This window comes from Excalfactoria chinensis, chromosome 11, assembly GCF_039878825.1.
Source record: "Excalfactoria chinensis isolate bCotChi1 chromosome 11, bCotChi1.hap2, whole genome shotgun sequence".
Classification (NCBI taxonomy): domain Eukaryota; kingdom Metazoa; phylum Chordata; class Aves; order Galliformes; family Phasianidae; genus Excalfactoria; species Excalfactoria chinensis.
In genome coordinates this window covers 13,531,745-13,603,833 of record NC_092835.1, presented here as the reverse complement: position 1 = coordinate 13,603,833, position 72,089 = coordinate 13,531,745, and the positions used below count along the sequence as shown (strand labels likewise).

At 35.8% G+C, this 72,089-nt stretch overlaps 1 long non-coding RNA gene across 1 annotated transcript; it reads left to right on the top strand.

Moving 5' to 3' along the window:
* The first annotated feature begins 37,933 nt into the window (after positions 1-37,933).
* Positions 37,934-62,687, top strand: LOC140257520 (uncharacterized). Its single transcript, XR_011905040.1, has 6 exons — positions 37,934-38,306; positions 43,698-43,759; positions 45,358-45,463; positions 51,256-51,303; positions 62,392-62,480; positions 62,628-62,687. It is a non-coding gene; the product is annotated as an uncharacterized lncRNA (long non-coding RNA).
* Positions 62,688-72,089: the final 9,402 nt, after the last annotated feature.

Sequence of the window (72,089 nt, the reverse complement as noted above, 5' to 3'; positions counted from 1 at the left end):
AAGAGAGAAGAGGAAAAAAAACCCAACAACCAAAAACCAAACCAAAGCAAAAAGCACGTAATACATAGCCAAAGTTTTGCTTTCTGCTGTAAATTTGCATCTAGGAATAAGTATAACCTTGAAAAATGATCTCTGCTTTTGTATTAGTCTTAAATTTGTTAGAGCCATCTTTATTATGAAAAAAAATATATTAAATGCAGATACTTCCGTGCTTGATTGATCTGCCATCCACTATCAATCTCTGAGCCATGCTGTGCAAGGGATGCCATCAATTGCAAATGACACCCAGCAGGGCAGATGTCTCTGAATGTTTCAGCTTCTGGATTATATCAGAATTAGTCCCTATAGAATATTGTTAAAAGACAAAACTATGTGAGGATGGGGGTGACGGCTGAATTTTTTGTTTTGAGAGTACCAGCAATTTACAGGGTCTTTAAAATGATTTTAGATCTGAAAAAAATCCAAAAGTAAAGCTTTCATGCAAGTGCTTCCATTTTGGTAAAAAATCTCTCTTGTTAACATAATTTCTCTATGAAAGTTACTCTTCAGTGTTAATGAATAGTAAAATAACTACAAAATATATAAAATAAATTCAGAAAGTATGAAATAGGCAGCAAGCAAAGAAAAGCAGCACCCCAAGAATGTTGTCTGAAATACTGAGTAGAACATGTTGTTCTAGGACTTGTTCCACAAAAGAACCCATTTTCAAACATCTCTTAATATGATAGAGTGTGGCTCTGAAATTGAGCATCACTGAAGTTCTGCTTTGGGTAGAGGATCTGACTTCAAATATACTGCATTAGCTTTTGCCAGCAACTGCCTGTATTGCAGAAAAGCAGGGAGGGGAATGGTTAGATTCTGCCCCATTGACAGGGAAAACAGGAGAAAATGCAACTGAAATAGGTGCAGTTACAGAAGAGTAAAGCAAGTCAGAAATCAGAATCATATCTTTGTTGAAAAAGCTTATGATGTTGAATATTAAATTAATCTAATTTGCACCGCCTGATGGTGGCCATTAGTGCCTGAAGTAGAGGCAATGAAATGCTAATGTGATTAGTTAGAAATACAAAAAACAAGCAGTACATTTTTCCTTTGATTGTCTGTGTGTTTAAGAATATTTCATTACTTCTGCTTCCTTTGAAATAAGGGTAAGATATAAATCATAGGCACAGATACAACTAGCAGTTGTGACATTTTGTTACGGAGTTTAATTACATGAATCATAAAATATTGCTACAATTTTCCAAACTGTTAAACCTTAATTAATATGAACCCACAGGGACCACCTTGATGGTTCATAATACTCTGGAATCCTTCCTACAGTAGTAGCTCATGCGTTTGAGGAGTGCTTTATAATTTACAGAGAGCGATCAATTATTAGAAATGAAGCCAGACAAATTAATTTAGTATAAATGGGGTTGTATGGAGTTTGACTAATTCTTTTTAATTACCTATATGTTATTTTTTCAATAGTCTAACAAAGGGAACTATTATTCTTCCCCATGTTCAAATTCATTAATCTCATTACTGTGCAGTATTAATATAATTTTATCACACATTCCAGAAGTGGAACGCATTGACAAACTGTAATGAATCACAGCATTAGTGTACTATCACTACATTAATTTCAGGACATGTCTAGCTCATCTGCAATTTACGTTGAGACTCAGTATAAAATGAGCTGAATAAGCACGTAATTATGACATCTGCTTCTTTTCAGGTACGTCTTTGTAAATCAGTGACAAAGGAATAACAGGTTTAAGTATGTGTTAACACTCTGATAGCATGTATAATTGCAATATGGCAGTGTGTAATGAAGATTAAATTAGACTGTAGTGTACCTGACATATGCAAGATCATAATTGAACCGCAGTAATTGTGGAAGGAAAGGGGCTATGAAGTACTAATATTTTAATTTAAGAAGGTAAAAGCACTGTAAAGAAGGAATGTTATTAAAATGATGTATATTAGTGTTACTTTTTAAAGAGGCATTATTTATGTTCATGGGTTTTATCTTCAGTATACTTTACACATCCTTCTTGGTTCTGGATCGAGTTGTCACAGGCTCTATGGCTTTGGTCCTTTTGGGACTTCAGGTGTGTAGGTCCTGGTTCTACGCCTTCTGTCTGCAGGAGCAGATAATACCTATTACTCACAGGCACTACTGTTGCATCATCTTCTAACATATAGAAACTGACCTTCAAACTAGAGCTGTAAACAATACTCATTCACTGACACTGTGTCCTTCAGTCAGGGAATGGTTATGTGCTGGGTCTGATGTGTGAGACAGAACCTGAAACACGTGGGGGATCCAACTGTAAGCCAGAGGGCACTGCAAATTATTAACTACATTTTAACCAAAGTCATTATCACGTAACTGATAAAATATTTATTTGAGATTTGAATCATACTATATTTCACGTCAAAACACTTGTGGGGGACAATTAATTCCAAAGGCTAGTAAAATAATAGGTTTTGCATGAAATGCTGTTCTTGGGACCAAAATATACAAAATCCGTGGATGTGATTTCTGTGAAGTTAGCGATGTTATACAGTTGTTTGTTTTATACGTATATAATTTAAGCATAAATGTCTTCAGTTATAATCAACAGAAGTTGAGATACTGATATACACCAGGCCATTGTGCTAAGATTATTTTGTTGTGAGAATGGTTGCTTCTCTTTAAAAACAAAGAAATCATTTCCTGCTTATCTCTGCATGCATTTGTGCACATACCCACGTGCATACATTTGCAGTGAGTTCAGTGACCGTCCACAAAAGATATTTTCCCCGAGAAAGGATATCTTAAGGAATTCTGCAGCTTCTTCAGCTTTTTGCAGTACTTTTGCAGTACTTTTGTTCTGTGCTGCCAAGTTGGAAGAAACACTTTCTCAAAGTGGGAGTCACGCAGAAATACGTTAAAATAGAATTCAATCTCTGTAGAGGGATTTTCAGTGAAGCCTTCAGAAGCTGGACAACAAGTTAAAGAACTGGTGACCTTTAAAGAAAGCTGTGACTTTTTTTAGCTCCTGCTGGATTCCCCTCTTTCGGAACACTCCATGGCTGTCTTACAGCTGGCTGAATGAATTCCCCAGGACATTCCGGTAGCGGCATGGGGAGCAGCCAGCGCCACAGAGCAGGTTTCAGCTGGAGCGTGGACTCCAGTTTGCTTGGAATTTCTTGCACAGGAAGTTTACTGAGCTTCACATGGCCAGCAGCCACTGAGACTCGTTTGAGTTGGACAGGGCCCTAAGAAAGCAAGCTCTGGCAAATATTTTCAGAAATTTCTCTTTGCAAGCCTTTCTACTCTTCAGCATGTCTAATCTGTGACTACACGTGCACACACATATGCACACGTATTCCCGCCCTCCATTACTAGCTGTTCTGTCAAATTGACTTTGAGTAGCCTGGCCCTTATAGAAAAATAAATACTATTTTTGTTCTGATATGGGTAGGCTGCAATTGCAGAACTTAGTAACTTTTTCTGTAGTTCTGCTCCTGCTTGTCAATAATTGTACCTCCTCCTCCTCTTTGACCATTTCACTGGGATCCTAGGATTTAGCTAATTAACTTTCCATCTGATAATCAATTATAACATTAATAGAAATGTGTGAAATTAGATACACGAACTCTCCATTTAATGGAATGGTAGACTTATTATTATGGTTAACCAGTGATCCTAATAAATGGTTGGAAATATTATATCTTAACTAACTACTATTGGTTTTGGACAGATGAGGTGGTTTAAAGATTAGAGAAATTATTATCAGGTTTGCATTTTCTTATCTTTTAAAGTATCATTTAAGTAACAGATGCTATCAACACTGGTAAAAATAGAAATAAATGTGGGAATGGATTTTAGTTGAAATTATACAAAATTAAGTGTTATCATTATCATATGAAAATGCATATAAATCCTGGGAAGCAGAAACCCCAAAGAATTTTCAAATTACAAGTTTGCTATTTAAAGCAGATATTAGTATTTTTATAAAGGCAATTGAATACCAATGTAAATATAAGGTTTGTATAAATTGTATAGCCATAATGAGTAAAATACAGATGAATCACAGGAGCCGTAATTTAATCTGCAGTTATGGAGTGTGGGCTGAATAATGCTGTAAATTTTTCTGCGGTGCTGGAATATAAATACCAAAAAACTGAAGTGCTCTTCTAACAGTTTGTATCATAGAACCATAAAATCCCCCAAGCTGGAAGGGACTCACAAGGATCATCGAGCCCAACCCCTGGCTCCATACAGGACCACCCAAAATTGAAACCATTTTTCTGAGAACATTTTCCAAACTCTCCTTGAACTCCAGCAGCTTGGGGCCATAACCACAGCTCTGGGGAGCCTGTTATAGCGAAGAACCACCTTTGCAGCCTTCCTTTGGGTGTTCTTTCATAGTTTTGTGTCCTACTTATACTGTAGTGCCCAAATTTGCACCCAGTGCTCAAGGCAAGACCACACCAGTGCAGAGCCTACTTGCTTTTTATCTGAATTAACACTGAAGAAATTAATGGAATCACAGGTTCAAACAAGCATTTTATTTCTAATGTAATTACATTATTTAATTTAGTTTCAAATTTTACTAGATTTTACAAGGAATCTATTTATCACTTCCATTCTTCCATCAGTTTAAGGCATCTTACTTTCAAGAAGTTTTCTTGATATGTACCCTAGGTTTTTCCCTTTTTACATGAATCTTCTAACTCCTAGCTATATCGCACGAGCATTACTAGATAATTCATTTCTTTTATTTGTGTTTATATTCTTGAAATATTTATAGACTGCTACCATGCCTCACATTCTCTACCCAGTCATCATTTGGCCAGTCTATGTTACCTCTTTTAAATCTTTCCTCATAAATCTCTCTCCCTTCCCTAACCACTTTTGTTACTCTTTTCTGAATTCCCCTCATTTTTTTTCTGGGACTCTCACAGGGAGGTGGCCAGTGCTGGACATAGTGCTCCAGATGTGGTTGTTTCATGCCATGTCAACAGTGGCCATGGCCGTTACCTCACTGCCTCGTGCTGTGATGCAGAGAATGTGTAAGATTGTTTTGGCCTTTTGTGTGTGTGTGTGTTCCTACTTCTCATTGCAAACTCATGTCCAATGTATTATTAGCCAACAGCATTAAGAATCTTTGTGTTATTGTTTCTCAGGTTTCTCTCTTCAAATTGGATTATACATGTTTATTTCCCTTGGCTGTATGAGCAAATGAGCCTCCCCTAAATACTGTTCCATTTCCATTGCTTAACACACTGAAAACTGAGTTAAATTTTCTCTTCTCTCAGATTTGCTAACAAGTACAGACCTGAGTTATGATGCTGTCAGGAAGGTATTGATACTGATATTGAGGTAACTCTACAGGCATTTAAGACCTTATGTTTCAGATTATCATAGCCTTGTCCTCCTACATGTAAAGGCAGTAACATGGCTTGGGAAACCAAGAACATTGCCGTGGAGAAGCTGTCTGCCCACGATTTGAATGGGTGTACACTCCACTGGGTGAAATGCTGGATGGCAGGGCCCAAAGTGTTGTGGTCTATGGAGTTAAATCCAGTTGGCATCCCCCTGGGCTCGGTACTATGATCGCTGTTATTTAACATCTTTATTAATGATCTTGACAAGGGGATTGAGTGTAACTCCATGTTGAGTGTTGATCTGCTTGAGGGGAGAAAGGCGCTACAGAGGGACCTGGATAGACTAGATAGATGGGCCAGGCTAAACTGTATGAGTTTCAATAGTGCCGTGTGTCAGGTCCTGCATTTTGGTCACAACAACTCTACAGGCTTGTGAGTGGCTGGAAAGCTGCCTGGTGGAAAGGGACTTTGGTGTACTGATGGACAGTCGGCTGAATATGAGCCCACAGTGTGGCCAGGTGGCCAAGAAGGCTGATGGCTTCCTGGCTTATATCAGGAAAGGTCTGGTGAGCAGGACTAGGGAAGTCATCCTGCCCCTGTACTTGGCATTGGTGAGCCCTCATCTCGAGTACAGTGTTCAGTTTTGGGCACCTCAGTACAGAAAGGACATTGAGGTGCTGGAGCAGGTCCAAAGAAGGGCAACAAGGCTTGTGAAAGGCTTGGAGAATATGCCTTGTGAGGAGAGACTGAAGGAACTGGGGATGTTTTGTCTGGGGAAAAGGAGGCTGCTCTCTTTCAGATCTGAAAGGTGATAGCAGCAGGTTGGTCTCTTCTTGCTGGTGACAGGTGACAGGATGAGGGGAAATGGTCTCAAGATGTTCCAGGGTAAGTTTAGGTTGGATATCAGGAAAAACTTCTTTACAGAAAGGCTTGTTGAACACTGCAATAGGTCCCCAGAGAGGTGGTTGAGTCACAATCCCTGAATGTGTTTAAAATTGTTTGGATGAGGTGCTCAGGGACATGATTTAGCAGAGGTTTGTTAGTTAGGGTAATATGGTTAGGTTGTGGTTGGACTCCACGATCTTTAAGGTGTTTTCCAACCTGAACACTTCTACAATTCTATGATTCTAAGATAGGTAAAAGGTAATAATATATTTGTTTGATATCCTTAGATTTTGTTCCACTTGGTTCCCAGAATTGTTTCTCTGCGCAGCGCGGGAATACAAGTGCTGATATAAGGGAGAAGGAGGAGAGGCTTGGCAAAGGCAGGGGTGAGCTAGACCCCTAGTAGCTTTGGCTTAGGTTCCTTTAAAACAGCAGGGAAGCTGCTGGCATTAACGCTAACTGGTAACAGTGGATACGTAATATCACCTTCCAGTGAATAATAACACTCTTGGTAAATGTCCAGTTTAGTCAAATATTGTGTTTTATATTCAAGTATCTGTATTAAAATCTAGTTTTATCCTCACCTTCAGTAATCATATTGTATATTTATTGGATGAAATCCCTCCAGTACCATATGCTTAAATATGGTTTTTGTTCTCTGTTGTATATGTACATTACTACTTCATGCATATATATTTCATGGGTTTCATGAAATGTTGTTTTTTTTCTTCAGAGCTTCTTAAAAACAATTTGCATATATATTTCATAGCTTCAGTAATTTAAAGCTATGTGAATTGATGGATTATCATGACTTAAAATAGTGGCCAAATTCTTAATTATTGCAGCTGTAATAATATTGAAATAAAGAACTTTTGAAAGCACCTATATTAATTTTAATGTTCTCCTTAGAAAACTCTGCTTTTCAGTTGAACAATAAGCCAGTGAAAGAGCTTAGCTTTTTCTTCTAATGGATTCAAGTTTTGCCTTTTTTAGCTCATAAGTTAGCACAGTAATATTCAAAGTATTTAAAGATGTCATGATGACTCTGAGTTGTTTCAGAAAGAAATAAAGATGGAATCCATATGTTTTTCTTTTGATGGATTAAGGGCCATGTTTACAACAACATAAGTTTACACTGTAGCTGGCCTCAAGTATTCTGCAGACCTTCATGGGTCAGCTCCTGCAGAGGCTTATTCTTACTCAAGAGTACAATTACAGTAACTCTTTCCATGGCTGGGGAAACAGCCTGTTCTGAATAGAACATCCAGCATACTGTATTCTTATTTATTTAATTTCTTTTTTTTGGTACTTGAAAACAGTTATGTTTTCCATAATACCAGTTTTCAGTATTTACAGATTTAGTGTAGATGTAGATTAACTTTCTACAATTACCATATTTTCCTTGTTAAAATGAATACATATGTGTTCATTTGATTATAAAAATGGACAGGCTGTTCTTATGTCACAGGTAATGCACAGGCCTGTTTTTTAATGGAATGCTGAGTCTAATTTTCTCGCTGTTATCCTTGATTTCTCTATTTCTGCATTTCAAAAACCTCCACTGCAGCGTCATCTGTGTTGCAGAGACCACACAATGAAGTTGCAAACAAATAATTCTCGACTGCAATTCAGGAAGTCTACTTAGGAGTCACATCTTCACTGGCTTCATCTTGCTGATCTTGATTTTGTCTGGAATTAGCTACAGATTAATCTGGGTAATATTTTTACAATGTTCATGATATATTGAGATAAATGCGTAGCTCTTGCACATGTTTATAAGGTCAAGATTTAAAACGTATTTATTTATTTCTGCTGGTGTCACAAGGCCACAATTTGAAGAGTACTTAGTCTTGATGAACAATTCTTAGTATTGGTGTTTACAGACTCTAGTCCATAACAGGAAAGAATATAAGCTATCAATTACTGCCAACTAACAGCCTCTTGTTGGCCAGACTTACTCCAGTGAGTACTGCTTTATTCCAATAGCCTTACTGAGTTAAGTGGATGAGACTATGTCTAGCATGTAATGCGAGTGTATAGACCACTGTGACAAACAGAGACTGGCCCAGTCTCACAGCCTCTAGAATAAAAATCTGCCCTAGATGAGGTTCTTTTATGGCTAGAAAGAAGCCTAGAGTTCTTTTCATTCCACAGCTTTGTAAGGCCTAATATGGCAGAAAAGAGGGAAAGACAGCACTGAGAAATAAAGTGAACTGTAAGAGCACATTTCCACAATACAAGGCCCTTCAGGAAGATGGTGGTTGTAGATTTATTTGTGAGCTTCCATACAATATAGCAATTTTGTGCACATTTGGTTCAAGAAATTGAAAGTACTGAAGTGTACAGTAGCTCCCTTAGTCTGTTTGTCCTATCCTCACTACAGTGTTTTCCAAGTGTTAAGGGCTGTCAGTACGATTAATTTCATAAGAAGTGAGCAGACACTATCAGATCCCAAGTAACAGTCTGTAAGGATCGGTGCTGTTTTCTAGTTTCATAACTATCACATAAGTTATGTACATTTTGCGTACCATTTTTGTCTCACTTGTGCCTGATGCAGCAGTTGATTTTCTATAACCATGTGGGCCAGTTAACATTTTCACAGCAGCCTCTCCCTCTCAGTCCTTTTTGTTCCCAAGGGCTTTCACCATTTGGGTTCTGTTTGGTGCCATTACTTTGCAGACAGCACCTTCAGTTATTCTTTAGTTTTACAGTTTGATTCTTACTTTGACACTTAAAAAGGAAGACACAACATCATATGAGAAATGAATTTCAGCCATGAAAATGTGAATTGTACTAGCCAAGATAGTCATAACAAGAAGTGTGGAGCGCTGATTACTTATACACATACTGAACAAAGAATGCAGTAAACACTCCCCCTTAATTATTTCTTTTCCATTAAAATTATTTTTTTTAGTCTAAATACCAGACATGTTTTGCTCCACTTGTCACATAAATTATGGTGATACGTTTTCAAATCCATTCATAATATGTTTTCAAAATGTGCCTACCTATTCCAACTTGGAAGATAACCTGTTTGTACATCTTTTGTTTTTTAACCAATACATTTGCATTTTGCACATGAAGACTTTGGCCTGAGTGTATATATCAAATGATAATAATTCACCTAGTGAATCTGTATGGATGATCTCAGATATATACTCATTTGCTCTCTTTTATTGCTGTCACTTATTGTTTTCTATAGAAATGGCTTTGACTATTCAGATCTTAAAATATAAATCTAGGGACACTATTGCTTTTTTTGTAAAACTATTTACTTTTTTTGTTTGTTTGTTTTTTTGTTTGTTTAAAAAAAAGAAAGGTATTTTGTTGCTTAGAAATAAATGTGTCATGGAATTATAAGTGCCTATTTGGAGAATTAGAAGTTACCCAAATACTAGGTCATTGCCTGAAGCAGTGATGGAGCTCTTGGTGGGAAGGCAGGGCCAACCCAGGGGAGCTCAGGTGCATGCAATGTACTTGAGTGACTGGAAGGGGTGGAGTCAGGATTCATCCCTTCTCAGTCTGCATCTAAAGGTTGGCAGCAGAGGTGGGTGCATCTTGTTGGTGATCCGTGTGTACCTGAGGCCTTTAAGAGTAAGTGGATTTGTTTTCATTTCTTTCTTTGTCTATTGCTGCTGCATTGAGCACTTGCTGAAGCCTTTGGCTTTGTTACTCCAATATCATTGCTGATACAGCATTATGATCGAGTATGTGATCAAGTTGTAGTCTATAAATGTGACTTCCCCGAAGAAGCCATGTTGCACAATGTTTCCTTGGTTGTTATCTACAAAATGTTGTCACTTGGTTTGCAGTCATTGCTTGGAGAAAACAGCGGGGATATTATTAATGGCCTTCAGTATTTTCTTGTCTATGTCGTGGGCTTCTTTCAGTGCAGGAAAGCTGTTTGTGACCACATAATGTGCTGTTTGATGTAACAGTGAGAAAAGGTTAGGTGGTTCCCACATTAGAGTAGTCATTTCTGTTAGCGCACTCAGTTTTATGGTGTATTGAAAGAAGCCACTTGGGAGGCAGACTTTGTCTTTAGAGAAATGACTGATACTAACAGGTTGGAATATGGAAAGCAAAAAGTCTTCGTTATATCATTTAAAAATAGAAATGTGCATGAAAAATTAAGTTAAACAACCAGCTGCCAAAATTTGTCAAAGTACTGTTAACTACTGAGGAGACTCAGTAGTTACTGGAATATTAAAGAATAAGTAGATACTGGAATATTAAAGAAAATGGAGGCACAAATATCTTGTGGGTCAGATGTGGAATACAGTCTGAAGAGAGACATTTTCACATGGGATTTCTGGCAAATTTTCTTAGAAAATTTTTATTTTTATGTCTTTTTAAAATTACCATTTGGTGCATTTGAGAGCAAGTATAGTTTTTAAGAGCATAGATGGAGAAGAGACCAGTATCTGTGTCAGTTTGTATGCTACTGTATAAATTTAATACTTCATCTCCAAATGGTTTCTGTTATTGCCACCCATCATGCATAATTTCTGAATGTGGCTTAGCACCTAGTGCAAATAGTATCTTTTAGCTCCTGCTCAGATGGCTGGGAAAGCTGGAAAGATAGAAGAAGAAACTAGGTCAGTAGTGGAATATGAATGATCTCTTTGCTTCTGTGTAACCACTAAAAGTTATGCAAAGTAGAATATTTTAGACTTAATAAAAGTGTGAATGAGTGTAGAAACATCAGAAGATTAAACCACTATCCTTACTGTGAAACTGTTTACATATGTTCAGAGATGGACTATTTTCCAGCTCTTTTGCATGCCTACTAGGAATTGTGTGGGTAAAAGTGCCGAGGCAAGATCCCATACAGAGATGAGTTGGTTCAGAGATGCAAGGAATGCCTAAACTCTCTTCTGAAAATAGCCACCTTCAAGCACCTATTCTGCCTTGGAGAATGGCTGGATACATGCATACACACCTGAGATGCATGTGCATTCTGGTGTAAACACCTGATGGCCAGGCCCCAGCAGCTGTGCTAATTTTAGGTGCCTCCACTGAATTTATACAAAGAAAAATGCTTAAAAACCCAACTCAAACTAGGAGGTGATTCTGTGTTTGTTGGTTTGTTTGTTAATTTGGTTTGTTGTTTTTTTTTTTCCCTTAAGTATTCCAGGTTTCTGCTTTTGTTTCTTTTCTGGAGAAAATATAACTGTCTTTTACTTTACATTATATGTGTGTCTTATAAATGCAATTCAAAAAATTCAAGTAAATTGCAACAAATGTCTCTAGCAGTGAGATCTGAAATATGACCACCTTTGGAGCTGAAGTACTTCGCTTCTTAATTTATAATGCCAAAGAGACAGCACAAGCAAGTAAGAGACACAGCAGATTCCCACTCTGTGCATCCCTCTGTTGGTAAGAGTAGGTTAAAAGTGACTTAAGGAAAGTTGAGTAATATTTCCACAACCAAAGATATGATTTGTTCCTTGTACCTCCCATCTAGGAAAATAGCTGTGTGTATCATCAGCTAATCTGGCAATACAGAAATAATTTAGATTTGAAAGATCTTATCTTAAAAAAACAAAACACACAACCCTGTAGTTTTTGTGTCCTTGAGCAGCACAACTTCAGAGTGAGGGTTTATATCTCTCATGGTAAACTTGAGCTGTGCTGCAGGTGTTTTAGTTTATCACTGAAAGGAAATGACTTTTTTTACACCTAATTTAATCTGAAGCTATTCACAGTTTAAAATGTTCGGTAACGGTGACCTCTGTAATGACTAACACATTGCAGGTGGTCTGATAGCAGGCCAGTGGTTAATGTTTGCTATTGAGAGAGACAGAATTAAATGTCCGCCCAAGTTGTTTTCTTCTGTTTATAGTATGAAAACAACAGCTGGCACAAAAGCAAGCCACAATTAAAGACCTTCTGAAAAGTTGTGATCTGTTTAGTTCCTGCAATAGGAGAACTTTCCTGTGGCATCTATTAAAACAGTGTCATTAAATTTGAAAGCAGAAATCCTGGTAAATATTTGTAACTTAAATCTCTGTATTAGACTTCTAATACTTTGGTTCCAGCCTGACAATCCTTGTTCAGTCCTTCTGGCAAAACCTCTTTTTGTTCCGCAGTTATGTGGTTAGGATCAATGAATGTTTTGCCCACACTTGGACTTGAAGAACTATAACAGATTTAAGAAAGGCTCTTAGAAGTTCTCAGAAGGCAGTTCAGTGCTCCTGTAACAGCATATAAAGCAGAACTGGTGAGCCTGAAGTTTTCATTTAAGCTCATTTCCATTTTGACAAAAACTGAGCATCTTTGCTGTGCAGCTGCTGTGTGGCTTTTCCAGATGTGCATAGACCTGGGCAGTATCTAGGCCGGTTGTAACTGCTGTCAAATGGCTTTGAATTAAAATTCTGTTTCTTTATAATGCCTGCTAGCTCCTAGCATTGTGTAAACAAAGCTTCCATGCCTTTAGTACAGGATCATTATAGAGTCTAACTCAAATCTGGGAATGCAAGAAATCCTTGGTAAAAATGGGAGAGAAATTTAGGTGCTGTCAAAGGACAACTTTTCACCCAGAAACCATAATGGTGTTTCATGTCACCCCAAGGCAATTGTTACATGAAGGACTTCTGAAGGTAAAAGTGAGTCTCCTTCGCAAGAGATAATAGACATTACTTCTCAGGATACGTTTCTTCAGCACAAATTTAAGTCAACCATATTTCCAGGACATAAAAACTGACCAGAGCAATTGAAGATATGTGATATATAAGCAGGAGTGGTTCCAAAAAGTATGTTTCAAATTATTTTATATGCTGATTCCTATCAGCAAACCTTTTATGGAATGCCCAGGATTATTATTTACTGGTGCTTTGTGAACTGGGCCTTAAGGAGGAATTGTTACCTTACTAATAGGATGCTTGCATAGGACCCACTTTGCTGTTTTGTTAACTATGTGCAGATGGGAGACAAGGGCAGTCTGTGGTGTCAGCTGATGTATTTCACATAACGTTGCTCTTTGCTTCATGAATGAATGTAGACCAAAAAAGGGAAAAAAAAAAAACAAAACCAAAACCCTTGATGGTATGAACAGTAGGTAAACTGAATACTAATTGGAAAAGGGATTGGAATCCAGATCAGTTATAGGTAGAGCTGTAAGCATAATCTATTTTGGTCAGACTGAAAAAATAAAAGGGGAAATTGGTTATATTGGCCACTTAAGATACTTTCAATGTCTATTTAGTTACTGTAATCAAACAGTCTCACTCTGGAATGACGTGATCTGTTTTTCAGGCTTCTGTTCTGGATTGAAGAAAATTTGTGTTTGAATCCTGTCAGGCAGAGGGTAGAATGCAAGTTGGCTTTTCTGTTTCTTAATAGTACCATGCTCTGCTCTATTGCCTTCTGTTAGCTGTTACCCTGCATGTTGTACGAGACTTTGTAACAGTTTTCAGAATCAATGTAATCTCAGTTTGTGTAGCAAATTTTCATGTGAACCAAAACAGACTCCTGTACAGCTGCCTGATCAGTTTTTCTCCTACTTCTTCTAATGCTCCATCTTACACGTAATCAAGGTCTAAAAAGAAAGTATGCATTTGAAGGTGTGGCCAAAGACTAATATCATTAGAAGGACTCACATTAATAGCAGCCCTATAATCATAGAAAGTTTTCATTGTCAAACTTTTATTTGTTAATACAAAGTAGAGTTTACCAAGCTGCTTTGGTCTCCCTGCCTGTTCAAAACCCTTTCAAGTTGATATTGTTTCTGACAGGAATACCAGTGTAGCTCTGCCAACTTCTTTGTATATGTAGCTTTACGTATTTATACGTCAGTGGGGTTGCTCATACATACAACTTTAAGATTGTCACGCTTAAAGTTACTTGTTAGACAGAAACCATTCAAAAATGCATAGAAATATAAATAGTTAAAAATAAAATCATTATTCTTTTTGATCTCTGCCTTACCCGGTACTCACATAAGAAATGTTTTTTGTATCCTTTGCACCTGTATTATGTAGCACACAAAATGAATATTTAGTCCTACCCCCCCCCCCACACACACACACACATTTATATCTTCAATAATAATATTTTCTGTTTGCTAAGTCTGTATTTATATTAGTAAGGCCCTATATTGTCATGAGATTAACCCTTTTGAAGTTTCTTCCTCCCTTCAACAGAAAGGAAAGTATATAATTGACATCAAAGTGGAGACATACGGCTGACTAGTAATTATGGCAGCTTAATGTTGCCCAGTCCTCAGCCATTTACAAGCCTGTCTTTACTTTCTTCAGCATGTACTTATTTTGGTCAACACCTCTAGGAATAACTGGATAGCTCAGCTACTTACACAGGTTCTGCAGAATTTGACTGGAAAACAAAACAATGCTTTGATAATTTATTCTTTATGTATTTTTGTAGTTCTTTAAAAACCTCATTTGATTTCTCTAAGTGAACTGTAGCTGTTAGCTGGGTGTTGCCAGATGTGAAACCAGACGCAAGGGTGAGATTTTACAGTTCAAGCACAGCTGCTTAAGACCAAATCTGGTTTAGGACGCAAGAGATTGATTTAAAATACTAAGTTTATATTAAAAATAGCAGGGAATCAGATACAGGACAGTTAAAGGTCTTCTTGGCAAACCTCTTACCCTCATGTGGATCCATCCAACTAAGCCCACCAAAAGGCTTCAAAACCCTGCTAGTGACATTTGCCATTAGTCTTTTCCCCTTGCCCACAGAATCAAAAACAGGTATGCAGGGCACTGCTATGTTTCTAAATTGAAGTATTAATTCTTTCTAGTGTAATGTATTGGTAAGGTGAGTGCTGAACCAAGGACAAAATGCTTCTGCATCTTAAAGCAGTTTTAAATGTCTCTAAGTGTCAGGATGATGAGCTGAAAAGAAGTTTATTTATTTTGGGCTTTTGAGTCTTACTGCTTAAGAGAGAATAACTTTAGAATTCTCAAAGGCAAGCTATTGGGGTCCTCCCCATTCTTGCATATTCTACTGCACTGGCAATGTTGTTGATATGCTTAGCAGAGCGTGTAAGGTAGTGCAGAGCAGCTGAAATAACTCTGCACGTCTTAGTATATTGACCTCTGTGCTGCATGTGTATGAGAAGAGAGGAGGAGCAGCACCAAATTTGTATTGGTTTTCTAACAAGAGATGTGTGTGACTGGAAAAGCCTATCCAATGAGTAAGCCTTATTTTTTCATGTCAAAACAAAACCAAAAGAAAAACAACAGATTTGAGGTACTTTCATTATAAAGTGCACTCTCAATGTATGTTTTAAAGTGATATGTCTTCACTACTAGTTGTGCTAGCCTACCCCAAACTTCAGTGGTACTAAATTTGCCCCCACTGTATTCTACTTTATGTTTATGTGATAGAAATGCAATTCTCTGAAGAGGCATGTTTTCCATCCGAGCCCACCCTCAGCCTAAACAGTGACTCACAGAAAGAAGACAATTTACCTATAACAAAAGCCATGGCAATTTAGTCATGATTTAAAACAAAAACAAACAAACAACAACAACAAAAAAAAAGCAACCAAGGATTGTCCATCTAGTTTGATTATTCATTTTGATTTGCTTTACAGAAATGATAGATTAAACGAAAATAGACTTTTCTTGCTGTTTCTCTCAAGTCCCTGTCTATATCTGCCACTTGGCTGTGGTCTCAGTTACTGCTTCAGTGCAGCAGCCATCGGCAACAGCTCATTACAACCAGTGGGCTCTGCTTTCCGCCCTTCTGACCAGGTCATTGCAACACTCATTTTTAAAGTGTTTTTTTCTAAACAGGAAAACATTTCTCCAAGAAAACTTTGTAAATATTTTTCTCAGTAGTGATAGCAAGCAATATTTAACCTGGTACTGAGGTCGCTGGGAAGAGATCAATTGTGATAACGCTGAGCTTTTAGCTGTTTAACATAAATTTCTGGCATTTCCATAGTTTTTAAACCTATAAGAATAGGGGGAGTCTGCTTTTGCTTGTCAAGGCACATTCCTAATTTCCATCCCTGTTAATGGCTGTTATATATTCTTCTCAGAGACACTACAGACCTCCAAGCATTCTATAGCAAGTTAATCCTTTCATATCTTATTATTTGTGCGTGATAACAATATACAAAAATCTGTGATTTGATGAAGAGATTCTGCTGATGCTCATAAATTTTCAAAATAAATCTTAACTAAAAAGGGCTTCATTAAATATGTTCCAAACCCAGAGATAAATCTGCAGAGTAACTCTCAGCAATGAGTTTATCATGGTGTAAAAGAATGGCTGTTTTTTTTTTCCCTTCTCTTCCAGTAATTATTTTTTTCCTTTCATTATGACATTAGTTTACTGTAGGACCTTCTTGCTGGTAACCATAGTTATTCTGAAGTGTCACTTGTAGTTTATAAAGAACCCGGTGGAATAAAGCATTTCTAAACTTCTCCCAAAGCATTTTTAATGAACATCCCCTTATAGTCCTTACACAATATGTAGCAGGTTGACATCCATTCTATTTATTTACTGATCTACATGTTATCGTCATTACCTTGATTTTAAGAAATTAGAAAAGCACCTTTTATTCTGATTTCTGCAGGAGTGAGGAATTACTGGTGAAATGCAAATATAAATGTTCTGCTGCTTTGATTAAGAGACCTAGACTGATGGATGCATTCTAAAGAACAAGTCTGAAATTCTCAACTGAGGGAGAGGAGCATCAGGCTATTGATGCGAGGTAGAACATCATCTGACTTCGTAATAGAGCTGTCAGAATTACTTAGTTTTCCATTCATATAAATATTTAGACTTTTCAATTCAAGTCTTTTGGTTATTTGTCCACCTATGTATTGTTTATTGCTTTGGAAGAGAAAACCTTTAAAAACAACTATACAGTACTATGTAACTACTTTGACCTACCTGATAGTTGTCAAAGGGAACAGAAACCTGGCAGTAGTTACTAACTTTTCCTCTCAACACTTTTGAAGATATTACATGCTATTTTCAAATGATGCTGTGAAAATGGACTGACAGTTAATTATGGCTTATTTCTTGAAAATAATTCCATTGCCAATTTTGGTTGTCAGAACAAAATTCTTCTCCAGGCTTTGAATATGAAATATCCATTGATATTTTAGCTATACCACTCCTATAGAGAACTTCTGTTCACTCTGTTTATTAGGATGTAAGATTCCTCTCGCATAACTGCCTCAAAATAACAGGGATGATGTGGGAAGCCACTGTTGAGCAGAAATGAGTGTTCCGATTTGAAATGAACACATAATTTCCAACCAGTTAAGGAGAGTAGAATCCTCATGTTTTCTTTTCAGTTCCATTCAGAATAGTAAGTTGCCATGCAGAGCACCCTGGTAATTAAAAATATAACTAGTGTTAACATTGAAGACTGGCTAAGTAATTTATCTTTGTAGCAATTCATCCAAAACAGAAGCAAGAAGAGGGGGAATTTAAAAACGAATTACTTAATATTGCACATTTCATTCTTGTGATAAATAGTTCATCTTGTGATGAATTCCATGAAATAATTTAGTACAGAAGAGTCTATTAGCTAGTTAGAAACCATGACCCCATTTAACAGTTATGGAGCGTGATAGCATCTAATCTATATTATTTGATTTGTATACCCTTTATGATCTGAGCTAGATCCCATAACGTCAAAAATTGTAGCTGTCACTTGAATTATAACCCATTCAAAATGCAGGATTGTCAAAGCCAGATATGTTTGTCTCAAGAGCGAGCTGTGCTAACAATTTGCTTTATAGTGAAGTTTATACTGCTTATTGCTTTCTAAAAAATCACCGATCCACCCTCAAGTGCTTTCAAGATGCAGAACAACATGGGAAATTTGTTTAAATTAATTTTCCTTGTGTCTTCTCCACAGTCTACATAAAAATATTAATCATGTAGTCAGGATTTATATTTTATTTTTAAAAGCCAAAAATCAGTAGATATTTCCTATTGCTATGTGCGTGCTTATTTGCCCTCAAAATCTAGGTCAGCAGATCATTCAAAACTGTAGCATACTTCTAAATCCCACAATTGCATTTATCTGTGCTAGCAGAAGAAAAGCAGTGAATGTTCCTATGTAAAAATGTAGTAGAAAAACAAAAAAAGAAGTACACCTCTGTACTTCATTTTTTCTCATAAGTAAGACAATCAATGGCTCTGCAGTTCAAAGCACATTGGAAACTGACAGATTTATAGATGTCAATCACTTAGTTTTCATTTAGAGAAGCATTTCTTAAAGATCTTATGTAAGACATTTTTTACAGTGATATCTCATGCTTATAACTCAGATTGGTAGAGCTTATTGTGGTTTTGTAATCAATAGTATGATCCCTTCAGATGAGGTGCAGCTCTAATGCCCAAATAAATTTGGGTAAATTTCAGCTCTGAACAGTTTTACTGCCTTCTGTTTTCACTGAAACTTACAGCGATAGTCTCCTTTTTCCAATGGCTTCCAATGCTTGCATAGAATAGGAATTGAATATCGCAACAAGTGATGCTTTCTTTTCTTTACAATCACCTCTATGACTCCTGATGTAGGCTTCTCTCTAGAGGAAGAGCGCATCATTGCATTCATTCCCATCTGATGTTCTACATGTGATAAGTTCTCTCTGCTGTTTAAAGATGTCTATCAGTTTAAAAATGACAGTGAATTTAAGGTGCCACAAAATTTGCAGTGTCATAACGGGGCATTACCACCTCTACTTTAGCCTCATAGTATATGTGAAATAGCCTGAAAGTTGCAACTGCAATTTTTTTTTGGAAGAAATTTCATCCTCATTTCATTTACATAGGTTGTTTTGGAGGTCAATAGAAATACAGAAAAAGAGAAGGGAGGGACAAATACATGCATGTGAATGGAGAAAAGTAGTAGAGATGAATATGAAAACCGACCTTGTCGTGAATTAAAGTACTAATTACTAACCGGACTCTCCCAAAATGAAATGGGTATTTCAGTATATGCTTACCTTTCCTAAGCAATGTCTGTTTACAACAGGCTGTATGAAACTTGTAAGCAAGCTTAGCTTTTAATGTGGGCACATCCACAGAGCTAGCAGCTCCTCTATACACAGCAGCACAGCCAGTCCCAGAAATGCATGCAAAATACTGTGAGAGTCCTCATTGTCTGCTTTAGTGTCCTCTGCCTGCACAGCTATGTATGTTCAAGATTCAAATTCAATATATTGAGACTAGATTTGCATTTCTTTAATTAGTAATTTTACTTTGTAAGTCTGAATCTTTATGTTACTGTCTTTCCAATAATGTGTTGATTCACACTAGAGTGCCCTGTAGGCACATCTGGAAAATACACAGAGCACAAGGCATGAGTGTACTTGTAGGAAGGTGTGTATGGAGGTAATGCTTTTCCTAGGGCACATCCACACTATAAAAATTCAACAAATAGGGGCAAGAGTTTTTGCCTCAACAATAAGTAAATTGAAGTCCCCAATGCGAAGAAGACCTTTCAAATAATTCTGTAAGCAATCAAAAGTGCAGTGAATTGAAAATACTACCAAAGCTTAATTGTTTAGTCCCACGTTTAATGAAGTATTTAGGCCCAAACTTCCCATTAATTTAAATGGGAAATCAATGGGAAGTTAGGCTCCTAAATGCTATGTTGAATCAGGGCCTCAGGGCTCAATTGAGATTCCCATAGTGATCACTGGAAAGGCTTCCATTAAAGCTCTGGATTGTGTTAATCACTTCCATATCTATCTGTTGGTACCTACCCGGCTCATTTACAACACTTACATTGTGGGTTTTGTTAACGGCAAGGAATGATACTTTCAAATCATTTAGGATACAATTATACATATACTAGAACTTTGTGTAGGATGCAAGATGCTTTAAAAACCTTTCTAATGATTGCATTTCCAGGTATATATCTACACCAAAAACTAGCTCTATTCACATGCACAAATTCTCCTTTTTACTTCAAAATCATTAGAACTCAAAATCTTAGAATTTCTATCTTAATATGCAACAACAACAAAAAAAAAAAAAAAAAAAAATTGAAGAATTATTGCAAATATTTTTCCTACAACTGTGTCTGCTACCAAAGAACTTTGGCAAGTTGGCCTTATTGCTGGAAATTTTTAGGGGGCTATTTTTAAGATGTTGAGAAACCTGGGCAAAAAAACCCCACCAAACTCAAAATATCTCATTAACTAGAAAATCTGATCAATAGGGAATGATGAACAAGTAATTCTAAATAACATTTCCTGATTTGTTATTTTAATCCCACTCAGTAAGTATTCACTTTTATCTTGCAGTATTCTCCCAGTCCATACTAACTAGTATCACTTAAATAATTCCCTCTTTTTTTTTTCTAGTGACAACAGCATTTAACCCTGCGGAACTAACCTTAAGGTTAATTAAATGTTTGAGCAATCCTGAGGTGATTTATAGTTTCATGCTGAAAGCAAGAAAAGTTCACAGTTTTGTTAGGTTTTGATGTAAAATAAGATAAAATCTAGTGTTCTCAAGCAGAGTTTCACTTTCGGTTTTTATTTTCTTTTAAAATCTGAACCACAGAGAAAGTCAGGTTTGGTGTAATGCACTGTGGATCACATTTAGGGTTTTAACTCCTCCACAAACATCAGTACATCTCTGCTGCTATGAGCTACTTCATGCTTCCCTAATAATAATCAATCTTTTCACTACAAGTTTGTTTTCATGGTACTTTTTTTTAGTGGAATCACTGCTGGCAATGTTGGATATATTTCTTTGATATGCGTGTAAACAGTTATGAAAGAGGAAAAAAAGAAAGACTTCTGTATATGCTTTTCATGGGATGACAGCATTAGTGAAGGAATGTTACATGCTTGCTTTGATTAATGAGTATTGGGAGATTATTTCTCAGCTTGATTCATGCGCTTAAGCAGTGTAAAGTAATTTAGTATCTAATTGCAATGTTTTCCAGAAGGTTACATTGCTGACGTTATGCTTATGGAATACAGAACTCAAACCCACCCTCACATAGCATTCTCATACACAGTAGCATGATTCATTTTAGTAGACGGTAATCAAATTACGCATGCAAGTATGTTGTTCATTTAAAGGTATTAAACATCTGTATGTTAAAAAATCCAATACAAATATGTTAATGTGCAAACTTCTCAAGGGCTGCTGTGCAGTTCTAACAGCACAGGGGAATGCTGTAGTTGCATTTCTAATATTTAAGGTTGGACTTTTCATATAGAAACAATTGTAATTTTTCATTTGGAATTCCTCAGCTCAACTCAGACAGAAGTTGGTTGTGGATCAAATGTTTCCACATTTGAGCATGAGAAAGGTGGAGGTATTGCTATATACAGCCCATGGGGGAAAGGAGAATGAAGTGTTTATCAGCAGCCATACAAAAGAAAACTAGCACTGAAATAGACAGAAACTGTGTGAGGAAATAGATCAAAATGAATGACAGCTGCATTGTTGAGTTGAATGTCGTGTGTGCAGGGTTCAGGACTTTATAGCTTCCCTGATTCCATAAAAAGGCTTTTTTTAATAGAGAGAACTGCCTTGTTTGGGTGCTAATCAAATGTAAATCTCTTTCAAGTATTTATGGAGCAAAGACTAGATATTGTCATAGTTATTTAAACTTGGATGAGGCAAAGTTAGTGTTGATGCTGGCATCTGTCAGTGTTGTGAGTTCCTCTTTGTATCATTTCCTACATGGGGCAGGTATGGGATGCTTTGGCCTTCTGTTTATTCAGTGTCAGCTTTCAGAAATTCCATCTTACTGTCAGTTGTCTGGACATTTTAGTGTGCAATAATATCTGGTGTCGTATTGTTGATGTTTGTTTTGTGCTAATTATCATGTATATGCTAGCATTGTAAGAATGGTTTGAGGGGAAGTACAAAGAATGAACTTCTATGAGAATGTGCAGCATGATAGCAGTATCAAAATGATGTCCCTCATTGATAATCTATTTAAAGCTAGAACTCCTTTCCCTTTTGAAATTCTTGTCAGTGGATTGTTTTTCTCTCTAGTTGTGCTCTCTACTGAAAGAATAGGTATGGCAGATCATCTAGAACATCTGTTAGGGTGTGAGAGATCACACTGCCCTGAATGCAAACCTTTGTTGGTATTTTACAATCTCCTCTATGGAAAAGAGGATGCCTCACTAAGACACGGCACACTCATCAGCAATCGTCATAATCAGGAATTACCACAAAGACAAACCAGATGTAGTAGAGCATTCACTTTTGCTTAGATTGTTGATGACTGAAGTTTCATTACTGAGCCTAATAAAAGTTACCCTCCCTTGGGAGCAGCAATTATCTGAAAGTTTTCTACTCCTTCCCTTCCTTTATCCTGATATTTTTATTTATTTATTTTTTCCAGTCATTAGAGATTGAAGTCCATGCATTTATAAGAACCATAAATCTTATCTATCCACAGCAGGCATTTATTACTAGCAAGGAACATTTTGTATGTATTTGGAGATTCAGAGAAGAGAAGGAAAATCCCAGGTACTATCTAGTTCTAACCTGTATATTAAAGGCTATATTTGATACACAAAATGTTTCATTAGGTATGTCTGACACTATAATTGGGCAATGTGTTTCACATTATTTTGCACTCCTTCCACCAGGAGAGTGAAAAAATACACTGAACTCTCTATAGAAAAGACAACAGGACCATTTTGAGAATTGCTGATAAGGTGCCAGAAATCCTCTGCTAAAGACTGCAGTGAAGTGAGAAACAAACTGTACTTTTTCAGTTTTTGTGCTGTTAAAAATGGCTGTTTCTTATCTATGGCGAAGAAAGTAATAAAAAGAGAAGCATTTTAACAGATGATTCAGTAGCATGAATCTCTAGTCTACGTTGTACATACTGATGATATTAGAAAAAAATCTCGTGTCCTATTCTATTTTCTAGCTCTGGGTAACTTAGTAGCAACCTGAAAATCCTATTCTGGGAACCTTTCCACGTGCTCTCAGTCAATTATAGGTTTAAGTCATCGCTGTTCAACAGAACAGTATTTAATACTTGTTTCTTAAGTTTGCAGAACATACCAGCTTCTGTTCATTGCAAAGCGTTTATTGTTCATATGATTATTTTGGTAAACACTTCTGCAACATATGTGAAGGTGTGTGTATCAAAAGTTCATTGTTACCTTTCCTTCTATTTTTCATTGAGGTGTACAACTATGGGTTTGAAATCATTGGCTTTCAGAGCTACTGAAAACTTTCCCACATATTTCATCATTGAACTGCAAGCAGTGCTGCACTTGTTGCTGTTGTGGTACGGTCTGAGAGACAACTGGCTAACCAGGCAGCTCAACTTTTGGGTTGGGTATATTGCAGTGATAGTGCTAATCCAGGAAAACCAGACTTTGCTTTCTGATATGCATGGCAAAGCTCAAGTAGGAATTTGATGTGCGATTAAAACTTGTGCGGATTTAAACCCTCAGTACTGAATGGTGAGATAAAAGCGCCAATTTTGCTGGCAGATAGGGAACCCCTCCCCATTTGGGGGTACTGTGGTCAAGTGGCTTTTAACTGGTGCAGCACATCTTTATTTACAACTGTTACCTACTCAGCACAACTTGTAAAGTGTGTTTTTTCTAAAACTTTCCATGTGATACAGCTCTATATATTATATTACACTTATAAAATCCCACCAAACCCTTATGAATTAAAAGATAATTAGTGGTTCAAAACACATAAGACATTAGGCCAGAAGTGTCAAAAATGTCATGAAAGGCCATAAATCATAGTATACTTGCATTGATCCCTTATATAGTTAGTTTTTAAATCATCTCTTTAACACCTTGTAAATGTACAAACAACTACGAACCCAAGGGAAACTTTAATATGTTTTTCATACATATTTTAATTTCATCTCAAAGTACTGGCTGCATAAAAATTAAGTCAGACTCACAAAAACTCATTGATTTCCTCTGGATAAAACCCATCTGTCCAAACTAATTTAGAAGCTTTTTGAAGCCGTAAAGTTAGTCATGCAACACTGAGGTCATTATGGACATCCTGTACTGTAGGAACTCTAGTGTAATTTTAAGAAGGTAATTTTGTTATATTTACTGTATTTAAATACAGTGCTACTTTTAAGGAACAAAAGCCTTACTGTGTAACTGTATTGAAAGTAAACCAGAAGCTGTGAAAAGTGAGATCTGTTCTTTTCCTTGTGATTAATGCACCTTTCTGCCAAAATTGAAACTTCTTAACTGAGCTCATTTAATACAAAGTAAACGAATTCTGCTCTTTGGATTTGATCCGCTGGCTAAGCTCTATAGATAAGGGTCTAACAGTGAATAGCTTTCATTCTAAACAAAGGATGTTTTGATAGAAAGGTCAGAGCTAAGGTCTTTTATATTGTGATAACAGGAAAGGGAAATGACATATTAATGGCAATTCATGGCATGGTGGTCTGCTGAACATGGTGGATCCAAAAGTGGGGGGGGGAAAAAAAAAGTCTGTAGTGTTTTTGTTTTTTTAAGGACATCAGTTTTTAATTGGTCTTCTTTTGAATGACAATTTCTTTCATCGCAGTTGGCAAGACATAGATGCCCAAATGTGTAACGCTGCTACCACAGGGAAGATTGAAAAAAAAATTGTGTGTATTGATCTGGATTCTGCCCTCAAACGTTTTGCTGCCAGACAGAATATTAAACAGGCTTAGCCCCTGTGAGTCACACTTGTAACAAATGGTGATCTGTGGCTAATTTTTATAATGTGATAGACTTTAATTACATGCTGAATCACTTGAATAGGATAAACAAGTTTAAATGAAGAGGTTCTCACTGCAGCTCTGGACACGTACAACGTGTTGCATGGTTTTTACACAGTGCTTGGGAATTTGGGATCTGAATTTGTTGTAATGCTTTCATCTCATCTACAATACCATGCATGGTGTTTTTATTATTAAATATCATTATTTTAATAATGGATAGCTACTGTGCAATTGCAGGAATAATTATATCACAGAAATCTTTATTCTGACGTAAACAAAATGTGATTAAGCCAGGTGGTCACTGCTGCAAAGATACTTAAAGTGCTTATTCCACTCCCCTTCCCAGCCTCTCCCCCCACCCCCCCTGGAGGCAGGCTGATTTATCTAGAGCCAGCTGATGTTATCTGTAGCTCCAGCAACTTCTTACATGTCCACATTGAGTCCAACAATTTCATGACATGGTATGATAGTGTAGATTCCTATGTTACCTAATGAAGAAAGGACTGAACTGCATTTCTTTTATGTTTAGTATCAACACAGAAAACAACAAGATCAAGTATTCAAGGAGATGTGTAGGATGACAGCAGAGTAGTACATTTTTCCAGTTCATGTCTCGCATCTCCAAAGAGAAAGCTTCCCTTTGCCTGCTTCCCTTGCATCTCCCCTGAGATGCATTCTGTGGTAAACTGGCACTTTGCACATTAGGCAGCACCTGTTGAATTGGTAATGTTAGCAAAAGATGCAATCCCTTGCTACTACATCCAAGCCCTATATACTGCACTCTCCATTTCTACCACAGCACAATTAATGCCATCATACTTGCACATAATTCCTGTCAATCATTTAGATGACATCAGATAACTCTTAAGAACATCACATAAGGGAGTTATCAGAAACCAAACAACCCCCACCTTACTCATAGCTGCTGTATCAACAGCCTTTGATCCCCCAGACAGAAGATTAGAACAAACCTCATCTTTGCAAAGTGGGTCATTGCATGACATCTCTCTAGAAAACCTCTGAGAATACAGAAGCCCATATTAGAAATGCTTTGTCGTGTCATCAGGAGCATCTTTAGGAAAGAGCTCTTGAAAAATAATAATCAGCTGTACACAGCTGATTTAAGCTCCAGTGAAGAGAAATGCAGAGGTTTTAAGAATACTGCTTATTTAGGAGATGAGCTTTATACCTCTAAGCTATTTACTTTAAAGGTATTCTAGTTTTTACTAGATTGATAAATGCCAGCTATTAGGCAAGCAGCACTAGAAAACCAAATAAATCCTATTTTCAGTGCTTAGTATATTCCTTTTTCAAGTGTCTATTCCCTTATATTAGTGCAGCAGTACTTGGATGACTGTGCTGTTCCTGCAGAGTGAAATTATGGCATCTAGATCCAGTAGTTTTTTGTCAATCTCGATGGAGTCTCAATTCACACTTCAGTCATGTGGAACCCATTTTCCATGTCTCCTGGCTTACCAGCTAATAATCTTCTAAAATCTCAAACACTGGACATTGCTCACGTGATCTGTAAGCTGTCATACTTGGGAATATCACCTTTAATGTGTTTTCTTTCCCTAGTATCATCCTACTATACTTCCTGCTTTTTGCCCAAAATACCTGGCATTTCCCACAGTCTTATTGATACACTGTGCAATGGTGTGAAAAACTTATTTTTACTCGGTTAGACAAACATTATTTTCTTCAAATATGGTTGTAACATAAATGTTTGTCTCTATGGCACTAAGTAATAGCTGGAAAAAAAACAACAAAACAACTTCAAATACCAGCTGTCATTTTGGTTTAGAGAAAGCTTTCAAATGAAGAAAAATCTGAATACTAATGAAGTATACAGTAAGTGAATAAATATGATACCACTAGATATATATTTTCTATTACAAAACAATAAGCAACTCTTTATGAGACATTTAAGTTTTGTCACATTTCAATCTAGTCATGCAATGAAAGCAGTTTACCATTTTGCAGTCCAATCCCAAGCTGCAGTAATTTCTTTCAAAATCAGATTTCCCACTCTTAATAGGCAGCTATTTAAGTGACATAGGAACAAGGCAGTAGTGTTTTCTAAAATGTTTTAGGATTCCTCTGGATTTTTTTCAGTTCTCAATACAGATATGTAACTTAGCTCCTGAATTTGACCAGTCATGCTATAAAAAATAAACCTGATATGCCAAGTTTCTACCAAAACCAAATAAGTTCATGAAAGCAATTGAAAATGCATTTGTTTATCTACTGCTTAAAACCATTAAGAGAAATATATATTTGAGAAACATGATTTGAGACAAAACTTGATTGTGAAAAACTAGATTTAATGATACCTGAGAGCAAAAGAACCCCAGTGTAAGAAAGTGGAGGAAGGAAACCAGTATGGATGTTCTGGGACCTGCTGGTCAATCTGAGGGAAAAGAAGGAAGAGTACAGGGAGTGGAAGCAGGGATGTGTGGCCTGGGAAGAATACAGGAATGCCATCTGGGGATGCAGAGGTGATATCAAGAATGCTAAAGCATAGCTTGGAAAGGGATGTACAAAACAAGAAGAGATTCTATTGTTACTTTTGTCAGAAGAGACAGGTAAAGGAGAGTGTACACCTCTGATAAAGGAGAAGGGAGGACTAGCTTCAACAGACATGGAGAAGGCTGAGGTACTCAAGAGTTTCTTGCCTTGCTCTTCACTGCAGCCAGGCTTCCCATGCTTCTCACATACCCGAACCTCTACATGAGTGTCCAGAGAGCAAAATTCCTCCCAGAGTAAGAGCTGAGCAACTCCAAAACTCCCTCATGAGAATTAGCTTGTACAAGTCTATGGGACCAGGTGACACGCATCCCGGGGTCCTGAAGGAACTGTCTGATGTGGTTTCCGATCCACTCTTTTCATATTTGGAAAGTTGTGGATCTTTAGGGTCCTTTCTAACATAAGTCATTCTATGTATTCCACGAATACCCGAAGAATAGAAAATGATTGCTCTTGGTGACATCAAAGGCAAGATTGTTGTGAAAGTTGGTATGTATGTGCAAGTTGTAGTTTCATATCTGTATTCTAGAAGAAGGTATAGCCATCATTTGAAACCACACTGCTCTTGACTGAGCTACTAATCATGCAAGACTGGTTTGTATCAGTTATGTTTTAAGGATTCTTCCTCCCATGATCACCAGTTCACTTTGCGATCTGAAAAGAGAAAAAGAAGAGCCATAGAGATATTTAATTAATATTCCTCCATATAAAAGGGTGAATTTCATGTTAGAGTTGGCCCTGTCACCTCAAGATAGCTTTGCAGCCTTAACTTGATAAATCACTTTCTAAGTATGAGCTATGTAGGATTTTCTTTAGTAGGCTTTTGCACTATTTGTGATTCTCCTCATAATCTTTGTAACTTAGGAAATGTAAATCCTTGGACTTTTAAAAATAATAACAATAAAAATCAAGCAGTAAAATAAGTAACAAAGGAGTGATGTGCTTGTAGCAAATGTGTCAGTGATGCCAACATTTGGACTGAATGCAAAAATGGTGAGTTCATTTATCCCATCTTACTACTGTCGCTATTGTAGCTCTGATAGCACTTTATTTCAGGGGATAGCTAATCATAACAAGGAGGAACGCATTGAAAGGACACAGCTTCTCCTTAGATTCTCCAGGAAGTTGTCTTAGGCACGTTCCTCTTTAAAAAACTATAAATAAATAAACAAAACATCAGTTGCATCATAGGATACATTTTATACGATCTCTGTTTTCATATCTTGTAGTCTTAAGTTTTCCTAAGACATAAACGTGATGTATAAGAAGATACCACTGTCTCTGCTATAGTGAGAGCAAATTAAAGTACAAAGTAGCTGTGTGAATTGGCAACTTTGCAGAAGAGGTCTATGGGGGAGAAAGGAATTTAATGCCTTATAGCTTAACCAGTGTATCAGCCTTTTCTTTATAAAAAGAATAAATGATCCTGGAGCTACTGAATGGTTATTGAAATCAATATGCAAGGAATAACATATTTTTCCAGAATTTTTTCCCCTCAGCTAATGCTTAGATGTTAAATTTTAAAACTGATATTTTTTCAAATATGAGAAATATGTAGATATTCTAATAAACTTCCTTTATTCTACTTGAAATGTAGTAATTTGAAAAAGTTAGTGTGAATCATAATCATCTCACATATTACGTATACAAAACACCTAAAGAACATAAATATGTAAATGTGTATTACCTTACATTAGAGTTCTCCTCCCATCTCTTCTAACTTCATTTTTAAATCCATTTTTCTATCAAAGAAAGATTTCTTATTTTAAAGTGACTTCAGGGTTGTGTACATCTTAGTGACAGAATGAACCTTCTTGTTTTATGGTACTCAACAATTCATATCTTACATAATATTATTTGTGTTCACCACGTTTTAATTTCTATTTTAGACTGACAGGATTATAGCAATTAAAAAGTACCCTGGGTTTTTAAGAATGGATTCAGTAACAGATATCTTCCCCGTTATAAATTACAAATATATACGCTTCCTAATATAGCATGTTCCTCAGAGTCTTAATTTAACAACCTTATTTTAGGGCATCATGGTTCTGAAATGCCAAAACTGAAACAAAAATCAAGAGGCCAGAACATGACATATTTCTATATGACATTCAGCAGTAATTATTAGCTACATCTAGGAGGTCTATAGCTGTTATAATACTGAAGTAATTAGCCTGACTGTTTATAACCTATTATTTAACTACGGCATAGCATTAAAGAGTCAGCTAGCTACATTTGCTACTCAGGGAGAGACATTTATCACCAAACAGAAATGCTATGCACTGTGGTTTTCATGACATTTTGCTCATCTGCTCAGTATACTTTTGGAAATTGTGATTACTTGAGTGTTTGTTAAGTAGAACATAGTGTTGAATGAATGAGAGAAATATGCTTTACTAAGAATTGTATTTAATACTGATGAGCTCGTGTCCTATCATTAACATTTATGCTCAAAAGGGAATTTATTAGTAAATGGCTTCCTAATAAGAAATGGAAAGGCTTAAAACAAAGTTCACTGTTTCTCGGCCTGAATTATAAAGTTTATGTTACAGCTAAAATGAGAAATACAGGCAGATGAAATTGTGCTTTCTTTGCAATGAAGGTGTATTGAGACTTCATGCAAATTTCATCTTCCTCTCTTTTTTGGTGACAATTCATTTGACATTTAAAGAACTTCTTCTTGTTGCCATACCATGCTATTCAATCCATCCATTTCTATGCCCCCTAGGATTTCTTTACAGAAATCTCTTAGTTTTAAGGTTCTTCAAAAGATTTTTGTGTGAATCAGTTTTCAGAAAAAGAATTTGCCTGATTCAGTTTATTCTATTCTAATGATTCTTTGGTTTTCAAATTTGGAGTTATCAGAAAAGTTTCCATGATATTGTGAGCTAAGTCTGGAAATTGAGGATGAAATTCCCACTTGTACGTATCTTTGGAGTACTGCAAAACATCAGTGATCCATTTGACATCAAGAAAAAGGAAGAAAGATTGCAAGTTGGAGTAATTAGTATTGGAAATTAATCTTCACACTGGACTCTAATAGAAATGAATGGGTGAATGTTCAAGAAAAACTTTTGATCACCACTTTTAAAAATAGGAAGCCTCTCATTACTGCCTTACTTTTCTATCCTTTAACCTGTCTCACTGGTTCTGTTAATCATAACACTGGATATGGATTAAATGCAAGACCTTTGAAGAAATACCAAGCAAGTTTGTTCCTACTACTGCACCCCAGAGGTAGCTGTGCAGGCTGGTATTATTCAGATATTCCAATAAATTATAATTAATCTTTAAAAGGTCTTCAGTCATGTCTGACTGTTATTACGTTGATCTACACAGTGAGAATTTAACACAAGATTTAACCCCTTTAACACAAAAGTTTAGCAAAAAAATTAGGGAGGTATCAGAGATTCTAGAGATGTACATAAATCCTATGCTAGTCATAAAGTTATGACTAGTTATAAAGTTATAACTAAACTAAAGTTTAGTAAACTAAAGTTTACTCAGTTTTTAACGTTTTCAAACATATCAGCCAACTGGAATAGCTGTGTCCTTCCTTTATGAACTTTGTTAGAGTAATGGTTTCTCGTTTTCTTTAGTGCCATTTATCTCATTGTAATAAAACAGTCCTTCCTCCCCTACTGATCAACATTGATATCATATCACTGGTAATAGAAGCTACTCCTGAAGTGTATGGAAGATCGGTGTAATCGAAAATCAATGATCTAAGCTGAGGCTGGTTGTTCTGTAATGTGGTTTATGTAATTTGATAATGCCAATTCTAACGGAGTTAAATATAATCCATTGAAATTTCAGGATGCAAGGGTCAATAGGGAGTGCAATGCCTCACTTCCCAGCAATTACCAATTATTACTGGGGCAGTGCTTTTGCTTTGCTGTTCTGCTTGCCTCAATAAATAATATTTGGAGACCCTGCAGCTGCAGTCAATAGAGTACAGTTTTATTGTCACAGCTTCATAGTCAGATCAATACCAACCCTTCTGAGATACAGGAGAGAGCTGCCACACGCCAGTCTAATGAAACCATGTGTTTTTATGATTCTGAAATTATGCATTTTGTTCATTGCTCGTGCTTAATGTCATTGTTGCTTATAATAGGGCCCCTTTCGCTAAACTTTTATATGTCCTTCACATGACATTTATGCACAAAGAAAGGAAATTTGTGTTCTGAAAATGAGTTATAGTGAATGAAAATTGAAACATTACCTGGCTTTTTTTTTTCTGAGGCTGGTTTCAGTTACAAGGTTTCTTCAAGTTGTTGTTGCAAAGTTTGAGAATAAACTAGAAAACAAAACAAAAGTCCAAGTGGGCCTCATGCTGCAAGCTAAAATCTATTAAGAACACTCTAGTTTCACTTCCTCAGCATTGAGTCACAGCCCCAGTATGAAAACTGGTTAAAACAATTATGGATTTGTAACTGTGTCCAAAGTTATAACTGTATCTATATGACAGTTTATATGTGATGCCTTGCTCTGAAAACCCTGGATTCAGAGGCTGGCTATGCAATTTTAAAACAAGCTTAAATGATTTAGAGGAACAAATTCCATCAGAAAGAACTGGGCTTAATTCAGGAAGTGTATTTAGGATGAAATTTGAATTCTCTTACTGATGTGAATAAATGTTGTGGAGGGTGAGCTGGTGGGAAGTGCTCAGATCTAAATCAAGAAGGTATCATTCAGGATATTCAGTATATATATTCAGATATATCAGTATTCAGGACTATGTGATTTTTTTTTCTGTTGTTTTTAAGTGGAACATGAATTATTCTACTGTGGTGACTAAATAGATGTAAGAAATCATTACATACAAGATTAATATTCTGAGATTTGCGCAAACAAGACAAGTTCTCTTTTTACCAGCCCCTTTTTAGTCTGCCCTTTGTCAATCATATATAAGGTGCACGAGAAACGCATCAACAGCTCAAACTTAAGAAATCAAAGAGGTTCTGAAAGTATCATAAGAAAATTACATCCCTTTTAGGCTAACGACAAATATCACATACAGAAATAGTCAATACAAAAGGAAATGTATTGAAAACATTTTTATAATGCAGGTCTTTTCACTAGCTCTTGCTTTTAAATTACATGACCGCTGTGTCATGTTTTCCATACTGTACAGTATGTCATGGAAGCTGTTTTCTTTACAATTATTATTTCAACTATTACTTGTATTTTTTTGAACCTCATGCCAGTGATGATTTGTCACAGGATTACAGGAATAAGGTGATCAGTCATTTCCATTGGGTTAACATAGACATGCTTTTAATGAATGTTTTGGGAACACCAAAAGCTCAATTTTTGTTGCTGGTAAAAATCCCACAAGATGCACAGACACTGCAAGTCTGTTCGATGATTTAAAGTCAGGTAGAAAAGGTGAGGAAGGATTTCAGCATTTTTTAAAAACAGAGACCCTCTTTCCTACACCTTCAGGAGGGAGTTTTCCTTTGCAGTAGCATAAATATTTATAACATTCACTGCCACCTGCACAATCTTCCCCATAAACTGATATGCTCTCATAACTACTGGCAAAGAAATGTGTTTTACACTACAAGTCTTTGGCAATGTGTCTGTGCGTTGCAGACATTATCAAAACAAGAACACTAGCAAGCTTAGTACTGTGGCACAGCCATTGGCTATTTTAAGGTGTTTTCTTTCCCAGACAGACAGACATCTCACATGCACGTGTGTATGTATACAAACCTACAGGAAGCAGTGTTGCTTAGAAGGTAGAGCAGAGTCTTGGGATTCAGGAGGCTGGGTTTGATTCTCATTTTTTTCCACTGATTTACTGGCAAATTTCTTGGAACTTACTTTATCCTTTTGTAATACAAGTTGCTGCCTCTAAAAAGGAATGCTGATACTTCAGTGCTGTGAGTGCTTTGAAATGAATGGAAAATGACACGTATGAACTAAGTTCTGTATAAATAATGTATTTATTATTTGTATGTATCTAGGCTCTGAAATAAGTTCAGAGCAGACAATATACGGAGTTACTTCACTGTAGAATAACCATGGTCAGTTTCTTTGGGACACACCAAATACACAGATACTGATGTCAAGTTACTCAACTCCCTCTGCTCCTGTTTGGGACAGCTAACAATTTTAAGGCAAGTGAAAGAAATTGGAATAAAAATGGCACAGCAGAAAACTGTAAATCATTAAATTTCTTAACTACTAATTTTTATTTTCTTTCTTTTTCTTTTTTTTTTTTTTTTCCCCTAGAATATACTATTATTCAGAATTGTGGCTAAGACCCAAAATTATCTTTATAGCACATGAATGGCCTTTGTGGGTTTATTGGTCATCATCCAGCTTTATATAGTTTCAGCATTTTTGGAATGAGATAAGTAGGATAAAATTCCAGGTTTGCAATAAATTTTTGGCAGAACAGACGTTCACCTTTATGTTCAACTGTAAAAATCTTCCAATAGAACATAACTAGATGCTTTGTATTTGTTATATACAATGAGAACAGGGTGAAGGTAAAGAACAGTGAGCTTTGGATCAACTTTTATTATTTCGCAAAGACAATAGAATTCCACTGATTATAATGGTTATTGGATAGGATTGTTAATGGGAAAATTAAGGCATTCATCCAGTGAAGCACTTAAACATGAGAGCAGACTCACTTAAAATCTCATTGAAAGCATCTTAGTTTTGATTTCAGCTGGATTATTTGCAGGGTGAGAAATGACTCAGTACAAGGAGGGATAACAGCTTATAGCCTCTAGAGTGATATACCTAGAGCAGATCTCTGCGTCAAGGAATGCAGAGTCTGTATCCACATCTTTAAATAGTCATAGAGTCTACTTTAGCCGAACTGAAATGCAGCTGATGAAATGCTGCCAACCTGAAAAATGGGGGTAAGTCTCATAGCACCGCATCTCTGCTGTCACAGAAGGAGCCTGATCATTATGCTTCATCATGCACAAGGCATAGCTGTTCCAAGCCTTTTACTAGGATGTTAGCTTTTGCTGCTGAATTAGCTGGATCTCTTGGACAGATGGCTATATGTTTGTTTCATAATGAAGGACAACAAAGAAATTTGAAGAAGGAAATTTTCCCATGAGTAAACCTTTTGACCAGCTTTGTACTTTATTTCTTTTCAAAGAATATGATAGGGAAGTTTTGTGTGGTAGAACAAGTGGTATCTCAGCATAGTTGCACATGACAGCAGTGGGGAGGCAGTTATGCAGATCTGTATTAGTAAAGGAAAACAAGAAGATAATTCATATTAAATATATATATATATATATAAACCTCAACTTTTCAAAATGTACAGCAGTGCAGGTGCACTCCTAGGTTAGCTGAAGCGTACACAATATAGAGAGACAGTAGAACTGTGCAATATTTTCTTTTTAGGCTGTCATATAAATGCATCGATTACTCAGTAAAAGCAGAACAGCTAGAAAAACTCTGTGAATCCTTTTTATCCCTGCAAAACTTCAAGGTGGGAGAAACATGAGAACAGCCTTGTACATAATTCTGGAGAAAAATAGAAACCAAGGGCAAGAGAGATTCATTTCAATGATTTTTCATGAATCAAGGGGCAAATGAAATTACTTTTGCACATGGAAGCATTCTGTTGTGCTGATATTTATGCTAACAAATATTTTTAGATGAAGAAATGCTCATATATTTTACAATTAAACGTTATTGAAAATGGGTACGTCTTGGGAAATGAATGGGATCCTATATTGTCATTGAACATATTGAAAGGGACTAAAGACCGTAAGTTAACTCCTTATGGTTCTCATTTGAAATGTGTCAAAGCATCACTAGAACTAGATAATTCATTACAATCCAGTGCAGTTAAGCACCTCATAAAGTTAATATTCAACACTTGTATTTACAGCGCTTTTGCTTAAGTAGGTTTTTAGGCATGTTGTTTAAACCAAACTAGTGTTGACACAATTATTTCATTTTGCCTTGTGTCAGTATCAGATAATCATATTTTTGTTTATTGAATGCTTTCCCAAAGTCAGTGCAATTACTCTTGTTATAGCATAATGGAACAGGAGCTGCAACACACTGCAACACACCATTCCCACTGGGATGAACATGGCATACATGAAAGAACCAGAACTTTCAGTACTTTTCTTAGTCTTCCAAGAAAGGCTTCCCTTTCATTTTGTATATATATATATATATATATATATATATATATATATATATATAAAAAGTAGTATAGAACTGGTGCAGAATTCCTTTAGTGAAATCTATACAGAATCTCTTTTGACAGTCTATACAGAATCTCTTTTGACGTGCAAGGTATCTATAGAATTTTCCATGCTTTTTATAATAACTACCAGAAAATAGACTGCTGTTTTCCTTATCCATCCTCTTTCATTGTTGAAGAGAAAATATAGTTGAATCATTGCATGCATAAATTCTTTAGCATCATGTTACTTTTTTTCCCCCCCTTGAGCTGAAAATATTTTGATGATGAAATGGTAGTTGAGTTGCTTAGATCCATTTCCTACTGAAGCCCACTTCATCATTTTCCCTTTAAAATTGATAAATAAATAAACCTCATAAAAACAAGCATTATCCGATCTCAATACTTTTATGATGTAAAGATACTAGAAAAAAAGAAGTGTGTAGCGATATTTATAAAGAGCACAGAACCTTAGTTTGGGTACAACAGTAGTGATACTAAACTGTGTTGGTATTGCGGTAAACATGGTGGCAGTAAAAAAAAAAAAATGTAGCAAAGTTTACTAAAGAGGATTCTTTATAAAGCGCTTACATTTTAAAAAATTACTCTGTTGTTTTCAATGGTTGGCCTAAGCAAAGATATCGCTGCTCATTAAAAATCCTATTGTGAGAAATGAATAATAATAATGATGATGACAAAGTATATTTGATACTCTTCTGTCTAGGATTGAGTAAAATTATGACAGCAGGAATGATACAGAATGAAAATAGCATCCACAACCCATTGCAATTACTGCTCAAAAACAGACAATTGCATATGATTTGAGGGTGTGCATTTATACTAGTTCTGGAATTAATTCACGCATCGGTTGTTTTATGTATACTTTCTGATTCTGTTCAGTGTCACAAAATATATTGAAAACTCTTAACACCTTTTAAAACTCGATTTGCCTCTGATGCAATAACAGAGATTGGTCCAATAAAGTAGAACGAAAATCCATTTGTGAACCTTTTTGCTGAAGTATATTAAAAAAAAAAAAAATAAATAAATCTCTGGTTATTTGAGCTTACCTTATAAAATGTTTACATGCCATTAAATAGTACTAACATCTCCTGTGTAAATTAAATGTGCTGTGATGTTCCCTGTGTCCTAAAGAGCAGTAGTACTTGTTGCAATAAAAATACCTTCATGTAATAAATCAAATGCTCTGCTCCTAAAACTGGAATTATAAAAATAAAGGGACACGATCCCTTCCTAATTAGTTTGTCTGTACATGCTATGCAAGAACTATAAACAAAGGTGTATTTTAACTTCATTAGTTTCTGTATTTCAGCACACTTTAATGGCTAGTACCTGGTGTAGGAGGGAGAATGTAATTTTCAGAATCATGTGAAGTAATTTGTTAATGTGTTTATGTTAGTTTGTTACAGATATTCCCATCTCTATAAAAGATGGCAGGTAGAGCTCTTTGACAGTATGAAAGTCTGAGACAAGACTAAATTCAGAGGGAAGGTAGTCAGTAAATTAAGCTGATCCTTTTCATGCTCACTTAAAATACTTTCTTTCATCCATTTATTTGACTTGTCAGGCTAGGCTGCCCTCCACTTACATGGGGGCAGGTATGCACCTAGAACTGAACTAGAAACCTCTTTTTCCTCAGTTTACATGTTTCTGCATGCTCCTTAACTTTCTCTCTTTGTTATGTTCCTCTCCACTAAACCTTTAGCAAATAATCTTTGCTAACACGAGGATTTGCCAGATCTCCCTGCTTCCATCAAGGTTTTGGCTTCAGTTGCCGGTGGTATCTTTAGATAAGCCTATTCTGCAAGGTGTAAATGGATGTTGTTATGGCTGTGAGGGGTACGTTGATTGGGTATTTACTATTTCCGTACTGATTGTATTGTGTGTTTTGCATGCCATGCCTGCAGGGGGTGTGTATGCAACAAATGGCTGCAGGCTGAAGTGCTCTCCAGTTCTCCTGAAGATGAGTAAGCAGGGCAAGTGCTGAGCTACAAAGCTGGTTTGTATTCAAATGCAAAAAAAAAAACAACCAAACAAAAAACAATTGCTTTAAAGATACAAAAAGGTTGAAAATGGTTCTCCCCTCAGCTCAGTAAGGCTTTGCAGGAACTTGGGGTGGGAGCAGAACCCTCTCTGCTCTTGCAGGTGCGAGGGTTTGTCCCCACAGACGTTTCTGCTTTAAGGGGCTCCGAGGCTGCTCGGAGGGATGGTGTGGGGAGGGGCTCATCCCTCTTTATGGAAAAGCTGGAGGAAACGCTTTGCTGAGGCTTGCAGCTCTTGGCGGACAGCTGGTTCCCTTGCTCCCCAGCTGCTGCCGGGAGCAGCTTGGCGCCTCCAGCGGGGGCAGCCTGAGGGAGTGTGGGAGAACCTTCTAGAACTAGAAAGTTCCTCGAGCAGCGCTGAGCCCGCCTGCAGTTATTCCCTCACGCTGTGAGGCAAGAGAGAGCAGCCACGGCTACCTGCTGTGCTTACATTGCCATCCTGCTGCATTTTGTCCGTGTTGAACCCCTTGTTGGTGAGGTGCACAAATAAGGCCTGAAAATCACTTTGGTGGTGCCTGAGGGGAGGTGAGGGCTGCTCTGCAGCTCCCTGTCGGGACCTGGCACTGCTGGCTCTGCACTGCTCCAGCTGCTGCAATGGGGATTTCTTTGCACCTTCAGGGTAAGGATTCAACAGGGGAAGCAACTAACAGTAGATTTTGACAAGCGTGTAGTGAAAAGAGCTGTCTTTTTGCTGTTTGCAATGCACCATTTTGCTTTTTGGGTGGTAGGTAAGTGTGGTGTGTGCCGCTGTTCAGGAGGCCCTGCCAGGAGCGGCTGTGTCTGGCAGCAGCTCGAGACTGAGTGGATTAATTGTATCGTGAAACTTTAACACGTTATTTAATTGCCCCTTTGTAAGGGAGCAGGAGAACCGGTGTGGTTATGCAGCAAGTAGTTCTCTCTGCATTCAATTCAGAGATGTTTTCACACGAACCTGTGAGGAACTTTGCTCTCTTCACTAAGTTAGTACGACTCCGAAGCCATTAGCATGAAAAGGAGAGATGAGGTCTTGTCTGCTGAGGTAATGTCAGGTGTTGTGTTCTTCTTGTGTCTGTTCTGCTTGGCCTGATGCGTGTGTGTGATAAGTACAGTTGGTGGAAGGCATTAATTACTGAATTCTGCACGTGAAATCTTCATTTTGCATCTTTTATCGTGGAAAATAGAGGAATTAGCATATGAAGGAAGCACGGGAGGCATTCAGCAGGCCTTTGAGCACAGGAGGGGCGGAGCTGAGGCGCACCCTGCTGCTGTGCTCCAGGGGCAGCCGTGGTCTCTGTACGTCTGGAAACGCGTGCTTAATAATTTTAATGACTTGCTACATGATGCTTCAAATGTGATTCGTAGTTATTTATGTGGCCCAATGCAGAGTACTAACTGCAAGCCTTCAGTTTTCCATTGGAGCGAGGCTGAGTAGTTGGGTTGAATCATAAATGAAATGTTCTCAGCCAGTTCATTCCTAGTTCACTGTAGGAAACCTGAGATGCCATCAAAATTATATTTCTTACTGGGAAGCCACAGACTATTTTTGGTCAGATTTAATTTTAATGTTACTGAATATTTTGACCTATGCGCTATAGAAATTTCTAATATTGTATCATTGCATGAATCGTGGGAGTGTGCATTGGTGCATGGATCTTAATTATTTTAATTCCTTAACATTATCAGCAACAGACATATGATTATAGTAATGCAACTCTCTTTAACACAGTCTGTATAAATACATTGATTTTATAGCTCCCCAAACTGATTACATTAATATCTGTGCATAATTAGTTTACACATTACTAAATTACTGACAGATTAAAAGTGAAATAGTGCAGTTCATACATGGCCGCATAACTGCCAGAAAGGAAATTAATATGGATTCAAATGGTCCTTGGAGACCTGAGCTGAAATAGCAGAAATCTATAAAGACTGCTTGCATTAGGAAATTTCTATCACCAACATGTTTGTGGTTGATGCTTTGCTAAGTCTGTTAATATGGGTAAAATTTAGCACAGGAAATGATGTTTGAATGATGCTTTTGCTGTTACCAGCTCAAGAATGTGTTTATTAAAAAGTAAATTCCTAGCTGAAATGGCAATTACATTGGATGTGAATATGAATTTTTAAATGCTTTCCTAAGTGTTCCTAATGAAGTGGCAGTAGCATGAAGTAGCTTCAACTTAAGATGCATTTGAAAATGATGATGATTTTAGATACCACAAAAACTGAGAGCTTGCCTTCAGTCCTCCTCACCTGGGACAAACACATATTAGAGATAATCCTGTATCAAAACTTGGTCTGTTTGTAGAATCTTATGTGCTTCCCTATTTCTGTCTTTAGGGAAGATCTTAGTATAAACGGTATAAAAAACTTTACATACAATCTATCAGCTGTTTTTTTTTAATCCACTGAATGAGTCTTGATGAAGACTGGGCTATTGCTATAGAAAGGCTTACTAGGAACAAGCTTACTAGAGGGAAAAGGAGAATCAGAGTAGGAAAGCAAGAGCAATCCTTCCCCAAAATAAAAGATTCACTCTGCTTCTGTAATATGATTCTTAGCGCTGTCATGTGCCCACATCCACAGCTTCTGCTGAAGTTGGAGTAGCAGCCACTAAGGTATCGACAGATTTTGTTCCGTGTTTGTTTATTTCTTTATCTTGAATATGTGGTTGTGTTAAATAGGGATGATACGTAGGTTTGAGATTTCACAAGGACTTAACTGGGTGGAAACAATATTCACGTTTAAGTTAATAACAATTTTAACTTTCTGATCTAAGTAGTCACTGGGACTCATTAGAAATGTGTTTATGATTGCAGGGTAAATACTTCAGATTCACCAGTCTGTAGTGGAATTAATAGTATGTACATGCCAGTTTGCTTTCTGGGTTTGGAACTGAGCTAGATCTGTGTGAAACGTGATGATTTTGTTTGTAAGATTTTTTGTGTGTGTTTGTTGATTTTGTTTTGTTTTGTTTTTGTAAACATTTCCATCAGCTATAACTTATGCAGTGAGATGCCATATGGGAGGTCTGCCAGAATTCATATAGACCATATGAAATACATTTGGCAGAGTGGTTGTGTATTACTGCTGACATGTTGTGCGTCTAGCTGGACTGTCATGAAGTGCCTCACTTCTTGCAAGGCAATGGAAGGTACTGTTGGTTGCATTGGGCCTATGGAAAGCAGTAGCCAAAATTTCTGGGAGGAAGAAAGGACTGCACATAAATCTAAGAAGATGTGGAGCTAGGTTTTTAGGATTAGGCAGCCGTAAAGAGGCATAATTAGGATGAACTGTATGTTAAGTGCATGTTTTGGTGTGATGTTTGTTTTGTTTTTAACCATTTAAAGAAGAATTTCTTCTGCTTTATTGGATAGGAAATTTGTACAAGGTGGATCAATTACCCTTTGCTGTATTAACAAATACGTTATTCAGTAGAACCATCAGCATTACATTTGTAGTTTCTTATGAAAGTTATCACCAAATACTGCTACTAATCAAATATATTTGTATGATGTCTCAAGTGGGATGGTTTTACAGTTGTAAACAGTTTTACAGTTGTTACAGTGTCCTTGTTTTAGGCCAAATTTTGAAACATCTATAATGACTAATATGTTCTAGATAGAGCTTGAATGATAGCATCAAGTAAATCAAGGTCTTTGTTCATGGTGATCCACTTAATGCACAAGACAGTTAATGCAACCAATTGCCTTGCTTAAAACTCCTTTGTGGGTCTTGAATTGGCAGTGGGTATAACCTGATAGTGTTGCAAGATGTTAAGAATTGATGAACTCTTACTTCATGATTGTGTCCAGTATAAATGTTACGTTTGGTAAGTTTTTCAGAGTCACTAACATCAAAGTGATACGGGTCTCCTGGAATTGCTATTTTGGATAAAGAAGAAACATCTATTTACATATAGTACATGTTTTAGTAGTAGGTGTAGTGGAATGGGAGACAAGATCAAATCAGCTTGCAGCAAATCATCTTGCTTATTAAATTGTCTAAGGATAAGGTCTGGAAGTTATAACTTTTGTACTAATAATACAGTTATAAGAACCACCGATGTAAAATAAAATAAATGCACTGCTTTGCACTTTTAATAGGAGCTTTTTGCTTCTAAAGCAGAGTTAGGATTGCTTATGAGCTGCTCACAAAGACTGTTTCTGTTTAATGAGGTATGTGAGTGTTGGAAGAATTGTGAAATATTAGACTGCAGTTTCCATAGATGTTAATTTGACGTTTTTACTGGAGTATTCTCTTCACTTGTCTGTATCAAACAAGGCTGTAACTAAGTAATTATTTTGCTTTAGAATTTCATTTGCTTCAGGACATCCCAGTTTTTCAGACAGGTTCTTGCTGTTTTACATGTGGAATCTCTCTGCATTTAGGGAGTTTGAGCAATGCCATTTTGCCAGTTTCCTCAGTAGCCATACAATGCTTGCTGGTTTTGGTTTTTGTTGCGTGTTTTTTTGTTTGTTTTTTGTGTTTTTTCTTTCTTACTTTTTTTCCCTCTTTGTACCAACTGCAGGAAACTTAAGTTTACAAATATCGAGTTTTTCATAATAAAAGGGCAAATTGACTGGGCAAATCAGTATGTCTCACTAAGGTTGCAAAGCTTTCCCAGGTGAGATAAAATTGTTTAACATACCTCAGACTTCTGATTTTCTAAGTTGCATGAGCTTGAAAAATATGCAGTCATTAGCAATTTGATCAATAGTGACACAGTATGTTGTCTTAAGAAGTATGCAGAGATGAAATACATATGTAGATTGCGCACTGCACAGAGGATGGAGGTGCAGTAGTATGACATGTTGCTAATCTCTACAGGAGAGAAGCTTTCCTCCTTTGGAGGTGAATTGCTCAGATGATAATGCATGAGAGATCAGCACTATGTTTTCTTATATCTAATTGTTCTAATCATACAGCTATGTCAAATTCCCATTGTGGATAATTGATTCTTAAATCTAGTTACACTCAGGACTAGAAGTTTAGTTATGGAGAAATGTGATTTTTATATCCGAAGATGGATTTTATCTTGTTTGCCTATGCTGAACAGCCCTCCAGTCAACTCAGAAATTCAGTGACACCTTACACTGGTTAACATAATGCAAAGAAAAGATTAAATATAATATATTTGGGTGAAGGTACCGGTGGAATTTATTCCTGTTTGATGAGAGCTGCCTTAATAAAGAATCTGAAATCTTGATTCTTGTTAAAATGTCACTTGAAATTGTTGTCAACTTGACATAGTCAGTTTAACATTTTCCTTTATTTCTGCCGGCATGATTGTTTTCCATTACATGTTTGTTAGTTCTTTTTTTTTTTTATTATTCTTCCTTCCTTTTTTTTTTTTCCTTTTTTTTTGACAAAACAATCATGCTTCTTAATCAGGAAACCTCTACTGCTGGCAATTTAGAATGAAGTTATTGCTGTGGATCTACTTGAGTGAGGAAAATCTTGCAGTCTCCTAATAGTTGTGTCTTCATTGTAGATATCTTAATTAAGCCCTGAACTTAAAACTTCTCACTTATATCACCGCATGCAAGGTTCTTGAGTGTGTGTTTAGTTTTAGGTGTGTTCTTTTCATTGTGTGAATGCAAGAATGGAGCATTAATATTTTGCTTAACTTCCTCGGGTGTTAGAAAAGAATTAGAGATGCTACGTGAAATGTGAGTGCCTCATATCTTCAGTAGTGTTTTCATCACAGATTCAACATTAAAAAGTGCAAGAAGTTTGCTAAAAGTAACAAGAGTTCTTCACTTCGGAAGAAGTACAGAAGAGCCTTAAAATGAAGGTGTTAAATAGATGCATCATTATTGTAATTAGTTGAGAAGTGTTTAAGGTTTGTCTTCTGTGTTGAAACGGGGAGCACCAACTCAGTTTTCAAGGCTCTGATTGGGCACCCACTGAATAACCTGAATGTGTGAATGGTTTGTTAAGCATGCTAACTAGGGGTTATTTTGCTAAGCAAAGGGCACTGGAGTAATGGTTGAGTGACTGAGGTGGCTTTTTGTTTCTTTTTTAGGTGGATTATTAAATTAAATAATTGATAATCTACTGCTACTTAGAGAATACTTTCCTAACATGGTAAGTTCATCTTCATTTGTCTTTGTGTACCAGAGAGCAAATGTTTGCTATTTGCAGATTTCTCTTTTACTTGAAAAGAAGTTTCACAGTTGCTTTGGAGGTCAGCCTTCTAAGACAAGGAGCAGAACAGCTCTTCAATAAAATAAGTTTTGTTACAAGTGCATCCTAGTTTCTAAGAGTTCTGCTGTTCCTTAAGAGTAATGGGAGTAGTTTTCTGACTTCTGAAAAGTAAGTTTAGATTTTCCCTGTCTTATCAAAAATAGTTCAATTTTCATGAGTGTTTCCTCCATTTCTATATATACATGGAAGAGTGTTGCCAATTTGAGAACTATAACAAATGTATATGGTGTAAATCAGGATAGAGTTTTAAAAATTGAGGTGTAAATCCATTGTTATTTTAAAGCAATTAATGAAGAGGTTGGATTTACACAAAGAGAAGGGGCAGGTTCATTTAGTATAACATATGTGGCTCAAGGGTTTGCTGTTGGGAAAGCTTTGACTTTAATGAGAAAGTTTCGTAACTTTCTGTATGAATGGATTAATGGGTTGATTACAAATATTCATATGAGTATATTCAGCAATAAATAAGTAGTAGGGTATTTGATATTTGCTGATCTGCTGATTGATCTCTGATCAAGAATTTGTGGCATTTATTTCAGAATTCCTTCTTTTTTGGTTATGTGCGCAATGCTGAGATGAAGGGGAGGAACAGGAGGTCATTTTTCTTCCCTCCAAATTAATAAATGGGTGCTTCTGTTTATGCAAATATTGAAATTGAATGATATGACCAGTGTAGGGCTATATTTACAGCTCTTTGGCAAACGGAAGAAGCAAGTCTGCAGCCTGCAGAAATGTAGCCCTACATTAATAGTTGCTTGTGTCAGCATATCAGATTTCCCGGAATGTGAACCACATTAACATATATGTATGTGTGTATATATATGAATATAATATTATATAAAAATATAATACAATTATGTATTACATATTTAAAGGATATAAAATAAACATATATATATATGTATTTTATACATATATACAATATATATGTGTATTTTATATCCTGTAAATCTCATTAAACAACTGAAATTACTCATTTATTTATTTTAATATTATATTAACTTATCTATTATATTATATTAAATTATATTAATAATTTAATAATTTATTTATTTTAATACTACTTAGCAACACTTGTAGTAGCACTTTCAGATATATGTCTGATATCCATGTGTTTCTGTATGGTAATGAGCAAATGTGACTACTTGATATTGAATTTCTTTTTCTTGCAACAATGCAGTTAAAAGTTATTGTGCAGTTCAGACCGGTTCTCCTGATTATGCTGTATATGTATCAGTAAACAACGTGGAGTTACAAAACCTAATTATAAGGGGAACTAATTAAATTTTGAATCCAAAGCACATAAATATATATATATATTTCTTGAATGTTTTCAAGAATGAAAATCCTTCAAGCAACTGTAGTTCTAGTAAATCCCTAGCCCTCTGAAACCAAGAAAATGAATATTCAATATTTTTCCATTTGAGTCTCTTGACATACTATTGATTCACTTTATTTTCCCAACTATTTTCTGACAGATTTCCCAATGTGGATTACTTATGTGCTTTGATACTCATTTTGTGACTGCCTTTGAATAGCTCTTCAGATTCAGAGCTGCAGCAAACTGTTCACTACAGCTAGAAGGTAAGGAGCTGGGCCCTTGGAATTCACACATTCACCACTGCTGGTGTGTTCAATATGCTGTTATCAGTACCCACAATATTGAGTATGAATGGAAAAAATATTGAAAATATAGGAATTCAATTCTTCCTCATTGACTCACTGTTTCAATGCTAGTGAAAGAAGATGAGCACTCTGGGCAGTTTTCCATCTTTCTTCCATGTTTTATCTCTACTTGCTATATTTCATTTTATATCTAGTCTATTTAGGTAGTAATATGGTATTGAGATGAAATAAAGGTGCAAAGATCTTATGCTGTGTGAATTGCTTGTAGAATTTCTTTGTTCAGGAGATGTCTTTCTCAAATGTAGTTCTTATTCTCAGCAGCTGGTCTGATCAACCTATAAAAGCGATGGTGCATTTTTGTTTCACTGTGTAACTCTGGAAAAGTGATGCAGTTAAACAGTTAAGTTTTTCACCTTTCAATGGGGTGTGGTCAAATTCAGCAAACCCTCAGCAAATGGTAGTGCTTGAGTTTGTGATTTTTTTTTCTCCATCTGCATGAACTGGTTAACACTTAACAGTTTCTTTACGACGAGATTAGCCTGGTATGTTGCGCAGTGATTTTGCTTGATTGGATAAAAATGTGCAAACAGGTGTGATAAAAATAACTAAGATTTGAGCTACTAATTTCATCTTATTTTTTTTTCTTTATTTTTCAAATTCATATTTTTATAGTTGTGTCATAGAAACTAGGTGTTAGTCCCTTCTTACCCAATCCATACTATGATCCTCTGTTTCTGTGAAATAGGCTGTATTGCATCATTCCATTTTTCAGTTTCTGAAGTAGATTAAGAAATTAAGAGATTATTTTCATGGGGATCATCCAAACATTCAGTTAAGAGTGGTTTAAACTGTACAATATTCTTGTTCCTATGATAACAGCAAGCAGTTCTGGAAGATTCTGGCAAGCAGTCCTTTGAGGTCCTTATAATTTTCTAGGCATCTTGGTTAGTTGATAGCAACTAACAGCAGCTATTATTCTGAAATGGAAATTATTAAAAAGTCTGAGAGAAATACTGACTTAATGACAATCTCGCATTGCTTACCTTGTTGACATAGATGACTTCTTTGAGCAGTTAGGTTGACAATGGGTGAGATGTCCTTGTGTCCATTACTGACAAATGTTTTGTTTGCTCATTCTGTAGTAGTTTTAATGGAGAGATAGAAATCTTAAAGATATTTCAGTTCTGTAAATCCTAGGAAAATGTGATGTTTAGAATAAAAATTCTTTATTCCACTGAAGGGAAGAGTATAATGTAATCTTAGCCTTCATGGGAAATCAGGGAAGCCATGTGAGCCATCAAACTTAGGACACGGCCCTGCATGATAGGAGGTTTCATTAGTTTTGCTCCTCCAGAAAATGATTGGCTTGGTCTGGAGTCACGTTTACCTAAAACAAAACTTCTTATTACTGTGGAAAAAGCCCACACAAGTGGCACAAAAACTGACCAGCTAATTTAGAAAACCTCGCTATAAATAATGCTGTCAAATGTGCATGCTAATATAGGAGGAAAGAAGGAAAATATTTTCTCTCTCCCTGCTGTGTACGTTCACAACTGGTTATTCACAAACAAGCCACTGATTTGAGAGTAAGTAATTTACAGTGAATAAATTCCAGATCAATGATGTTAAAAAGCATTCACTGCCACAAATCCTGTGCTGATACTATAAGGTTATATCTGATTTTATTTTCTTCATTATTGAAGATGTTAGCAAAAATTTTAATAGAATCGTAGGGGAAAAAGGGGTTGAAGAAGATGTAGAGGTCAGCTGGGAAAGATTGTCTATTTCGACCTCCTCAGAGTGAGAGTGACTTCCTAGTTAGGTGAGGTTGCTCATGGCTTATCCAATGTAATTCAGAATATCTCAGAAGTTGGAGGTGAGTCTCTTTAAGTATCTACTGCAGTGATTAAATGCTTATTTCTTCTCCAGGCATTTTTCTGCAGACTTTTTTTGCAGAACTGATACCTACTCACTCAGTCCTTAGCCTGTACTCCTCTGTGGAGCCTTTCTTCCTGCATTTGAATTCTCAGATTTTTCCAGGTTTTCTGGCTTATGAGATCTCTTTGAATATATACGTATATAAAATGTTTCCATCTACAACCAATTTGGCATCATATACAAAAAATGTGGGTAACTTGCATGTCACCATGCTGGTCATGGATGACACTGTTAGTTTTTAAACCAGTTCATTTTGCTCACTAGTTTCAACCCCAGTCCGGTTCTGGGCTTTAAATGGAGGTAGGTTGAAGGAGTAAAATATGAAATATGAAATCTACCCTAGTCCCTACCTTTAGTTACTCCTGCTTATTTGAAAACTGGTCACTGTTGTAAGATGTACCATGATACAATGGTCTGGGGATTTCGCAAGATTTTCTTCCTTCCTTCCCTTTTATCCAATGATAGCATTATATATATATCAATTTAAAGCTTGTGTTCATAATGATTATGCAAACGTCGTGTACAAAAATTAAGACATCCCCAAAACTTTTCAAGCTGAGGGCACAGTATGCATGTATTGTTTATGAGATCGTTATTGCTAATTCTTTAATTGGTTGCTGAAGTTAGCATTTATGATACTGTGTTAGTGTAAAAAAATTGCATGTCACTATTCTGGAACAACAATGATGTGTTTGTTAATGCTAGACATTTACAGTTGTAGCTGTCCATAAATAAGCAACCATTCAGACTTGTTCAGTGTCAGGATGTAGTGGTCTCAAATATTCAGGAGTCCGTGGGCAATCATATATTCAGCAAGTAATATCCACAAACCACAATTTTCATTTTATTTATGTATTTATTTTATGTTTGCCAGCTTCAGTTTTAACTTTAGATTCTTGGCAGTGTGGGCAGTAGCTATTGGAGAATGTTAGTCTTTGATAACTGTCATGGATAAATACTTCTACATTAGTTCAAAGCGTATGTACCTAATTTCTATGCTATTGAATTACATTTACATCCTAATTAGCCCTACCTAGCTGAATTTTATCTTTTATAATTCACATATTTGTTTCCAGTGAAGCTCTTAAGTAACTGGGGTTTCTTACTGATTTAGTTTGAACAGTGTTTAATTAAAATGCAGTTTGTGACACATCTTATCTTGGCTAACACTGAGATAGGTTTGTTTGTTTGTTGTTGGTGGTGGTGTTTTGTTTTGTTTCTAAAAGCTCTGTTTGTTGGGGTACTTGGCAAAACTGGAGAAAAAAAAAACAAAACAGCCATTTCCTGTCCCAGGTAGGCTGTAATACAAATGTCTTAAATCTCATGGAATTAGAGGAAGAGAATCTCCTGTGTGTTAAGTAACTTATATATTTTTTTCATGTATTTTCAGAAGCTGTTCTAAAGGTTTAAAAGAAAAGAAAAATGAACTTTTATTTAGAGTTCATTGGAAGTAAAGTCTCTTATTTCTACAACATTATGCATTATATGAATTCTGCTGTTACTTATGAGCCCAGAGATTTCATCTGGGCTATTGGATTCTGAGCAGAAGTTGACATTGAATATATCAGCAAGATGGTACACATGTAGAAGGGTCAACTTACACATTTTAAACCAATTTGTTTTGCGTTGCTTAAAACATCTCTAAGAATATTATACATTAACAAGAACGTAGATTGTTTCTACAAGAACACAAGTGAAATGTTTATAAATGATATTTGAAATAGTTCATTGAGCACCCTTTGGTACTGGTGACTTGCTACATTATGTATCTTTCCAGTGATAAAAAGGAATTGAAATAAAAAGTTATGCTGTATGTTAATATGGTACAAGAAGTCTGTCATAAGTTCTGCCAAGTAGGTAATATAATTCAGCTAGAGATGCTACTATGGATCACTTTGTCATGTTGTCTTTGTTTGGTGGTAATGGTTGTCTTACCAACTACTGTTCTCTTAAAACTGGTGCATCAAATTTTGATGTGACATCACACAGAAATGCATGTGGTACTACAGGGACAAACAGAATGATACTTATTGAAAACTAGTTGCTGAGTGTCTGAAGTTCAGCAACAATTCTGTTATAAGTTGAACTATATCGTGACATAAGCCACATCAAACTACGTTTGGGATTGAGAGTTTTGTAAACCAACAGACATCTGCTACCTGATCATCTTACTCCTTTCATACTAATGCCAGTGCCAGCCAAAATTACCATGTTTTCAGTTCTGTGGTATAGACAGGCGATGATGCATAGATATGCATAGATATGCAAGATATGCATAGTTTTGGAGAAACTTATGCTAGCTTTAGGAGGTAACAGGCAGACATGTTCAATTCTTTACAAAATGGAAAACGGAGGATTTTGGATATTTATCTTCCTCTTATTTATTTATTTTTTCTCAAATTCTGCACTGGCTTAAATGTGAAAAGCTAAATGTGCTTAAAGCTGTTGGAGGTGTTTCAGCTTTGTCAATGCAAAAAGTTATTTGCTTGATTTATGAGAGGGTAGAGGAAGAAAAAGGATTTTTCAGATTCTTAATTTTTGCACTAAAGATGTGAGCCAGCTCTTGCTGAATCTGGTATGAGTAGGTTTGCTTTACCAGGCACTGAACTGACATTTTACCATGCTTGGATAACTCAGCAATAGGATTTTCCAAGAGGTTGTCCTGTTATTCTGCAGAGGGAGTTCAGCTAATGCAGGTTACCTGTTTCTTGCTCATGTTGCCCAGTGTGCTCTATAAATCCCACAAGCAGGCCAGCTGTTTATCATCAAGCTGTCACAGAGAGTGCTATGGCCAGGACCCCACAGTGGGTACTAAACGTGTGATATTTTTGGTATGTACCAGCTAAGGCCTCTACGCACCTCATGAAACAGGCATCAAGTAAACAAATTAATTTACGGGGAGCAGTCAGAGGTGTGAGCAGAACTTGGGTTTCCCATCTGTAGAATTCTGCTGCCACAGTTAGGGAGGTGTCACTGAGGAAGGAGTTTCAGACCCAGTCCTATCATTTGTACTCATACAGTGTGAGGGTGGTGCTTATGTGAACTGCTCCACTAATGCTGCAGCATTTTTGGCTTTCGTTTTTGTGTCACATCTATGGCTACTGCTGATATGTAGTCTGCATAGAAAAGAAAGGTTAGCGATTCACAGGTCTGGATACTCTTTTTTTGGTGGATTTTTAAAAATTTTCTATTGATTTTTGTGTGTTGATGTGGAGAAGAATTTCTATTAATGTTGGTTATATTTTCAACGAAAGAATAAAAAAGAAACAATTTTCCAACTTGTTCACCAGTCATTTCTCATAAAATATTCCTGAAGCTGTTTTAGCTTTCACAGTCATGTAATGATAGCATTCTAGTAGTCGCTCCTTTTTAATCTGCTTGCACAAATGAAGCCTGGACAAAATGAAAATGAATTCCTCACCGGTTCTGTTTGTGCATTTATTTATTTTTTTTTTTAATATCTTTATTCTAAACAAAAATAAAACAACTAGTTCTGAATGTAGCATTTATTAAGTAGTGATTAATCTACTGACATTCTTGCTTAAGAAAACAAACAAACAAACAAAAAAATCAGTGTTCAAAAGATTCCTAAATGCCTTCTAAATTTCCTTCCACAAGAAATCTAGATTAAGGCCAAATTATGTTTATGAGGCAGTTTAAAAGGAGCTGTTTCCAGGGCTTGGACAAAGGAAATTCAGCTTTCTTCCTTCTTTGAATGAAGCCCTCCTGCTCAAATTTCATCTCTGTATGATTTTCAGATGTCTTCACACGCACATGGTATGATACTCTTTCTCTCTGTCATTCTCTTTCAGTTTGTACTGTGAATCTATGCAGAATCCTACAAATCCTGTGAAACTGAGGTGAGTGGAATGTCATCTTTCTAGCTTTCAGATAGCACTAATAATTGGACTCTTTTCCAAAGCCCATTGTTCAAACCAGCAGATGGTGCTATGCAGCATCTTATGAGTCCACGTTATCAATTTGAGTATTTTCTGAACCAGCAAACTACTTAAAGTTTCTAGTGCAACTCCTGAGTTGAAACAAATGTTTGTGAAATTCAGCAGTGATTTCCTTTAGTCTGGGGGACTGTTTTACTGGGGATGTTTTCAGTCTTTAGATGTTAACATAGGCCATACATTGTTTTCTTTTTTTTTTTCCTGACGGAATCAGGGGTGCCCAGCTACACAGAAAGCAACTGTAACTGTTCGTATGACTTAGTAAAGGTTTGAACTTTCTTAGAGAGTAACAATAAAACTTTCATATAAGAGCAAAAACAGTTTAGAAGAGAGAGAAATGGTGGGAACTGTAAGTAAAACCAACAGCTAAGCCTTTTATTTATGGATTACAGATGAAGGGAGGTTTTTATTTTTTGATTTTCAACAATGACCCTGGCTGTATGAATAGTAGAAAACAGCTGAAATGTTCAGTTACTTGCTGCATAAAAACCGAGGTTCAAAAAAAGTGCTCAGCAAGGTAATACACTCCGGATGTATCTTTTAGTGATTCCATACCAGAAGAAATTGCCCTGTATTCAGTTATAAATTGCAACATAGCTGTACATTGCCATGACATTTAGTTATTTAGCAAAAGGGTTAAGTGGAGATTCTGATGCAAGAATCAAATATTGAGCACTTGAATTGTAAATAAGATTGTTCCAAGGTTTCAATTTGCTGTATTAGTCAGTGACAAGTACAACATTTTTAATGCATGCCATAAGATTAGTCTGCCCAAAGAAAACAAGCAGTAGTCTGTGTGCATCTCTAGCAATTGGTTGGGGTTATATGTATGCAGCTTTGTTTCTGATAATGGATTCAAGCTCAACATAAATAAAAACAGTGTACATTAAGGAGGATAAATATCTAATTGCCATAATCTGCAATGGGAATTGAATGGCCGTAAACTTGCTAACTGTGGAACACAATTCTTTAGAACAAAAAGTGGCCTGCTGGATGATTTTTAGGAAAGTATATGTATTTCTTTTGTCTATTAAGCCTTCAAAGATGCAATCTATGATTTTTAATACGCTTTCTTTGAAATTGGATGGTTTGAGCCTTTTAAATATGAGATGGGAGTATATTATTTGAGCTACATAGAACTTGTGCTGTACAAAAGTAGATCCTTTGTAGAATCTGAGATCAGTAGAGAGCAGACCTGTACAGCTATAAGTTTTGATACAATTTGAAATAGCTTTAGCATGAGAGTTCAGTTTTAGTTGAGAAATGATAATGATTTTTTTCTTAACTTTTTAAAGCAGGAAATAATGTATTTAATATCAATATGTATGAACAAGGTATGAATAGTATGTTATATACCTTGGTTTTAAGTAATGTTTAAAAGTATACTGCAGTTGCTTAGATAGAAAAAGGATGTGGAGTCTGGGTATTTGCTTTCAAAGCATACGATACAGGCCCAGACAGAACTATGTTTCTGCAGAGCACTGTGATTACTGATACTTATATCTAACAGAATTTAAATCTATCAGTAAAGGATGAACAGTTTGTAGCTGAACATATTGCTGTAGAAAACTAGTAGGAAAATGTGACTTTGATTTGAATAACACAGATTGCTTTCCCGAGAAGTTTTTTTAATTAATATTATTTTAGATATCTGGATATATTCTTATATAGCTTCGTTCACCTGTTTACTCACCTAAAAAACAAACATACAAAAAGTCTTTGGCAGGTAGTCTTTCACTAATAATTATGTAATTTTTAAAACGTTGTCTTGAAATATATGGCTTTCAATAAATATACTGAGATATTGCTCTTCCTTCTAAACATGTGTCTGCCTTAGATATAACTCAAACCATGTAATACTTTGAATGTCTTGTTATTACTTTTATCCTTTTGAATACACAAGAATGTACTGTTGATAAATTACAGAATACAAGCGTGGATTTGAAAAAGACAGACTTCTGTCAGTGTTCAGATTTAGCATCTTCATGTCAGCTGGTAGCGTGTTACAGTTTTAGTCCGTCTTTAAGGAAGTCTGCCATTTAAACAGGCATATAAGGATTGGGAGCTTCTTGAACTTAATGTGAACTTATGTTATTCATCACAGGATTTAACAGTTAAAAGCTTCTAAAAATACAAACTACTGTATTTAAATTACTTCTGTCGTCTGAATTATGTTTCTGAATAATTAAGCAGTGGATTAAAAAGGTAATGATGGGTATGCCACATTTGTGCTGTGAGATTAGTGGGTTAAAAATTGTAGTTAGGAGCTAAGAATCAGTATCACATCTTCAAGATTATAGTAATGCAGATAAAAATATATTTCTGATGCCTTAATTCAGGCTGATTTACAGGACTTACTGTCCACGTGACATTACAGTTGCTCGCAGTGAGTGTGAATTCTTGTAGAGATTTCACTGTACTTATGTGCAAGGAATATATTTTAATATTTCTTTTCAGAGAAACAAGGCAATTTTTTTAATATAAGCATTAAAGCAGGAATATTTCAGAAATACGTGTATTTAATGTGCCAATGTGAGTGATTATTTTCTGTGATAAGCTATGGTCTACTTTCTTCATTTATTACCTATCTAATATCCTGAAACCGAAATGACTAAATCCCTTATCCATGAACTCACTGCATTACTACACTTCATCTCACTTTGTCATTTAATTTGTATGGTTTCCAAATCGTGGTGATTATCATCTATTAGTACCCCTGGTGACAGAGGGCAGGACACTGTTGTATCAGAGTTAATAAAGCAGAAACACAAGCCTAATTACTATGGGAGGTAAGCCATGCTGGCAAGGTTTACCTTTCACATAAGGTTTACATGTGGTTAATACTTACAAATAAAACTTAGCTATACAAGGAAGATTTAATCCGAGTTAAATTATTATGTAAATGTGGTGCAGATGCTCTTAGGAGTAGCTTCTACTTCTGCAAATTTACATCAAAAAGTGTATCATAGTGTGTACATGTAAGCTTAAGGTTTATTCAATTTTTCTGTGCGTAAGAATCTAAAAATACTTTCCATTATATTATTAAATATAATATTTTTTTAATTTTGTTTCCACTGACTTATCACTCATGTATGGTGTGGCCCAAGTTTCTTACAAATCATAGTGATTTTAAAGACGGAATGGTTTAATCAGATAATTCAAGTCTTGACAACTAATACACGTTTTAAAAGAGAAATAAATCTGACATCTGCAAATGTAGGTGTATTTGATTAACAGGATATTATACATGCCTGGAAAGTTTGAAGTCATTGTCCGGGTGGTATTTATGATGACTCGTTCTGAAGTGATGAAGTCTTTATTAAATAAAAAGAAATACACATAACTTTTTATGTAATGAAATTGAAAAACATTATGGTAGTTTAGATTAGACTTCATACAAAATGTTTTATTGATTGACTGTATGTCAATTTTAATTTAGGCTTTATGATTCAATCTGTGTCTATTTTTAATTTAAGTGGATTACATTCCGTAAAGATCCTTTTACTGTATTGACTTGGATGTACCATATTATTAGGTACTATGAGTTCAGCTTCTACAAATCTGTTAATACATAAAACCATAAGAAGCCTCTTATGTTCAAACCAGGTTAGAGTGAAGACATCAGATTAATATTTGATCATGTAGAAGTGCCCTTAATCAGATTTAGTTATTTCTCAGAGTGTTTCTGCAATTATCATAATTGTTGTGCTAAATATGTTTGTCTTTATATCTGGCTTTGGGCATAATCTTCCCTCTTGAAACCCTTTCATTGTGGGACTCAGATTCCTGCACAAAACCCAATTAATATTAAGATGACAGTCCCTGATGAGTTTCCCGAGGAGCCAGCAGCTGAACAGACTCTGTAGCGTTCTTAAGTACAGACTACTTGAATGATCAAGAGCATCTGAGGGAGACATACAATTCAATAATCCCTTTCTCAGGAAAGTCAAGAGTCCTGTGAGATAAGAGTGAAATCAAAGGAACACATCAGAAAGAAAATGACTGGTATAGTCTTGTAGTGTCTCTATTAAAATGCAAAAGTTATGGATTTTTTTAGGGGTGATGGGAACCTTTTCTGTTTTATTGATTTCTTTTTATAGTTTGATGATTTCTCTAAGATTATCTTAAAAGCTTAAAGAAAAAAGGCTTCATCAAAAGGTATTTCATGTGACAGGAGCATACATACTTCTTATTTCCATTATATTAACTAATACAGCACATTTCAGTGGTTCCTAATTTGTGAAACTTAAACTTGAGAACTATATATATGTGTGTGTATACATATATATATATATGTACACACACTCACACACACACACATATATATGATGTTTGTTGTGTTTTTTATGCTGATGGTTACCCAGAAATGATAAATAGGTTGTGTGTTACTTGGTACTCTAAGAATGATTGCTTGAAAATACAGAGTTGATGAAAGGCAGTACTGTTTTTTGGGGGGCTTTCTTGCAAGGCTAATGCATCAAAATGGAAACTCCTGGTCTTTTCTGATATCCTCTTCTGTGGTTTAATATCAACAACTGAATTTACTGTCTGATGGCAACATGCTAACCTATTGATTTGTAGTCAGAAATGGGTTTCCTGTCACTTTAAAAGGGAAGCACTAAGGGGCAGTAAAAACAAGCCTGTCTGTTCTAAATGGAGCTCTGGTTCAGGCTCAGTGCATACTTTTTGGTTTAGAAAGTTCACTTCAAAAAACAAAACAAAAAAACCTACTGTTAGATTGAAACAATCTCAGTTTTTTCTGTGCTGTATTGTACAGATTTGGTGTGTTTAAATTACTTTTGAAGCCCTTTTTAACAAATATCCATAATTAAGAATTTTGTGGTTAATGATTGTATGACTGATACTAGAGGTAAAAACACAGAACCAAACAACTGAATGCAACTAATTGTTCTTTCACGATAGCTTTAAAGAACCAAGGATGTTTCAGTGTCTGAAACTTTTTAGACAGTATGAATTATGAAGTGATGAGAAAGATTTTTTTTTTCTTTCTTTTTTTTAGGGTTTGAAGTTGTTCATTTTGTTGGTTTTCTATTGTCTTTTTTTTTTCCTCTGCAACGTCCCTTAGATTTAAGGTTTATGTATTTCACTGGACACACTTACTCAAACAGCTACATACTGATTTCTTTCAAAATCAGGAAGCTGTAATGGAAGGCAGCACAAGCACTTTCTAAAAGCAGATTTCTGTCTTACTCATCCTCAGTTTTCAGTTCAGTTTATTACATATTGTGTTAAGCATTGCTGCTGAAGCCATTATCCTAAGAAAGTCTAATATTACATTATGAGCATGACCTGCCAACATAAGCATTTTTGTGCATTTCCTCATGCCAAACTAGACTAAATTATGAAGGATGTAGAATAAAATGTTCCTTCTAGTTTTCTTTCTAATTAATATTCAAAAGAAGGAAAAAAAATGAATGCAGAAATCATACATATGTATATGCCTTTTGAGCTTTAAGATAAAGGCAAAGTAACCTCTTGCTTGGTTAAAATCCAACTTAAGAGTCAACATATAAAGGTGACTGCTGTATAATATTAGACATATCTGTATTATGTGGGCATGTTACAGCTCCACCAGAATCTCTCAATAGTAATTATTATGCCAAGCACCCTGTTGGCACAATTACACTAAAGCTCTAATTAGTAGCAGTAAGATTAGAACCCCTACATGTTAAATCTGTAGAAGCAAAGCTGAGTGAAGGATTTAAAACAGTTTCAAAACATTGTATTGTCTTTATTACAGTCTTTATATTTCAGTAAAGAAAGGTTTTCCATAAAATGCACTTAAAATAATCTGGTCCTGTCACTAAAAATAGGAAAGATAAGGTAATTGTAGTCAAGCCTCAGTACTTGGCTTCTATATAGGTACTCTATATCTGAAGTGACAAACCCTGTGAACTCTAGTGGAAGTTATATTCTTCCTTTTACCCCTGATGAAGTGATATGTGTTTCAGATGGAGAAAACTTTTCTGGATGTCCTCAGTTAGTTCCTAGCAGCCAATGAGTATTTGGTGCGGTAGTTTTCTGGCACACAATAATTCTCACATCAGATTTTAATCAGCAACTGGACATGGTTCTTGTTAATTCACACCTCTCATCACTATTCTGCTTTTGGTAAAATAACGAAAACATCAAGTCCATAGCTTTACAGATAGTGCTGGGCAACACCAGTCTGAATCTGAGTCCTTAGCAGGGAAGAAACAGAGAGAAGCCAACATAAACATTGTCAATGGACTGATTTTGACTTTTTAAAATATTGTAGTCTTTATCACTTGTCCAACAGGAGGCGTTTTAACAGTTTTCAGATGACTGATGATTCATCTTCATCTAGATTTAAGAATTCTACAAGAAGAGGGGTTAAAAGAATCTACTTCTATGTAACATTTTGCATGTATCATGAGGTGAATTTCCCCCTTCCTCAACTGTTGAATCTTACATATATCATATACAGCTAATGTATCAACTGCTTACCCTTAGAGCGGAGAGTATTTGTATGTCTGAAATACTTTCCTCCACCTCTTGTTTTTATTATTGTGCTTGGGAGGAAAGAAGCTGCTATTTGTTTTAGAAACCAATCTTACCAGTACTGAATTGAAATAATTCCTCTCATATCAGTGTAATATTTCTCATTTATAATATGTATCAATTTCTCACAGAGGGAAATGATTTTATGATTATTCTATTGCAGTGTTAATTGGTGGAGTAGCGTTGTTCCCATTAATGAAGAAAGCTGGGTGCAAAGCTCTCTGAACCCAACCTGTATATTCCACTGCTCCAGTCAGATTTGCATTCTGCAGTAGAAACAGGCTTCATGGAGCACTCCTCAGGCATCTTCTGAGGGGATGAGCACAGCTTCAGCAAGTTTCTCTAGGTACTTACTTGACTTTAAAGTGAGGAGTGGGGAAAATTAATTAAAAATTAATTTTATGATAAATTTTGCTCCTTGTCAGTCATGTATTATGATGATCTGTACTACTACACCATTATACATCTTGGTAACTTGGGCTGGCAGAAAGAACGTAAATGTGAGGTTGGGATAGAAGGAGTTGCCTACATGTAAAGGCTTCCCCTAGTATGTTCACATACCTCTGGACAGGTAATGTTACATGACAGTAATGTGTTTTGTAGCTGAGAAAGAGGCATTAAGGTATTTTTCAATATGACTTAAGGCTGCTTCAGTGACTGGTGTTGCTATATAGAGCAGCATAGTCTCTGATACAGTGCACTGACTCTACTCAGGCAGCCTCATGTAATCAATCTAGTTAATACTTTTCTTCATAAATGCATAGATGTTCAGGGCACAGGTGAAAATCATCAGTGCTCCATAGATACAGCGTTTTATATGCATTGTTCCGACTTAATTTATATGCACCCATTGTTCTTGGTTGTATGTGGTAGACTCGTGTATGCTGTCATAGCTTCAGTATTTACCCTGATTTTTTTATTATTGTTTCTCTGTCAACTTCAGGGAAGAAAGCGTGCAGTGAAGGATGATGGCTACTTATGTATAACAAAATAGCTCTTATTAGATAAAATTAAGATCCTGAATTTTTAAGAATTACAGATTGTCGAAGTTCATGTTTCTCTCATTGTTAGTACTATTAAATGCATATTAGCATGGTCATTTTTGTTTAATGGAAACAAATAACAGTTAATCTTATTGGGAGGTTAAGTGGGTTTACTCTGTAAAGGGCAAATCCCAGATGAATGTTTTCTTTTTTAAAGAATAGCTTTAGTCACTGACAGATGGTCTCTGTCTGAGACTCTCTGTAGACAGATACAGTTTCTTTTTACACATTTATGAAAGTTGTAGATACAGATATTCAGTAATAATGCTGTTGTGTAGGACAAAGAGCAAGCCTGGTGGACTGATAGGATTAGATTTCAGAGCAGTGACATATGGTTGGTTTATCAAAGTGGGCACAATTTGAAAGGAAAAAAATAGCATGTACCAAGTTACAGCTATTCACATAATGAAAGAATTTTATATTTGGCCAATTCCCTCTTACAAAAGACAGTATGGTAGTTCTTATTTAACTCTCCTTAGAGCTGGGTATATCATTGTCCCCTGATTGCATGCATTTCTGACTTTCAGCTAACTCCTAACAAACTGCCATGAGATCTTAAGTACAGAAAATCAGCAACGCTCTGATTTAAAATACTGATAATTTGCTCACTGATCTGCCCAATGAGCTATCGATATAACTTACATTTGTATTGCAAAGTTGTTTGATAAATACAGCTATCAGCATCCATAATCTCACATGTTAAACCTACATTTTGCTTACCTTGTATGCTACATGTAAAGTTATAACGTCATTATAACCCTGGTCAAATAACTATACAACATATTTTGTGGTAATTTGTCACACTAAAATTATTCATAGGTGTCTTGAGTAAGCCCTGTTAGATTTATGTGCTGTGCCATACCATGTTTTTTGGCAATGGAATTTGCTAGATTTCATAGATTTACTGTGTCTGCTTTTTTTATGACTGACATAGCAATAACCAGATTGCAAGGATATTTATGTTGTTTGTGGCTTAGCAAGATAATTAAAGGATATAAATTAATCAAGTGCAATTAATTAGAAACTTTATGTTCACAGCAGTCCTTCTTTGCATGTATAATTTATATGTATTGATTTCCTGGCTTTCATTAGCCTATGAGATAACAGCAAAAATGCATTAGAGAAGAAAATGTACAATTAGCGTGAGAGTGAACCCCGGCATAATTGATAGATCAGCACATGTTTGGGGCAAATATAAAGCTTTGTTAACTGTCATAAGCAGTTAGAATTGATAAGTGGTATTTCACTACATATCTCTCAGCTGATTAATGGTGTTTTTAAAGAGTCCTCTTAATGGGAAGCTGATAGGCTGGTTGAATTTACATTTTAATCAGAGTATTTATGATGGAGGCAGCCATAAGAAATTCATTGGCACAGTGGTAAGGGCCTTTCCCTGAGGGATTTAGAGGAGAGAAAGCATTTTAACATGGCTACTCACCTTTCCCTTCTCTGTGTGACTTGGTCAGAACACAGAAAGGGGAAGCTCATTTGTTGGCAAATATTGCAATAACTTTGTTGTTAAGGTGAATTTCAGTTTCTACTTTGTGAAAAGCAGCAAGGTGAAATACGAATGACGATCTACAGAATACTTGCACACTTAGGAAAAAGTTAGCTGTGTTATCAGCAGATATGAACCATAATGACTACGTGTGAATCCTTATGGTGTGAACTGCTGTGTTGTACTTACAGTTCTGGTAAAACAACACATGATGCTCTTCTATACCTGTAGACAAGATACTTTAAAGCATTACTCTAGATGTTGGCACTATTGCTCTATCTTGGAGCTGAAGAAGGGCAGAAGGTAACTTATTGGCTATGTTTTCCTTTTAAAATGTTTTTCTCATAAGAAAAAAAAAACAAACAGACAAAACAGACAAAACACCGATGCAAGGGATTAAAAAAAGAAAAAAAGGGAAAAAAAATAAGAGGAGAAGAGGGCAAAAATTGGATCAGAAGGAAGAAAACCTTTTTTGGATCTCATATATATATATATATATATATGATATTATTTATTTATTTATTTATTTACCTTAGAGAAATGAAAATCAGAAATTAAACAAGTAGTGGTATAAATTCCAGAAGACATTTTTTCTGGAGATGTTTCTGTGAGGAAGTTCTTGATCAGTACAACTGGTCAGAACTATAAATCTCGGTTTGATGGAATTTGGGGGGAGAGTGTTGTTTTTAAGATATCATTTAGTGTTTCCGACTGATTGTCCTTTGAGAAGGTGGGAGTTTGGTAGGATAGCTGTGTTGATTCAGAAAGGAATCTACATAGGAAAATCAGATATATCATTCAGATGTGTTTTTTCTTAGGTTCAGTTACATAAAGAGATAAGATTTTTGATAACTAAATTATTCTGTGAATTTAGGCTTAAGTGATACAACAGAGGACTGAAATCTGCTCAGTCAAAATAACTGGAGATACGGATATTCATAAGCTTGGTGTTCTGTTTTTCTTGATAGTCTGTTAGCCCAGGAAATGCTTAATTTAGTTTTATGGAACTAAACAGTGGAAGCCACTGTCCATTTTTCCTGTTATCTGGATTGGGTCCTCTCTGAAGCTTTATAACTCATTGCACAAAATGAACAATATCCATGTGTTTTGCACAAAGTATATTAAGAAAGACTTAAAGCTTTAGCTATTTTAACTGTGTTAAATTAGTGATAAGTTAAAAGTAAGTCATAGAATGTTAACTATATGTATGGTATAAGAAAGGAATGAGCATTCTTCAATTTTGTGGACCAGCACGCATGCATACCTTGCAATATTTGTATGCTTGGTGCTGAGAATTCACTTCCAAGTGAACCAAGTGTATGTGTAGAAATTACTGTGGATGTTAAACTTGAAAGTAAAATTATTTTAATGCCTACATGCAATTCTAAAACAAGAAAAATGAAAAACTACTTTTAGACGTGGTGTCTTATGGGAATAATAAATAAATGTTTCCTTGATTCTCAGTTTATACTTCAAGTCAGATATAAAATAGATGGTTGTTGCGTAGCAGGTGTTGAATACGTGGAGATGTAATCTTGTTCCTTATGATGTAATTTACACACTCTTAAGAATAAAAATAAAACATAATCAGGAAGAATTATTGTATGATTCTGTGCCAAACTATGAAGACATCTTTTGAAAAATGTTTACTTGACTGAATGTTTTTCCATCTTCATATTTCCATTCTATTTAAATACTGGAAAGGTAGGCGATGAGTAGATGACTCCAGAAATTCAACTGTCTATAAATGTCCTGTTGTAAGTGAAAGCAAAATTCAGAATATATATATATCTGTAATTCCTAATAAATTGCTGCACGTGTACTTTAGGATTGTTGTGTGGTACTGTTTGTTTTCTTTAACTTCAAGATCAGGTTCTTACATTCTCTAATACTTTGGGTTCTCAACAGTTTAATGCCAAGAACTCTCCAGGAGTGAAAATCTGTCAATATTCCAATAGAAAAGATGGAGCAGCGGTCGTGTGATAAAGATCTTCTATGTAAGTTGTTGTTGTGAATGTATTAATTTAGTTTATATGCACCAGGAGAAGAGCTACTTGAGCAAGGTATTGCTGTCTACTAACCACTATAAATTACCCTGTCAGGGGAGTATGTCCAGGATTTTACATTACTTTTTTTACTTATAGGATCCTCATTGCTGGCTAACTCAAGAGCAGCCTTATTCAGAGCCCATTGTTGTAAAAGCAGTTTGTGAATGTTGCACTAGGCATTGTTTTAATGGATGGGGTATTGCAAACAGAAATATGCACCTGAATGTGATGGTTGTTTTACAAATTTAAGTGGGTTGTTCCTTGCACAGACCAAAATTTTCTGCAGTCTGTCTCCTACACTGCAAACAGGTACCTGATACTCCTTTCTGAGAGGCAGGACGTTGTTCTAAAGGATTGATGTAGAATTCTATCGATGTAGAATATGCTTGTGCTGTGCTCTCTGCAATTTAATGTATTTTGACTATAATTAAATGTCCAGTTTAATAACTTGCATAAAAATTGTGGAGAAGCCAGCACCTGAAATCTATTTTCTTTCTAAAACAAAAGATAATGAAAGCTTTTTTTCTGACTGTAGCTGCTCCCTTCACTTTTTATTGAATTGATAGCTGATCTACATTCACAGGTTAATAGGAGTAATGAGGACAGAACTCTATTGCTCAGGAAAACAGGCTGTTTATTCTGATAGAAAGAGGGGCACTGTGTTCTAGAGACCTGAAGTTTTTGCATGTCAGAATTCGGTGGCTGACAAAGCAAGGAGTGTAATTGGCCTGACTGATTGAACCATGCTTTCTGAGCTTCTGGAATAGAGGGGGAAAAATATGGAAAGGAGAAAAGTATGCACTTACATACAATAAGAAGAGTTGTGGATTTAAGGAAAAGAGAAGTATTAAGATGAACACTTGAAAAAAGGTGTGTCATCAGCTGTTTGCAAACAACCCTTTCCTGATGGAGACTATAGTAAGGGTGTTGGTGAGATTACTGGCTGGTGAGATTACTAGTGGAATCATGCTTTTGCTTTTGCATCATAAGTAACTGCTGTTACTGGCCACTTTCATCACGTATGAGAAAACTGAAACATTTAGTGTGCAAACTATAGAATGAAAGACAGTTTTTCTGTTCTTCAGTTTGGATGTGTTTGAAGTATATTCTCATGCAACAAGAAGTATCGAAGTTTTCACATAGATACCTAGGTCACGCTTACCTCTGTGTTTAGAGCCAGTTTACAGTGGAGTGTACAATGTGTATGGTACTTGAATTTCTGAAGTGTGCTTGTAATCCCGTAAAATTTTCTTAATTCTTCAGGGATTCTGTAAATGCTTCAATATGTGATGATTATTTGATTATGTTTTAAGAAGTCATAGGAATTTTGACTTTAGTGAACATGATAGCATTGGAATTCAAATGTTGAATGATTTTTACTAAAATTATAATACTTGAAAGAAAATGGTCAAATTTTCTATAAACCATGTGATGCTCTTTAATGTGAATTAACCCGTGACAGAATATGGTTAAGTTTTTAATTTCTGTAGAATATGTTGAGCATGACTGCAAGAGGGGAATATTTAATCTGCCTGCACAAAGGTGAAATCCATTTGCTTTGTAAGAGGAACTCAAATTTTGAAGAAATATCTGAAAGATCCTTGACTGTCCTTAAGAGTGTGTTAATTGCGGCTTAATTTCTTTTTTGCATGTTGTCTTGCTTCTTTAATTAGGATGGAATTTTTTTTTAGCAACAGCTTTGGCTTCCCTTATTATGCTTCCATCTATTTTTATTCCTGGATTGCATCTGCTCAGTAGTTATCTAATCTTTCTTAGAAGTTTACACTCTCAAGTAAAAGCTTTGAAGTTTACACCGATTAGTGTTTTATGACATAAGAGATATGTATAGATCCTTCTTTTGCAGCGCTAAAGCTATTATGCACCTGGTGAAAAGATAGACATTAAAGCATAGATGACAAATCTTTAAAATATTTGGTAGATTAAAGTACTGAATTACTCCCCACTCCTCCTTCCAGGTCCTTAATATTATAAAAAATTCTGCTAGTTTGGTTTCTGAAGAGAAGGACTTTGCATTTGTAGTAACATAATGTCAGATATCAGAGCTTTTACAAAAAATTAGCAGATGGTTAATAACATGCTCTTTAATTAGAACTACATAAGAGAATATCACCGATTCTAGTCCCCTACCATAGTACTATCTGGCATTTTTAACGGTGCTCTTCAGATATTCTTTTTGTTGTGATTGGCAGAAAGCATTGTGTTCCACAAACATCTCAAGGTAGATGTAGTATAGTTTCCAATATTAAAAAGTTAGTGGAATAGAAGATGCAGTCTAAGCAGTTATTTGCAAACCAAGAAATAGTATAATCTACCTGAAAATAAATGTTTTTTTTCTTTTTATGTATATGTATGTATAAAAGTGCTCCAAAGAACACTGTGGTTAATTGAGAACTTTTGCTGGGAGCAATCTGGACACCACCTGAGGTTCCTTTCTAAGTCATGCTTTCTTCATTTTATTTTCTTTTCTGCTAGAGAGATCATTGTAAATTTTCTTACGCATCTTATTAATTAAGAAGAATTGACTTGACAACATCAGCAAATGAAAAGGTAGAACAATAAAATCTATTTATCGACAGGCTATTTGTATTAAATACATGGCAAAGTAAATGAAAGGATATCCACAAGATGATATTTTAGCACTAAGGCATTTGATTGGCCAAGATCAGTGAGAAACAGTCTAGGGAGATTTCATCAGGTTGGGATGCTCATTAAGATATTTTTAGTGGAACAGGAGGCTGAGTGCCACAGAGTTCAGTTGACACAGTGAGAATGTTAGTTTAAAAAGCTAAGAAATAAAGAAGCCTGGGAAAATAATACAAGTGGAAGCTAAGATCTTGTTCTATGAAATCCAGATAGTATAAGGTTGAGAAAATACGAAGCGAGTGAAAATCTGCAGATTGTTAAGCCAGTAGATGGGGGGAAAAGTGGAACACCCATATTGTTCTCCAAGCAGTAGTAATGGGAAAAGGACAGCGAAGATGGGTTATCTATTGTGTGAAAAGTAAAACCCAGTGGGGGCACTAATTTAAGTGATGTGATGTATGTGTCTTCTGAAATATTTTTGGTAGATTATTATGAGTTTACTAGTAAAGCTTTTTAGATTGAAGGAAACATTGTGCTTTGCCAGCTGGACTGAAGACCCCGAATTTCTGTGGAGTCTTGTGACCCAGAATGCTGGTCTTGGAGTTGTAGCTGTGCAGATACACTGGTCACCTGTGTGATTTTCATTGGTATCCCACGTACTTAATTTTCTTCATCTCTTACGCAGTTTGATAAGACCTCTTGCTGCTTCCAAATCTCCCGTGCTTTGCTTTAAAACTGAACATCTAACTCAATGTTTGCACTAAGGAATATCCTTCTGGAATAAGCAAAGCAGGGCTCTTTGAAACAGTTGGATAACATTAATCTCAGTAGTAATATAAACTGATGTAGAATTGCTTACTGTTTCCTGTATGTCCTAGAACTTACGGTGGTAAATGAATTTGTTTGCTGAGAATATTGCTTGTAGTATTGCTATGAATATTTTTGGGGAAAATCATAAAAGATTATATTCTGAGATTTATAAAAATCTGAAAAAATACTGTTGTATGTAACATTAAAAAAGAGTATTAATACATTAGCATGTATTCTTTTCAAGTATGGTATTTTTAGTAATTCATTTAAGTAGGAAATAATTTACTGTAGGCTTATTGTTTCTAATAATGAAGCTCACATTTACATTTTCTATAGTAGGGGCAGCAGCTTGACCGAATGACACCACTTAATTTTTTTAAAGGTGATCTGTATCTGGAGAAGCATAGCTGACATTAACTAAAATGTGTTATCTCTTTGGGGGAGGAAAGTTAGATGAAAATGGACTTATGAACGTTATATTAGAAAAGTGGGTTAAATTAGGATGCAAGTTAGAAATTTCACTGCAAATTTTTTCTAATTTTTAAGTCAATGCATATCAATATTTAGTAAGGTAATTAAAATATCATATTTAGTAAGGTAATTAAAATCTAAATGAAATTAAAATCTATTTTAAAACATGTTAAACAATCTTTTCCTGACATAGCAATTAAAATTCCAGTGTGAAATCATCCAGAATGCCTGGGATGAATGGAGGAAACTCGGCCAGTTCAATGAAATAACCCAAGATAGAGTCAAGAATCATGTAATAGTGTTAACTGTCCTTTTATGTCTCAATTCCTTTTATCCTGAGTGTGTGTAGAGTGTGATTTCCACTTCGGAGTTTGACCAGATGCCAGAATTCCTCCAAATCCTCCTGTTTTAGGTAATATTTTCCAGGAAAAAATCTTATATGTAACTACTCTGAAGTTATGCATTTTCTTTTGAAGTAGAACATCTTACCCTTAGTATTGGACAAACAGGAGGGAAATAATGTCATGAAAATATATTTTGCAATTGAGAAATTTTCCTGGGGGTTTCATTTTTATACATACATAGATCGCCCTGAAAGTAATGCTTCTTATATATTTCCACGGAGATTAAAACAGATACAGAGAACACAGTAGCATTACTTCATAGATTAAATTCTCAGCTACAGGACATTATTTTTCAACACATTTGTGCATTTTCACCAGCAATGAACCAGAGCCTACATGCCACACTTGTAAAAATCTGCATCAGTGGAAATGACCCACTCTCACTGCTGCTGAAATGCACCACCCACTGTCACACTGTGCTCATATCCACTGGTTGGTCTCCATCAAAATTCTCCAAGTGTCAATGAATGCCACTGAGTGCTTTATTTTCTACATGGAGTAATTCAGAGACACATCTTTGCTTCCTACACACTTGCATGTCAGACGCCGTTCTGTTGCCGTCTGTTGCACAGCAAGAAAATGTAATGGAATATTGTTTGGAAGGTTCAAACTCTCCTGCTATACCACTAATGTCCACCTCTGCCATCACAGGCCACTGTAGTAAAATAGGATACATTACAAAAAGGCTGCTTGGAAAGTATAATATGTGTGTAGCTGATAATGTTTACTGGAAACTAAAGCAATGTATATGCATCGTGCTAAGAAAGCCCACAATTTGATCTAATCAGGACTTGTACTAAGAATGTAATAAATTGTCAGTACTGGACTTTTGCATTCATTTACACTAATACAGAGTATCTCATTTCTGAGAAGTAAATCACAGTGGCTTCAGTACTTTATTTTCCATCTTGTATGTAAGTAAACTGCAGGATCAACTGGGAGGTTGAATCAATCTGCTATTTATTACCTCGAAATGTGACACCCTATTTTAAGTGCTTTATTCCCTTATGATTTAGACAGAGTAGTGCATTACGTTTAAACAGTATAGAAACCAGCTTTACTATGAGTGGATTTTTTACTTTAGACCTGATGGATTTATATTTCTGGAAAACTTTCTGTGCATCACTGTGTTATTGCATAAAACAGAATTTCAAACACTGAGAAGAAAATTATTTGAAATTAGTTCCTCCTGTCACTTAACAATTACTACTATAGTTTTTTCTCTGCTCTGATTTTATTTAAATACCCTTGCAATGCGTACTATTGGCCAGCTGTTTCTTTTTTAAAAAATATTTTTATCTAGAGTGGTTTGACATTTCTTGTGAAATGCTTTTCCTATACAGCTAAGTTCTTGCAGGGTGTGGAGACTTCAATCAGACTTCAGTCACTTTTCCCAGATTGGCTCTTATGATTTAATGCAACTTTTGTCCTTTATTTGAAGTCGGTTCAGAGATGAGTTTTTTGTAGTTATTATTATTGTTTTCATGCCAAGTACGTCCGTGAGTATTACGACTTCTTTGGTCTTTTTGCGTCATGTTCTGAGGCCATACATGTCTAATAATGTCATTCTCTTTTCACAGTAATCTTTTGTGTGTTGATGTACTCTTTAAGGTACCGATAAGGAACCAGTCATTCAAAGTCATATAGGTTTAATTGAGTAAAAAAATAGTAATGCCTGTAATAAAGAATGTTTAAAGAATTTTGACTGTTTGGTCACATCACACTTGGCTTAGCAAAAGGCTAACAATGTCATGTTTATTTCACAAATCTTTTTGAGGGCTGATAGAAATATTGACAAAGATGTGAAATGACTAAATAAACTATATTTAGGCACACAAGCTCACGAAAATATCTTGAATTGTTTACCTGGTAAATGAATCAGTTTGCTTTGCCCTCCCTGTTTTATTACAGCCATACTGTATGCTCAACAGTAAAGAGAGGGGAAAGCATATGGCCTCCTGTTTGAACTTCTGTAATTAATCCTTCCAAATACTATTTCCTTGGAAAGTTATTTTTAATTTTATTACAGTCTGTTCTTGTATTCTCCCACACAATCACTTGGGCAACATTTGTATCGATGAAAACAACATAAAGCGGCTCTTAACTAAAAGGAGACTGCTGTTTTACACAACATGTAAATGATTAAGTGATAGGTTTTTATTACTGTTTGTGTGTGGAGTGCACTACAGCATCTGAGCATTAAGCCCCTCACACCTCGTCCCAAATTTGTTCCTACAGAGCGCACTTAGGATTTTTTGCTGTTTAAATTTTCTCATCTTATAGTTTAGAAAGCTTTAAGAATACGAATTATTACCTTAAATGACTATTTATTTATTTATTTATGTTGTGAGGATTCTTGTGTTCATGCAAAGCAAATTACAGCAGTGTTAATGTGGTAAGAATCTAAATGAAGATTACAGATAAGAATGGATGGGAAAATGTGAGAAAATGTCATAAAAAAGGCTAATCAGATTGGTCCCATCCAGAGCAGTAGTTTGTATTAAAAGGCAAAAACAAAACAAGAGCAAAATCCAAAACCTGGCTATTATTGAAGCATCTTACGTCACTTGCCTGCGTAGGGATTTCCAGATGTAAACACTGAGCATGGCTCTATTTATTGGCATGGTGCTGGATTCTGCAACCCTTTAAGGCAACAGAGAGGCACATAAGGTGATGTGATGATAAAGACAGCAACAGGGTTGTGCTTCTCAATATCTGAAAATATTTTCCAAAGGTCTGTGCAATGTAATTAAGTTGAGTTCTCCAGTTGCCTAGAAATCATGACATGGTGAAAAATTAGGAATTTATTTTGCAGTGCTCTCCAGATACTTTATGAGGTTGTCTTGAACTGCAGGCTGGGGAGAATGTCTTTTGGTTTAGTCCTGAAAAGAAGTAGGTAACTCTAAATTCCATGCTCCAAAACTTGTAATAAAGATCCCACCATGTTATTTTGTCCATCCCTTCTTCATTCCTGTCCGTTTCTTCATGTCACTAATAATGATGTTGTTGTTGCCCATACTCTTGCCAGAAGCAGAGATGCCAGGGTAGCTTCTAGAATTGTTAGGCAATGGTAGGTTTCTGTTAACATTTTAACCTATGTAGTGTATGCTCATTTTCCTTGTGCTTTATTAACATTCCTCTAAAATGGGATTCATTATAGCTATTAAGAGTTGTAGATCTATGATACATTTACTTGCCAGTCAGTAAGCTGGATCTTATTTCCCCAGGTGAAGTGATCAGGAGGGCATAGGAGAGAAATGTTCCAAATCTAAAAAAGTCTAAAACTACTTGATGTCTTATAAGAAAGAATCATGTTAATTCTCTGCATGATTAAATAAGTGAGTGTCTCAAACCTTTGAATACTGCAGTGGACTTCAATAGAATGCCTGTGGAAGAAATAACTTGACAAAAATTAAAAAGCCAATATGTAAACAAAATAAGAAGCACTTCCTTATTTTAGCTTTAGTAAATTCCGTCCCAGAGATCTCTGTTGCCTGTTATATCACTGTGTCACTGGAGAAAATCTAGTGTTTCTTTAAGGTCTGTTTTTCAGGTTAACGTTATCATTGCTCTCCAGGATACTTCTGTTTCTTGAAAAGTTTGGTGATTTTTACTGTATTTTGGGGGGTGGATTGCTATACATGTTTGCTGTATTTTTTATCAATTTTATTTCTGTGGGTAGGGTTGGTTGTTGTTTTTTTGCCCAAATTCAATTTAATTTGTATTTTATTATTGTGCTGATGGGGTAAGAAAGATATCTTCTTCATATATCAGTTACCATCTGTGGCTTGTGATTTGCTACAGAAAGTAGATGAAGGGAAAGAAGCCTTTAGATTCAGAGATTCAGATCTTGAGAAACTATGTGCCTCATTCTTAACATTTACCAAGAAGATTTTTATCTAACAGTAGGAATGGAAGGCAAGGACTATATAACTTCACACACAATCGTGTTGCACTTGTGCTCTCAAAAGTTTAATCTGCCTGCAAAATAGATGATGAGTCTGGCTCTAGTTACAAGCAGTGGGAGGCTTTACCTTTAGCAGGTGAGTCATTGCAACATAACATTCCGTTTTAATGTAGCTATGCAAATTCCTTTTTGATGTTTTCTTGTGATGTATGGATTGTGAAGACTTTATGAAAGAAGCAATTAAGTGGGTGGTGCCTGTGAATCAGGATTAATTTTAAAAGTATGTTCATTTACTCGAGTAGTACTGTAATTATTTTGAGCACTCCCGCCTCTAAGACTTTAACATATAGATGGATGATGTTCATTAATCGCTCTTTGCCCTTTCTTTCCTTTAGTAAACTCCTCCTTCCAACCATTTTATGCTAACATTAGTAAACACTGAATTAAAATGACTCCTGAAGACTGAGACATTATTACAAAATAACTTTTGCCCCCTAGATTAAAGCAAACTATTAATATGAAGATGATAGCTGCTTACTGGTGAGATATTTTAATAGCAAAAGTTCTAGTGGCTTGTGAATGAACAGTCTTATAGGAGACTAGACTTTATGTGTACTCTGATTGTGTAAGGTAGTATTGTATTAAAACTCACTGGAGAGAGAATTCTTCTGTGTGAGTTGTTTTTTAGTTGGGTGGTGTTTTTTTAGCTTTGTTTGTTTTACAATGCTTCTTCCAGCCCACCTAGTACAGATTGAGTTGTTCTGTATTGGAAGATTGCCTTCTGTGTATTGTGGCTTTTGTAATTCTTGAAATCTTGAAATTTGCTGGGAGCTGCATGATATAGAAAATTATTGTCATCAAGGTAATAGCACAAAACCATTCTTGTTTGAAAAGCACAATGTATTTTTTAATAATTTATCCTAAAATGTATATTTATAATTTGTAGTTCTAGTCTGTGTTGGTAGTTTTGCATTATAAGGTAAAGCAATCCAGTTAAAATAAGATTTTTCTCATAAATGATTCATTTGGCAGTTATTAAATCACCTTCTAATTCCCATCTGCCATAAGGAGTTTATCAGAGTTCCTTAATGGCATGGCAAACACCTGGTTGGTTATTAGCCATTTAATGTTGGAAAACCACTGGACAGTTTACTGTGTTAAATTTTTTCTTTTGAGGGAGTTATTTTACAAGCTTGGTGGTGTTGTAAGGCTTTTTATATTTATTTATTTTTTAATTTATGAATACTTTATTTCTGTCTTAAAGGAAGGGTAAATGAGATTTGCATACCAGGAAATGTTTTAGTATCACATAACTAGATGAAGTGGCAATTAGATGGCTAAAGGCTCTTCAGAATTAGTGTG